This window comes from Saccopteryx leptura, chromosome 5 (assembly GCF_036850995.1).
Source record: "Saccopteryx leptura isolate mSacLep1 chromosome 5, mSacLep1_pri_phased_curated, whole genome shotgun sequence".
Classification (NCBI taxonomy): Eukaryota; Metazoa; Chordata; class Mammalia; order Chiroptera; family Emballonuridae; genus Saccopteryx; species Saccopteryx leptura.
The window spans coordinates 193,127,331-193,190,443 of NC_089507.1; the positions used below are offsets into that span (position 1 = coordinate 193,127,331).

The 63,113-nt window shown below is 46.2% G+C and overlaps 1 protein-coding gene across 1 annotated transcript; it reads right to left on the reverse strand.

The window, feature by feature from the left end:
• Nucleotides 1-17,892: 17,892 nt before the first annotated feature.
• CDS2 (CDP-diacylglycerol synthase 2) lies at nucleotides 17,893-58,069 on the reverse strand. The gene is made up of 13 exons (XM_066387236.1): nucleotides 57,773-58,069; nucleotides 32,550-32,686; nucleotides 30,589-30,685; nucleotides 28,805-28,902; nucleotides 27,920-28,059; nucleotides 26,154-26,212; nucleotides 25,582-25,664; nucleotides 25,168-25,255; nucleotides 24,618-24,686; nucleotides 23,585-23,737; nucleotides 21,182-21,301; nucleotides 20,658-20,761; nucleotides 17,893-20,404 (listed from the first exon to the last, which is right to left on the reverse strand). The coding sequence occupies exons 1-13, from the start codon at nucleotides 57,827-57,829 to the stop codon at nucleotides 20,275-20,277; spliced, it is 1,335 nt and encodes a 444-aa protein (XP_066243333.1). The 5' UTR covers nucleotides 57,830-58,069; the 3' UTR covers nucleotides 17,893-20,274.
• Between the last annotated feature and the right edge of the window lie 5,044 nt (nucleotides 58,070-63,113).

The window sequence follows — 63,113 nt, forward strand, 5'->3', positions numbered from 1 at the left end:
TACTATGAAAAACTTTATGCCACTAAATTTAACAACCTAGAAGAAATGGATAAATTCCTAGAACAATACAACCTTCCTAGACTGAGTCAAGAAGAAGCAGAAAGCCTAAACAGACCTATCAGTAAAGAAGAAATAGAAAAAACCATTAAAAACCTCCCCAAAAATAAAAGTCCAGGCCCTGACGGCTATACAAGCGAATTTTATCAAACATTCAAAGAAGACTTGGTTCCTATTCTACTCAAAGTCTTCCAAAAAATTGAAGAAGAAGCAATACTTCCAAACACATTTTATGAGGCCAACATAACCCTCATACCAAAACCAGGCAAGGATGGCACAAAAAAGAAAACTACAGACCAATATCTCTAATGAATACAGATGCTAAAATACTAAACAAAATACTAGCAAATCGAATACAACAACATATTAAAAAAATAATACATCATGATCAAGTGGGATTCATCCCAGAATCTCAAGGATGGTTCAACATACGTAAAACGGTTAACGTAATACACCATATCAACAAAACAAAGAACAAAAACCACATGATCTTATCAATAGACGCAGAAAAGCCTTTCGATAAAATACAACACAATTTTATGTTTAAGACTCTCAACAAAATGGGTATAGAAGGAAAATATCTCAACATGATAAAGGCTATATATGATAAACCATCAGCTAACATCATATTAAATGGCACTAAACTGAAGGCTTTCCCCCTTAAATCAGGAACAAGACAAGGTTGTCCACTCTCTCCACTCTTATTTAATGTGGTACTAGAAGTTCTAGCCAGAGCAATCAGACAAGACAAAGAAATAAAAGGCATCCATATAGGAAAAGAAGAAGTAAAGGTATCACTTTTTGCAGATGATATGATCCTATACATCGAAAACCCCAAAGAATCCACAAAAAGACTACTAGAAACAATAAGCCAATACAGTAAGGTCGCAGGATACAAAATTAACATACAGAAGTCAATAGCCTTTCTATATGCCAACAATGAAACAACTGAGAAGGAACTCAAAAGAATAATCCCCTTCACGATTGCAACAAAAAAAATAAAATACTTAGGAATAAACATAACAAAGAATGTAAAGGACTTATATAATGAAAACTATAAACCATTGTTAAGGGAAATCGAAAAAGATATAATGAGATGGAAGAATATACCTTGTTCTTGGCTAGGAAGAATAAATATAATCAAGATGGCTATATTACCCAAAGCAATATACAAATTTAATGCAATTCCCATCAAACTTCCAATGACGTTTTTTAAAGAAATAGAGCAAAAAAATCATCAGATTTATATGGAACTATAAAAAACCCCGAATAGCCAAAGCAATCCTAAAGAAAAAGAATGAAGCTGGGGGCATTACAATACCTGACTTCAAACTCTATTATAGGGCCACGACAATCAAAACAGCATGGTATTGGCAGAAAAATAGACAATCAGACCAATGGAACAGAATAGAAAGTCCAGAAATAAAACCACATATATATAGTCAAATAATTTTTGATAAAGGGGCCAACAACACACAATGGAGAAAAGAAAGCCTCTTCAATAAATGGTGCTGGGAAAACTGGAAAGCCACATGCAAAAGAATGAAACTGGACTACAGTCTCTCCCCCTGTACAAAAATTAACTCAAAATGGATCAAAGATCTAAACATAAGACCTGAAACAATTAAGTACATAGAAGAAGACATAGGTACTCAACTCATGGACCTGGGTTTTAAAGAGCATTTTATGAATTTGACTCCACAGGCAAGAGAAGTGAAGGCAAAAACTAATGAATGGGACTACATCAGACTAAGAAGTTTTTGCTCAGCAAGAGAAACTGATAACAAAATAAACAGAAAGCCAACTAAATGGGAAATGATATTTTCAAACAACAGCTCAAATAAGGGCCTAATATCCAAAATATACAAAGAACTCATAAAACTCAACAACAAACAAACAAACAATCCAATAAAAAAATGGGAAGAGGATATGAATAGACACTTCTCCCAGGAAGAAATACAAATGGCCAACAGATATATGAAAAGATGCTCATCTTCTTTAGCTATTAGAGAAATGCAAATCAAAACGGCAATGAGATATCACCTCACACCTGTTCGATTAGCTGTTATTAGCAAGACAGGTAATAGCAAATGTTGGAGAGGCTGTGGAGAAAAAGGAACCCTCATACACTGTTGGTGGGAATGTAAAGTAGTACAACCATTATGGAAGAAAGTATGGTGGTTCCTCAAAAAACTGAAAATAGAACTACCTTATGACCCAGCAATCCCTCTACTGGGTATATATCCCAAAAACTCAGAAACATTGATACGTAAAGACACATGCAGCCCCATGTTTATTGCAGCATTGTTCACAGTGGCCAGGACATGGAAACAACCAAAAAGCCCATCAATAGATGACTGGATAAAGAAGATGTGGCACATATACACTATGGAATACTACTCAGCCATAAGAAATGATGACATCGGAACATTTACAGCAAAATGGTGGGATCTTGATAACATGATACGAAGCAAAATAAGTAAATCAGAAAAAACCAGGAACTGTATTATTCCATACGTAGGTGGGACATAATAGTGAAACTAAGAGACATTGATAAGAGTGTGGTGGTTACGGGGGGGAGGGGGGAATGGGAGAGGGAAAGGGGGTGGGGAGGGGCACAAAGAAAACAAGATAGAAGGTGACAGAGGACAATCTGACTTTGGGTGGTGGGTATGCAACATAATTGAACGACAAGATAACCTGGACTTGTTATCTTTGAATATATGTATCCTGATTTATTGATGTCACCCCATTAAAAAAATAAAATTATTATAAAAAAAAAAAAAGAAGCAAGGTGGGCCTGACCAGGCGGTGGCACAGTGGACAGAGCATTGTCCTGGGATGCAGAGGACCCAGGTTCTAAACCCTGAGGTCGCCAGCTTGCACGTGGGCTCATCTGGCTTGAGTGCAGGGTCGCTAGCTTGAGCGTGGGATCATAGACATGACCCCATGGTCGCTGGCTTGAGCCCAAAGTCACTGGCTTGAGCCCAAAGTTGCTGGCTTGAGCCCAAAGTCGCTGGATTGAGCAAGGAGGTCACTCACTCTGCTGTAGCCCCCTGGTCAAGGCATAAATGAGAAAGCAATCAACAAACAACTCAGATGTAGCAACGAAGAATTGATGCTTCTCATCTCTCTCCCTTCCTGTCTGTCTGTCCCTGTCTCTCTCTCTTTCTCTGTCACAAAAACAAAAATAGGAAGCAATATGAAAATATCTTAAATAACAGTTTTATTGTATTTTGTCAGGTATTATTTAATATTTTTTTCATTAATATTTTAAAGCTTTTTCTTATAACATAATCTAGTTTTGCATACCTCTTTTATTGTTCTTATTTAAGTATTAAATGCATGAAATAATAAACTACCTTATGATATATCTTTTTATATACTTAAAATGGCCATTAGAGCAGAGAACCGGTTCTTAAATTATTTGAATCCCACTACTGTGCTGGAACCTAGAAAAAGAAACAGCGGAGACAGTGAAAAAGGAAGTGGAACTTAAGAGGGTCTTAGCAATATGGCGGAAGCAAAGGTTCATAAATGGGATGTAACAACACCAGAAGATAGAAATCATTTTTTTCTAAAGTCACTTATCCTACTTAGTGCTTCCATTAACTCAAATGGCAACTTTGAGCGAACTAGGAAAAGATGCACCCTCTAGAGCAGGGGTCTCAAACTCAACTCAGCATGCGGGCCGCAGAGCAAGATCACAGCCGTTCGGCGGGCCGCACTAGGTCTACAAAGGCAACTGTTACGCAACACTTTTCTCATTGCAGTTGAAAACAAAAAAAAATCAGTACAACAAGCACAATCAGTTTACTCAGTGTCACAAAACGACCAGAAACTGTAGTTCGCATCACAACTGCTTTTAACTAAGCTAATATCTAGCTAGGATGCTAGAGAAATGAAAAATACAAGTAGGCCCCTAGGCTTACTTAATTTTATCCAAAATATTTTGAACTTTGTGGATTAGTCTGCAGGCCGCACAAAATTGTTCGGCGGGCCGTGAGTTTGAGACCCCTGCTCTAGAGTCTAGACTGGAAGTAGATCCCTTGTGTCTGGAAGTACAACTTCTTGCTGGATGTAAGACCAGGAGAGTGGAGCTGTTTTGCATGTTGACCCCATCATACTACATCTTTGTGTAACATGCAGTCTGTGCCACAGTATCCAGCAGGCTGGGCCGCATGTGCCAGGTGTCCGTAAGTGAAAGCCAGCCAATGGGCTCCATGCAGTATGCATGAATTCCTGGAAGGCATCTGCCGGTCTCGCACATGTTCTCTGCAGGAGTTGCATGGGCTACGACAAGCTGGCTATTGAAAAGAACAGAATACTTGAATGAGATATCAGGAATTAGTGAAATATTTTGGAGATGAGACTCATGAAAATTCTTTTGCTCTTGTTCGTAAACTGCAAGGATTTGGAACCATGAAATTGCCACAGGCTACAATGGCATCCTTTGTGTCATGCTTGGGAAGACCAGGCACTGCCTCGGATCCAGCAGCCCTGTCCTCCCTGAAAGCAGTTGTAGCTGACTGTGTCAGTGCCCCACCCATATCCCCTCGGCCCCATTGCCTGGAGCTACCTGGCTGCAGAAGTGTCCTCAGCCCACTGGTGCTGGCGCAGTGGGCAGGATGTGCCGTTGGATTTGAAGCCCCCAGGAGCTCTCCACAATCAGTGACAGGACAGGTTGGAGGAACTTCGTCACCTATTGGTGACAACTCTGAGGAATGTGCTCTTCATAGTTGTAAAGCCAGTAGCCAGGGCCAGGGCCACCATCACAGCAGCCCGGCCCACGCAGGTTCGCATTGGATTCGGACAGTCGGTAAAGAAACAACGGAGCCACAAACTGGTGGGCCATAGTCTTTAATCCTAGCTTGCACTCGGTGGGCAAGTAAAAACACACACTGGGCTCCGAAACCCACTCACATTCAGTGCTCACAAAGCTACTGATTTATCCGAGTTTCCTAGAATCAAAGGTTTCTAGCTCACCAGACTTATTCTCCTCAGTTCCCCATCTCCTTCCTTCTCCAGCGTCAAACTGCACAAACTGGCATCTCACTCAGCACTCCGCCATCTTGGCTGCTTCTCCTGGCCTACTCCATGTGGCCTCTTTCTGCTCTCTGCTCTGCTCTCTCCGCTCTCTCATGCTAATCATCCCAGGAACCAAGAGCGCAAACTCCCGTTCCGCCCCCACTTTATACTGTAGCTTCACAACCTCTAATCCAATATACAAAGTAGGGAAGTCTCTAATACAAAGTCACTTCTCTGAGGCATGATTGGATTGTACCACCCCACATCAAAAAAGGGTGGGAAAGGCTTAATCCCAAAACTAAGCCCCAAGCTACAAGGATTCTCAACACACATTAATATCACCTGGGCGACGGCCTCACGTGGGCAGCACCTATTTTTAACAAAATGAGCATAATACATTTTATCTGCCCAACAATAGTCTCCCAAGTTTCTGCAGGGGGATTAAGCCCCAGTTGCCCCCAGAGGCAACCTGGTCATTAATACTCACTTCTCTGTCTCCCCTCTCACAGTATCTCAGGTTGGTTCTGCCTCACTTCCAAATAATCTTCTCCTGTTGTAAAGTACTATACCCCAGATTCTGAAAAGTACCGTACCTCACTTTAGCGGATTTAAGTAGAAACACCAAGTCTAGATGAATTTTGAAGAGTTTTATTGAAGGAGAAGATTTATTAAATATGCCGGCCGCATATGGCTGACACGGGGCATAGCAGACCCAAATCGTGCGCACCAAGTATATTTCAGAGGCTGGTTATATGCCCTTTGATAACATACAGGTTAGGGGAGCATGACACAATCATTAACAAGATTATAACATCTGTCTAGGGCAGGGGTCTCAAACTTGCGGCCCGCGGGCCGCATGCGGCCCGCCGAACAATTTTGTGCTGCCCGCAGACTAATCCACGAACTACAGTTTCTGGTCGTTTTGTGACACTGAAAAGTGTTGCATAACAGTTGCCTTTTTTTTTTTTTTTTTTTGTATTTTTCTGAAGCTGGAAACGGGGAGAGACAGTCAGACAGACTCCCGCATGCGCCCGACCGGGATCCACCTGGCATGCCCACCAGGGGCGACGCTCTGCCCCTCCGGGGCGTCGCTCTGCCACGACCAGAGCCACTCTAGAGCCTGGGGCAGAGGCCAAGGAGCCATCCCCAGCGCCCGGGCCATCTTTGCTCGGGCTTGGAGCTTTGGCTGCGGGAGGGGAAGAGAGAGACAGAGAGGAAGGGGGGGGGGGGGTGGAGAAGCAAATGGGCGCTTCTCCTATGTGCCCTGGCTGGGAATCGAACCCGGGTCCCCCGCACGCCAGGCCGACGCTCTACCGCTGAGCCAACTGGCCAGGGCAACAGTTGCCTTTTGTAGACCTAGTGCGGCCCGCTGAACGGCTGTGATCTTGCTCTGCGGCCCACATGCTGAGTTGAATTTGAGACCCCTGGTCTAGGGGATTTACAAAGAACATTAAAACTTTCAAGGTAATACAATCAAAGACATTCATAAACCTTTTAGTATCCATCTCTCCTCCTTTGCCTAGAGATACACATTAATTTCAGGATTCCAGGAAGGGAGGGAGAGCTAAAATCAGTGTAGGTTGGTATGTAAAATTTGCCTGTTATTGAAAGCAAAAGGGAGTTCCTCAGATAACTTTAATCCTTTCTGAGAACTTAAAACCAAATGACCTTACTCGTCCTTGTAAATCAGGAGACTTCCTCCATTTTCCAAAGAAAGGACAGGAAAGCCTGACCTTTTTCCTCCTAGAATATCAATATTAATTTTACAGCTTTTTGGTACCTTACAGCACTGCAGGTCTGCTTCTAGATAAGCCCAAGCTAAAGCAGCTGCTTAAAGAACGACTTAGCTGATCCTTCCTTGAAGTCTTCAAGTTAGTTCATCAGACATCAGTGTAGACAGGAAGTAATTTTTACAGAGGAATTTAACATATGCAAATGACATTTAAATCAATCCCACTCAGTGAGCAGACTAAGAACTACTGTTACTTCTGCAAATCTAATTATGCCAACACCCACCAAGTGCCAGGAAAAGAGAGACTGTCAAAACAAAGATAACAGAAACAAATACAGCAAAGCAAGCAGCCCAGGCCTGCGTGACCAAATCCCAGGTGAATAAGGCTTTACTATGAAAAGTTCCAGAAGGGAGAGATGGGGCAGACGTTTCCTGTCCGAAGCACCCAGTTATGTTCCCACCCCCTCAATTCTCTCTACATCTCTGTAACAACTCTTGTCTGATAGTAAGTAGCAGATTTCTCACAAGGAAACAGTGGCATCCTACCTACCTGTTGGGCAAGTCTCATCTAAGACTCATTCTTTTTTTTTTTTTTCTAAGACTCATTCTTGACTCCTCTCTCCCTCCCCACCCATATCCAGTTCCTCAGTCAGCTCCATTTTTCCGACCTCTAAAATATACGCCCAGGGCCACATGCCTCTCCCTTTCCAGCCCGCCCAGCCTGCTCCAAGCTGCCGTCAGCACCCCTACCCGCCTGGATTACGGCAGTAGCCTCTTACGTGGCCATGTCTGCTTCTGGACTCACTTTGGATAGTTCCTGTCTTTCTAGAAACTTGTCCGTTTCATTCATCCAGCTGGAACTGATTATTTTGATATGATGTGAGATAGGTTTTTCACATTGATATCTGATAGATATATGAATTTACCAGAACTTCCAACTGCCCTTTTGTGGTCCCACCTGGCTGCCTGACCTCACCCTTACTTACTGGATAATCGCCCCTGAGGCAGAAGAGTTCCAGGAAGCTGGTCAACCTGCCCCAAGAAGGAGCATTCCAGAAAGCTGAAATCCTAAAACCATAAAAGGGAACATACCAGAACTTTTGACTCAGTACCCCCTCAGGCTCTCCCAAACCCTATAAAATTTGCCCCTAGCCTGTAACCGTACCCTTCTCCCCAGAGAAGTGCCCAGCAGGGTTCCCTTCTTCCTTTCAATAAAGCCTGTTACTCTGGTCTTTTTGGACTCCCATGAATTTCAACAATATCCAATGAATGCAGCACATTTATTGAAAAGACCGCCCTTTCCCCCTGCAATGTCTCATTTGCAACAAATCAAGTGACTAGATATGGCAGGTCTGTTTCCCCACTCTCAAATCTTTCACTTTATTCACCAGTTTTAAAATTACTTCCTCCATTCTAGTTGGTTCATCTTTATGATATTTAATACCAATGGCATAGTTTTATTTAGAAAAGGCAGAATAAATGCTTGATTCTTTCTCTTTAATTAGTAGTTTTAGGAATAGACTTGGTTTTCTAGCGTCCTCCAACAGTGATCAATTGAGTTTTTTAAGTATCGTTGTGAATTCGTGTATTTAAGTGTAATTGATATGTTGCAATCGACTGCAGTTATTGTCTTTATTGATGTTCAAAATGTCCCATTTGGGGGTGCTTCCTTTTGGCTCTGAGGGAGTTGGATGTGACCCTACTGTTTTTTAAAACTCCCTTGTTCTCTGGCATGTTTGCAATAATAGTTAATGACCAGGTAGAAAGCCTTTGGTCAGATGAAAATTCCACGGGTTGACTGGTGACTATAAAAACTCAGTGTGGGCAGCTGCTTATGCAGAACAGGTGTGTCCAGGGCAAGGAGGGCCAAAGCCAAGAGTAATTCCCGACCCCCCGATGGAATCATCTTGGGAGTGACGGAAAGGCCAGCACACAGAACAGGAAGGGGCAGGGGACACCGGAACTAATAATAGCCAGTATTTGTGAATAGCTTGCACCCGGCAGGCAAGTAAAAACACACACTAGGCTCCAAAACCCACTCACATTCAGTGCTCACAAAGCCACTGACTTATCCGAGTTTCCTAGAATCAAAGGTTTCTAGCTCACCAGCCTTATTCTCCTCAGTTCCCCATCTCCTTCCTTCTCCAGCGTCAAACTGCACAAACTGGCCTCTCACTCAATACTCTGCCATCTTGGCTGCTTCTCCTGGCCTCCTCCACGTGGCCTTTCTCTGCTCTCCTCTGCTCTCTCTTCTAATGATAATCTCAGGAACCAAGAGCGCAAGCTCCCGTTCTACCCCTATTTTATAGTGTAGATTCAAAACCTTTAATCCAATATACAAAATAGGGAAGTGACTCTAATACAAAGTCACTTCTCTGAGGCATGATTGGATTGTACCACCCCACATCAAAAAGGGTGGGAAAGGCTTAATCCCAAAACCAAGCCCCAGGCTACAAGGATTCTGCCTGCCCAGAGAGACACACATTATTCGCTTGTGCCAGAGCTGGTCTAAGTTTTTCACAACTACTAATCCATTTAATCCTCACAACAAATCACGGGGTGGTAACTGTTATTACTCTTACTTTCCACATGGAAACTGAAACTCACACAGGTTAAACTACTTGCCCAAAGCCACGAGGTCACAGTCAGCGAATGAGAGTCAGGAGTTGAACTCAGGTGGTCGCTCCATCAAACCGGAAAAGAAGACAAACCATCTCTCCTTCTCAGATTTGCTAAGTGTTGAGCAAATGAGTTTGTAAAATTTGTATTTTTTGAGTTTGCTCACTTTTATTGTTAAAAAGTGGCGCTGGGCAGCCACGTGTGTGCTTGCCCTCAGAGCAGGGCAGTTGATAGCAAATTGCAGAATGCATTCCTGCTTGGGAGGGGCCACTGTCTTGCTAATGTTTGCTGGAGGAGGGGTCTTTGTGGGCCCAGCCAGTTTTGCAGAGGAGCAGAAGGAGTACAGAAGCAGAGTGCTGAGGGGGCTTTGGGAGCCCGACTGAGGCTTCTGGGGACCTTTGATTCCAGGAGGAACCGGAGACCGTTCCAGGTTGTGGAACCAGAGAATGCATCAGGGCTTTGGGAGCTCTGAATGAGGGGGAAGCAGTCTTCCCTGCCTGTTTGCGAGACTTTAATAAATGGAATGGCCCACCGTCTTTTGGCTCCACCGTTTCTTTACCATCTGCCGGAATCCAGCGAGAACCTGCATGGCCGCGACGGCGACAGCCGCTGGCCTTACACTAAGGGTGTGACTTTTAGTTCCAACTGGCCTTGGGGTGCTCAAGGTAAGTAAATTCAGCTGCAGTTACCACTTCCGTTCCCCTCCTTTCCTTCCCAAGGGCACTTCCTTCTCAGTTCCCCCAGCTTCAGGCCCAGCCCTGGCCCCGCCTGCTCTGGACTATTGGGGCCAGCTCCTTCCCCTGCATCTTCCAGAAATTCACCTCTCTGACCAAGGTGATAACGCTACCAATGAAAGTCTCTAGTGAGTGATGGGTAGGTGCTGGGTGCTAGACAAGTGCTTTGCATATTTCCTTAATTATCTCTGTTTCATAGAAGAGGAAGCTGAGCGGCTGAGTGTTTTGCAAGTTAGGTCAGGATTGCACCCAGATGTGTCTCACTCCAAAGCCCTGAATTGTGGCCCCCTGCTGCCCTCTGCTGGGCCTATGGCAGCACTGCCCCATTGTGCGGGGCACGACAATTTTTTACCTAGGTCTCCAGCTCAGGCCTGCTATTCCATCGATGCGGGTGGGAGGTGAGGGAGACAGGTGGAGTGAGTTCTGGTCTCAAAGCCACTGCAGAGCCTCTTAAATTGCACCAGCCAAACTATATGTATTATATTTTTTTATGAACAACACTGTTGGTGTAATTGGTGAAATTTGAATAAGATTACTTAACAGTAAAGGGGCATCACGCCTACAGCTTTTTTTTTTCCTCTTTCAAATAATCAGAAAAATGGTGTATGTGTGTGTGTGTGTGTATAGGTACATATAAAGAGATATAATAAAATAATATAATATAATGTTAACATTTGGGGAATGTGAGTGAAGTATGTAGGGAATATCATAACTTTTCTAGTAAGTCTGAAGTTATCTCAAATAAAAAGGTAATTTGACCTTCAGGAGACCACCCACCATGGCTCGCCTGGGATTTTCTCTGGTAACCAATGGAGTCCGTAGGAGACTACAAATGTATTGCCCCCAGCTCCTCTCCTTGGCTCCTCTTCATGACAGAAGTCATGACAGTCGTCATAGGTAGGGAGTCGATGGACCTCTGAGACAATGGGAGGAAGAAGCTACCTCTTGGGCAGTGGCTATCAGGGGACTTCGGTTCCATGAAGGGCCCCGTGCGTGCTCCCTCCAACAGACACATATATTCACAACCACAAGCAATGATTGGGGACCTCAAAAGGATAAGCAGGATAAGCTTGTGTGTGTCCGGACACTGGTCAGCATAGCGAAGGGGCTGGAAGGCACTTCTTGTGAGGAAGCCTGAAGAGTCAGATGGGGAGCTTGGGAGAAGGCTGGGTGGTGAGGGGAGGAGCTAGTTGGGGGCACGTGAGAAACATTGGTCAGGCAAAGAGGAGCAGACTCAGTCTGTGAGAGGCGAGAAGACAGGTGAGCACTAGAGGTGTGTGTGGGGGGGTGCTGGCACGTCATTCTGCACCATGGCTCCTAGTGTGGACCGTCATTCCAATGATGACACCAGTAGGCTCACTCAGGACAACCTGGGGATGCTCCAGCAGAGGGTGCCACCCACTTGTGGGGGTGGGATGTCTGAGAGGAGACAGACTCCCCAGTGGAAGTTTCAACCTGGCGCTCAACCTTGGCTCCCGATTGAAATCCTGGGAATTGTTTTAACACGATGCCTGAGTCCTATTCTGACAGATGCTGATATGATTGGTCTGGGCTGCTGCCTGGGCACTGAGATTTTTTTTTTTTTAAGTTCTTTAAGTGATTCTAATGTGCAGCCAAGTCTGAGAATCGTCGACTTCGAACGCACTCCCTTTAAGGACCTTTGAATCTCAGAGAAATCAGGACCACGTGGACAAGCTCAGAGGGCTCGTATTTGCTGCAAGAATAAATTCACTTGCTACAGTCAAATGAATTGATACCGAATGTAGTGTCCATCTGATGGGTGTGTTTTGACCCTAAAACACATACTGAGGTTTGTTAAAATTGAGAAAATACATGAAAGAAAGTGGCCCGGTGGGTTTACTCCATTTGGGAAATCCTTTGGCAAATATGGGGAGGTGGTGTTTTTCTATTTAGAATGTCACAGCCAGGCCATTATTCCATTCTCTGTGGCTTTCCCTGTGTCCTCTGAATAACCAAATATAGAATTGACTCTTTTTTGCTTCCCTTCCCACCTTCTCCCAAGAGACCGGAAAGGTCGTGGTGCCCCTCCTCCTCCAGGAAATAATACTCGGGCCTGAAGGATCCTGCCCCCATCCAGGAGGAAGTTAGCAGCTGTCACTTGGGACTGAAGCCACCCAGAGACAACCTTCATCCAGGCCTGTGTCCCAGCCCAAGAGCTGGAGTGTCTGAAGCCCCCTGAGGAAGAAAAGATGGTTGCCTTGAAGGAGAGAAGGGAGTGGCCCCAGCTGGGAAAAGCGGGTCACCACCTTGAGAACAATGAAGGCGTGGCAGTGGACCTAACTCCTGTCCATCAGTGATCTCACCCAGTCTCCTGGCAGAATAGCACCCACGCCCTGACCACGCCCCTAGACTGGACCTCCCCACGTGGGTACAGCACAGGCATGTCAGACCTACTGTGTCCAAAACCAAACCCCTGCCCTCTCCTCTCTGTCCACCCCCCAATCTGTCCTCCCACAGCCGTCTTCAGCTCCGAAAAGTGGCAACGCGGTTGTTCCCGGTTGCCCAGGGCAGCAACCTCACGGCCATCCTTGACTCCTCTTCCTCTCTCCCCCGCTGTATAGAATCCTTCAGCAAATTCTGACAATCTGGCCATTTCTCACCACACCCCCCGAACTGAGCCACCACCCTTCCTTGCCTGGATTTTTGCTGTCCCCCCACACACACACCCCTGCTTCCACCCTTGCCCCTCTCAAATCTACTCTTAGCACAGCAGCCAGGCGACTCTGAAAACAAGCATTAGAGCAAGTCTCTCCTTGGCTCTAAACTCCCCACCATCTTCTTGTCTTGCTCCTGTTAATAGCCAATCGCCTGGGCCCTGTGGGATTACCACTCTCCCCACACCTCATTTTCTGCCACGGCCCCCTCTCCACTCACCTGCTTCATCCACCATTGCAGTTCCTTCAAAACACAGGTGCCTTCCCACCTACTATGCACCTGCCTGGAACTCCCTCTGCCACCTCCTTCAGGTGTGCCCCTTTGCCCAGACGTCATCTCGGTGGCAAGGCCGTCCCTGACCGCCCTACGTACAATCACGCCTCTCCCCAGCACCCTCCCAGGGCCCCTCTCCCGGTTACATTTTCTCATCTGACGTGCCTTTTAAGGGCTGCCACCCTCTCCTAAAACAAGCTGCGTGAGGACAGATCTGTGTTAGTTTTATTGCTGCTGCATTTCCAGCGCCAGACCGGGCGGGACAGGCACAGAGCAGGAGCCCCACGAGTGTGTGCTGAACACATGAAGGACACGGATCCGAGGTGGAAGGTTGTCATGTGCGGATGCTGCACTGGTGCTAGGGGAGGTGCGTCCTGATGCCACTGAAGGGGCCTCACGGGCCTGGACAACAACGGCAGGCAGAGGGGTGGGAGACCAAGGCCCCCACTCTGGCACCACACGGGGCCGGCGCTCCTGGCACAATAGAACAGAACAAGGCAGCCAGGGAGAACGACTGACGTTGGGTTCCTCATCAACCTTGGAACGCCATGGCTTTGAGTCAGATTCTGTCGGATTTCGGAAAGGAAGTAAATGCAGTGTTTTTTGCACCCTGAGTGTTAGGAAGCAATTCATTCCAGAAGTCCCACCATTTAGGGTTCCTGTGAACCAGAAAGGCAGGAGTCCCCGTCCAAAAGGCAAACAGTCTGGAGGTCCCGCTGGCCCGAACTTTAGCCCGGGCGGGGCTGGCCCTGTTGCTCCCAGGACTTCAGACTCGGGGCTCCTTTGGCCACCCGGCAGGACACACAGTCCCGGCAGGAAAGCAGAGTCCTGGGGAAGGGGCCCTCCAGAGCAGGGGCTGCTGACAGTGGGACCGTAAGGTGAGAAGGAAAACGGGCAGAGGTGGCAGCACATGTGACGACCAGGAGACCAGGGCACCTGAGCAAATAGGGGGCGCAGCCAGTGTGGTTGCGAGGGCAGACCCCTGGTGGGAGGGTGGACGGCCAGCCTGGGGACCCCACTGACGAGGCTGGACTTTGAGCCCCCCAGCTAGAGTGTAAGGAGTGGAGGCGCAGGGGCGGCCTGGCGGAGGGGCAGGCCTGGGCACGGATGAGCTCACTGCCAGCGAGGGCTCGTCACAGAGCAGGCGTGGGGTGAGGGGAAAGGGCTGGGTTTGGGTTTGCTCCTGCAAAGTGCACGTGAAGCAGCTTGTAGGTATGTGCCGGCTGGGGACGTGGCCCTCAGATCATGGAGGAGAGTGGGTGAGAACACCCAGGAGATGGCTCGGCGGGGGGACAGCCTCAGGCGGAACGCCGGGCAGGAGAAGAGATGCTCAGAAAGGCCGCCGAGGAGCAGCCGCGGAAGCCGGAGGAAAGCCCGGAGAGCAGGTGGCAAGAGCCCAGGGCAAAGCGTGTCTCTAATGGCTGGCAGCATCCTCACACTGGCTCCACACAGCCCACCCCCATCTCGCACCAGGTCGGCACTCCCCCATCAGGAAGCACACAGCATCCAGAACGTGATAGATGTTTATTTGTGTAATAGGAACAAACATTCAGGGGTATAAATAAGGTAAACTCTTTCCAGCGTACAGTCCATCGTATTCTGACTCCGCAGTGGAAAACATTCTACATGTACTGTCCAGCACTGATCAGACGGTGCACAGAGAAGTCAGCTGTGGCACACACGTGGGTCTAGTGAAACACCAGGTCAGGCAGAGGGCACAGCAGCCAGAAAATGCTCTAACTCCCCTTCTGGGTTGGTATTCCTCGGCACAAAGCCAGCAACCCCAGGACACGGACCTAATGGAGCCAAGACGGAAGCGTTCCAGCAGTCAAGGACAGAGCGATGGGGAATCAGCAAACACAGCTTCACTTTGGGACAGAAATGCCAGATGGCTCAACCCAGCGGAACCCTCCGAGCACTCCATACTGGGAAGCCCTCGGGAGGCCTCCCAAAGCCTGGGAGACCCCTGCAGCGGCACTGTCGGTCGGGAATCTTTTTCTCTACAGATAAGAAGCTGCTGGGGTCCATTAGCTGCACCAGTGAGGAAGTGCCAGGCCCCCAGACATGAGTCCAGAAGGACCAGAGGACAAACGCAGGGTCAGTCCGTTACAGCAGCTGCTTACTAAGCAGCTCTACAACCAGGTTCTCCTGATTCCTGCCATAATCGTGGCTTCATTAACTAACTGGAGAGGAGAGCCCCATAAACACGGAGAGCCTCTGGATCTGGTCTTCGTTCCCCACGAACACCCCGGAAACAGTTCACAGTCAAGCCAGGAGTTCCACGTTACTATTTTATTGGTTTGAAACTTCTGGGTCCTCTTTGTCAGCACCTCTCCTTCAAAGTGAAGGATCCTCTGCCTCTCACACACACACCGTCCCCAACTCCATCTCCTTTCAGAGCTGTTTTTCAGTCGAGTGCCTGTTCTCCCTTCATTCATGGATCACTCACATGGTCTTTTAACCTACAATCCAACACAAACACCCACATCATCTCCCCTCAGTGGTCACCTGCTTCTAGCCTGTTAAAACTTTTAAGAAGTGGCCAAGTAGCTCAGTGGATAAAGCATCATCCTGGCCTGCTGAGGTTGCGGGTTCTATCCCTGGTGAGGGCACGTATGAGAAGCAATCAATGAGTGCACAACTAAATGGAACAACTAAGTGGAATTGGGTGATGCTTCTTTATCTCTCTCTCTGTCTCTCAAATCAATGGGAAAAATTTTTTTTAAAAAGAAAACATTCACACAGAGCACTGCTACAGGTTCCTGAGCTGTATGTGCAGAGCATGGTCCCTAGCCAGAGGGGCAATGGGGTCCTGTGAGTCAGAGACCCTCACCGCCCACGGAGTGGAGACAAGAGGAATGGGCCTTTCCCCATGGAAGGTGCAGACTAGGGGCAGCAGGACGGGCCAAGACCTCAGGCGAACCACTCCAGCTAAGTGTAAAGATTCCAACACAGCCTCACGCCCTCACTCCTCATTTTCAGGCTGGCATTCTAAATGAAGTGCAAAGCACCCAGACGCTGCGGTGGGTGTTAAAGCTGGACTGCTTCTCTCAGGACAGTGTGGTCGCTCTCCAGACCTTGGCTATTCAGGCTGCACGCAGGGCAGGTGGCAGTGTAGTCGGCTGAGAACCCGGTCTGGCATTACAGCAACTCGGGTTCAAATTACCAACTGAGTGCATCAGAAATAGCTGCCACTTACTGAGCGCTTCCACTGTGCCAGGCACTGCGCTAAATGCTTATGTGCATTATCTCAGAAAACCCTCACAGCAATCCCAGGGGAGGTGCGTTACCAGACCCGGTTGGGTCAGAGTTGCACTTAGAAACCTGTCCAGACCTAGGGCTTTCAACCCAACTTCTATCTTCTTAACCGTGGCGCTCAGCCTGCCCTGTTGCCTCAGAGATGGTTTGTTCCAGCTGCTCCTTCAGAGCCCCTGCAGCACATGGCCTGTCTCGTGACATGTCCATGACAGTCACCTCTCATCCCTACCCTGACTTTGGAAGGACAGTGGTACGTGTCACGTGGCTCCTCCCCACTCCACCCTTTTCTCGGGACAGAATCACAAGGTGGGCACAGATGTGAATTACTCCAAAACACAAACGGCAGTGGGGACGACACAGGAACAAGCTCCAGCAAGGACGGACCGCATTTGGTAGAGTAATGAAAACTGGCCTTGGACGGGCTTCTTAGGGACCAGGGTCACTGAGCGTTCACACCCTCCCCCAGCCCACCGCTGTCAACATCAGGGACGCTGGCTCACTGGGCCTGCCGGGAACTCACTGGCAGTCTGCAGATCTGAACTCAAAGACCCATTCCAATCAGCCTCCAGCCAACTCCCCACTAGCTTAGACTCCCGTCACGGGTCTGCTTAGTCTCCCTTAAAACACACTTATTATAATAATAATAATACTCTTATTATTATTATAAGAATAATAATAATTCTTATTATTCAACTCACAATAAGAAGCCCAGTGGGAAAAGATAAATACCATAAAAGTGGGTTCAAAGTCCACTTGGGCAAGATTAAAAGTTACATTTCACGCCTTCTGAGACACTAGTTTCAAACATACATTATAGAATTATACAACACCAAGAGTAAATGTTTTAAATATGATTACATTACAGCTACTAAAATGTTCAGAATATGAAACAGGCCAAAAAATAACAAACATGTAAGGCCCAGGCTGCCTTAGAGGGTTTTGCTTTCAGGAGTAAAACGTGTGTAGTCGCAGGATGCGAGCGCACCCAATGGGAAGCCTCGGGTGTCCCGTGTGCAGCACCCCCGGGGAGGGAAGGCTGCCCAGGCTCGCCCTCTGCAGAGGACCCCCGTTCCTGTGACGCCCAGGTTCACCAGCTCCCTTACTCACTACTTAGGCACTAAAAGCCACTGAAGAACCAACCTGGCGCGCGGGTCAGGCCTCCTAAGCTTGAAGGAGGGAGTGGGGTGTGGGGTCAGATCTCAGATGCACTTACGCCCCTTGCACACAGGCAAGTGGGGCGTGGGGCGACCTGGTCCTCGCCCTGGTGGGCAGACAGTCCAGCGGCCCACGTGAGCCTGGGGAAGCTTTCTCCCCGACCCGGCCCTCCACCTCCTCACCCGCGAGGTGCTCCTGACTCGCACCCAAGGCTGCAGGCTTGTGAGAATGTCTAGCATTCAAATTGGAAAACGAAACAAAAACCTCTGAACTGGGACTGCACAGTATTTATGAATATAAAACAGGTGGGTAACATAAAGCCACACACAGATGTGAGAAACTGAAGTCATGACAAGGGAGGGCACATCATTGTCACATTTTATTTCTCACACACACGAAATGGATCTGAAGGAAGTCACGCCATTAACATCTGCACAGGTATAGGGTTAAAACAGTCTCTGCATCTTATCTGAATGGTGAAATAGCATCAGAAAAGGGGAGAAAGAATAACATTGTGCTACACAGACACTCCAGACTACCCCACTATGAAACTCCTCTTATTTCAGCAGAAAACATATGGAGAAATCCAAAACAGTTAAAGCCAGGCTGACCCTCTGGCCTGGCTGGCAGCTCTCGTGGGCAACCTCCTTCTGTTCCCCAGGTCTCCAGGCCCCCGAACCCCCCTATCGGTGACTACTTCCATAAAGGAACAAGCCAGGCACCCTGATCCCAAACGCAGCCCTGCTCCAGAGTGGCTCTCTGCGGCTGGGCTCCAGCTGAGGCTCCCTGCTCCCCAGGACCCACGTATGCCTACAACAGGGCACCACGGACAACGAGGGGCCTTTCTGCCTCTGGTTCAGGCGACAAAGTTCATTCTTCAGTAAGAAAACTACATTCATTACTAATCACCTCCACTATTTAATTATTGCTGAGATCTGCCTCATCTTAAGGGCACACATTTTAGAAAAGGCCTGGAAACACTTGTTTTTTGGGCTCCTGGGACAGGACTCATTACCCACAGCTGCCTCTGGTGACATGAACGTGCTCAGCCAGAATCCTGGAATACTGGAATTAGAGGATGGCTCAGACACAGGGAGCCAGAGAGTGATGCGTCCCGTCCCGCCCAGGGTCCACAGCCAGGGCTAAAACCCCATGCAAAACACATTTTGTTTTTAAGGGGGACTTGAGGCTGAAAAAGAAGAGCCGTGTGCTAACTCGCAAGTGCAAGCTCAGAAGAAAGAAGCTGAGTCAGTGCCGTGTACGTGCAAAGTCGTGCGGTGACGTGAGCTGAAATGGCGAGAGGGGTCCGCCCTGCACCGGACACTCGTGACCTGGGCTGTGCGTGAGCTCTCAGGGAGGCGGGAGGCTGCTTTCAACAGAAACCAAACAGACCGGCAGCAGGCCAGGTGCCGGAGCGACCATCACGCCCTCATGTGGCAATGAGAACACCCGTGGCACAGAGGAACTGAACACATCCGGGCACCAGGTTCTCTCTCCTGTACCCCCTTCCCAAAGTCAACCCCACTCCTGTAAGTAAGAAGGGAAACAAAATACATCACAGTTGTTGTTTTTTTAAAAAAAAAAGGTCCCCCAGTAAAATATAAACTACATTTAACTGGTCACATTATGTTAAAAGTGTGCATTTAATCTTCAGAATAGTCAAACCTCTAATTCGGTCGGGCTCTCCAGAGTTTTAAGCAGGGATTTGTGGTTTCAGTGAAGAAGTCATGGTACAACTGAAATCACTATAAGAAATAAGGGATTTTAAAAAACACATACACAATACACATCTGCCGTAGGACTAATATATCGTATATATACAACACAGCAGCTACATGAGTGGTCGGCCAGGCAAAGGGCACGGACGAGAAGCCCTCTGCTCCCTGCCTGATGGGAAAGCCCCCAGAAAGGGTTCAGCAGCAACCAGTCTACCGCACACACATGAACACCATCGTCCCTGAAAAGACACGGTTAGCTGGACTGCCCCCTAGGGGCCATCTGAGCCTAAACACGTAGGAAGGGGCTCGGTTACAGTACATTCTACTGCATACACTTGAAATATTACAGTGTGGTTGGTTGGTTTTTTTAACCAGACTATTATAAATACATTTCCGTGCTTTCTCAAGAAAACTTTTCAGTCTGTGATGAAGTAGGGTGAACCCATGTCATAAAGCAGAGCTCACGTCCCACAGGACTTCATGGGGACAGAATGCTTATCTGAGCAATAAGCCTTGTCCCGCCAGCCTACAGAGGCCAAAGCCCCTGGAGCTCCGAGGCAGGGTTACACAGCAGCTCGGGTGGAAGCTCTCCGGCAGCAAAGACACCCAAGCCATGAACCTCTTCCCTGCTGGGGACAAACACAGGAACGGGGGCCCTGACCGGCTGGCCACAGCTGAACAGGCACGCTCTGACCAAGCCCAGTTCCCCTGGTGAGAGCCGGCAGCGCCAGCAGCCACTCCTGAGCTGGGCACCGCTGTCCTGCAGGCTTTTCACACTTGTTTTAAAAAACCGAAATGGTTTTACCCCCATGACTTCTTTCCAACTCAAAGCTGTCGTTTACTTACAACCCAAATCATAAGCACAGAGATTGTATGTACAGAATATTTTTAAAACCCACAGATAAAAAACGTTCTACCAAAAAAATTTTAAAAAAAGAAAAAAAGACAGTGAGCTGAAGCCTCGTCCTTGTCTCAGTGCCACCAGCGGGGCTCGCGCGGACCTGCCCCTCAGCCCTCGTCGCCCCTAGTCCTCTGTGGCCCCTGTCAGCATCCCCTTGTCGGTCAGGTGAGACTTGAGCGTGTTGAAGATGTGGAGCTGCTGATCTGGCCGCAAGGTCATGAACTGCTGGATCAGCTTGCTCGGGTTCGGGCCCCTGGAAGAGAACGTGACAAAGTGACACGGGCGGGCCCAGCGACTGGGAGGGCCCGATGATCCGAGTGGCAGCTGCCACCTCTGGACTCTCTACTCACAGAGAGGGGCCTCAGGGAATCCATGAACAACAGTAGCAACGGTAACCTGCATTCATATTCGGGATGCTTTCCACTAAAACTGAGATGTAGCTCAATCTCTAGAATTTCCCCCTATTTAAAAATCCACCCCCGGGGTCCGATGGAAAGGCGCCGTACCTGATAAAACTGGCGATGTACACATTGACAAAGGTAGCCATCAGATACTGGCAGTCAAAGCGGTCCATGATGCCCCCATGGCCAGGAATAGTGTTGGCAAAGTCCTGTCAGAGGCAGAAGGACCGGTGAGCCCGGGCTCAGCCGAGACCAAGCCCTGCCTGTGGCCCTCAGCGCCCGGCTGCTGCCCGGACCAGCTGAGGGAAACAGGGAAACAGCGGAGCGAGCACTGACTCAGAGGCTGAGGCTGTAACAGGACGTGATCTTACTAAATTACAAAGTTCTTTTTAAAGAAAGATGTAAGATATTAACAAATGGAAAATCCAACTATTCCATTTTCTTGGAAACAATGTCTTTTTATTTAACCTCCCTACACTCCATGCATGTGTGAAGAGCGCACACTGATAGCCCCGTAGTTTGCAGGGAGTGGTGGTTGATGGGGGGCAGGGGGTGGGGGGTAGGCAGAAAAGGTGGAAAGGGGCCTGGCTGGGAGACAGCGAGAGGAACAGAGAAGGGGCTTTTCCTACTTTGATTTTAAAGGCTCGTTTGAATCCACTTGCGAAGAAGCCTCCGAAGGGGCCAATGAGCGAGGCAAAGGTGGAGAGGGCGATGCTGTGAATCTGGAAGGGGTACATCCGGACGATTTTCTAAGAAGAATAAATGAAGTAAAAGTCAAGATGCCTAGAGGCCCAGCCTCAGTACATGTTAATATAAACAATGCTTTATGCAACTAACTCTATTGCCCCCACCCCTCTAAAAATAAAACATAATTACTAAGAAGGCCAACTTATGTTTAACCTGTAATGTCTTAAAAACATTAAAGGAGCTGTCATTCAATCTCTTGCATCATATGCTGGTTTGGCTGAAGCACATGAAGACGACGCAGCCTTACACAGACACTAGTTGAGAAAAGGAAGGGTGTCTGACTACTCTCTCTGCAGATAATCTTTATTATATGCGGCTTAAGTGTCTGTCACGGATAGCTTATTGGTTGCTTGCGTAACTGTACTAGCCAATGGGGTGAAGTTGCCACGGCATTCAAATAGTCCCGCCTTCTGGCATGCCACCTCACAAATTGAGGTTAAAGATTGGAGCAATTATTATGCTGTTAAGAAATCTTAACACCAGAAGGGGTCTTTGCAATGGTACAAGACTAGAGGTTCTCCAATTGAAAAATAATGTCATAATAGCTAAGTCTTTGGTTCCTCTAAAGGTGAAATACATGTCATTCCAAGAATTGATTTGGCTCCATCTCAAACAGGGTTGCCGTTTCAATTGAGACGTAGACAATTTCCTGTAAAACTTGCCTTTGCTATGACCATCAATAAGTCTCAGGGCCAAACGCTCAAGCGTGTTGGCATTTTTTTACCTGAGCTTGCATTTGGTCACGGTCAACTTTATGTTGCCTGTTCAAGAGTTTGTGAAAGAACGGACGTAAAATTAAAAATAATTGATGGTCCTCTGCAAGGCGAGCTTAAAAATGATGGAAAGATCTACACAAGAAATGTTGTGTACAAAGAGATCTTTGACATGTGAATTAACATTTTATTATTTAAATCACCTTTATTTATTGAGCTAGTGGTGGCTCTTAAGAAATGTACCGCCAGTGGTTTCCTTCATTGCACTCTACTTTAAGCAATTAAGCAAGTAGAAGGAGGAAACCCCGTGGGGCAGTAAGCAAAGGGGCATCCTCGCCGCCTGCCCTGGGTAATTGTTTGAATTAGCAGACATCTTTGCACAAATCATTTTAATTACAATTTATAATATCTAGAACAGCGGTCATTTCGTATGACCGCCGGGCTTTCTAGTTATGCATAATCTTTGATGCTACACCAGAACTTGGTAAGAGGTAGTTCCTTAAAAATTTGGTGCAGCATGAAATCTAAAATCCTATCAATGAACTTTTGCAATAAAATCCTTTGGTCTACCTAGCACTTTGAATGGACCTTTGACCCGTGCATGACTGGGTAACCCCGTGCACTGGACATTTAGAAAATACTGGTTCACTGAGGTATGCCAGCCTTCTGAATGCAGACACATTTAAGCTGTACAATGTCAAAATATTCTATATTAGAATTCCACAGTCTCATCAGGAAACCCTTCCAGGAAGCTGCTGAGCTCAGGGAAGACACTCCATCTCTAAAACCCCACTTCCATGGAAGCCACATGCTATCATTGTTAACAGTCACTGTCAGCTGTTCCTTGAAGTGACAGGCTCACTTTATTCATGTTCAAGAAAAATGTCGATTACCCATGTCTAAGACACTTCAGTTTGTCAGATCTTTCCAAGCAAAAATTATGTTTCTCTAAAAAAGCAGCTAGGTCTGTTCATAGCACAAGCAAGGCCCACATGCTTTCCCTTTGGGTGACCAGGACTTTAGGAATCAGCAGAAGTGCTTTATCATACTGTTCATTTTGATACAAAGAATATTAGAAAGGTATGTTCAAGGGTCAAGATTTAATCAAATTAGTAATTTTACTATTTTGCCTTACGAGGAACTGGCTTGCTTTTTGAGAGGGCAGGGCACGAGGAATCCAATGATTCACCCTCACCTAGTGCCACTGCCCTCACTCATGCTAAGTCGCCAGCAGGTGTGCCCACCAGTGCCTCTGTCAACAGAGTGAAAAGGGCAAATAATGTCATTGTTTATTATGAAAATAGCTATGACCTCACAGGCCCTGAAAGGATATCAGGGTCTTTCTGGGATCCCCAAAGCACACTTGGAGAATCACTGGTCCTAATGATCGGAAGTGGAAAAGGTCTCCTCTTGGCCTCCCCAGGAACTGACTTGAACAATTCCCCTTCATCCTGGGGCCTACAGCTTTGGGGAGGAAGGTGGCTCTTCTGAGGGAAGCAGTGGTGGAGAGGGGGCTGTCTCCTGTGGCCACTATCCCACTGGGGTTAGTCCCACCGTGGGAGCAGCACGTACCCAGCCGATGGCCGACTGGATCACCTCAGGAATGTTGTACTCATGCAGGAGAAACAGGTCCGAGGGCTCACAGTCCACAGTGAAGCTGTTGGTGTCATTGTTGTACTCCACGGGGCAGACGAAGCATCTGTACCCAGACATCACATAGGACAGCTGAGGATGAAGAACAGAGAGACAGGCAAAGGAGACACGTGCCGCCATCCTGCCCGGGCAACAGGCACACTGGTTTGGCCACGTCCCTTACACTGCCCGGCACCCTCTAACTGCAAGCCATGCACTGAGTCAGAGGCCAGGTTTCCCCACATGTGTATTCCACCTGAACTGGGGTGGGGAGAGGGTTCACAGCCCACTGAGGGTGCACACATACTTGCCCAAACACCCAGGTCCTGAATGAATCCAGGAAAAGCCTAAGGAATGTGGCAGAAGACTGTAAGAAGTTTCTCCCCACTTGGGGGCGCTACAGCCCCCTTTCTCAGATCTCTTCGGGTGGTGCTAACTGAAGGCAGGAGGTGGGGGAATGGCAGAGGGGGAGGCAGGCAGCCAGGAGGAAGGCGCTGAGGAAGTGGGCACTGAGGACACACGGACAGCACTGCAAAGGGGGACTGGCCCCGGGTCAGAGCAGGAAAAGGCACTCAGAAGGGCTGGGAGATCGTCCCCCTCCGGGCAGCGCACACAGCAGGAACTCTGGGCTGGAGTGGCATATCTCACCCCACTCTTACTCTCAACCTTAAATATCAAGTGCCCGGCAGGAATGCCATCCGCCGAGTGTCGCGTGCCTCAGCATGAGGAGCACAAGGCGCACACAGCCCCCGCTCCCTGGCTAAGACCCTACTTGAAAACTGGCGGGTGAACAGCTGGTGCTGCCCGTGCCAGTTACAGAGCGGGCCATGCTGGTGCTCTTCTTCAGGGCCAGGTCCCATCCATAGGACAGATTCTCTGGCCTTGGGAGACAGGCTCGCTAGCCCTGAACAGACTTCACAGATGGGTGTGAGGCCCCTGTCACTCCTCCACCCCGCTGGGAGCCACCACCTACCAGAAGGCCAAAGAGCACAGTAGCAAAGAAGCCCCCAATGAAGCCTTCCCAGGTCTTCTTCGGTGACAGCTGTGGATGGAGAACAAGTTCTAAGAAAGAGCGTTTGATAACTCTGACTTTGGGAACAATGAATACTTGTTAAAAACCTCCCTCAGTTAACCACCTCCCCTTCTAAAATACCTCCATGCTTGGTTTCCTTGTCCCCTGCCTGATTCCCCTCAGTTTCCTTTCTGTTTTAGTAAGGCATTCAAATTATCTCATTATAAAGTAGTATGCTAATGAAACAGCAATACTCAAATTCAGATTAGAGCCTCCAAAATGTGCTCGTATGGTCTATAAAAATATTTTCTCTATTAGCTTTTTTGTTCTTGTGGGTAACTCAACATTTTCCTTTGATTTTTCTCCTAAAACTGTTTAGGACCAGCCTTTCTCCAGGATGACATGAAGGTACACCCACCAGCTAGACCTCCTGTGTCCCACGCTGATCTACTCATTCGAAAGCACCACCCTTCCCTCATGGTGATACTTCACGTTACAGTGATCCACTTACCTTGATGAGTGGCGTCCGACCAAAGAAGAAGCCGAACATATAGGCCATGATGTCATTACAGATTACGCAAGAAATGGGGACAATGAACCTAGGAAATAAACCAAAGAATCGACTCTATCAAGATTAATACCTCAGAAGCCTGCAAGATAACACTATTCATAAATTCCAATATCAAAATAACTCACAGAGAACTTGTTACCTATTAAGAAATAACTTAAAATTTTAAAATACCAGCCGTGGCTGGGCAGCTTAGCTGGTTAGAGTGCGTTCGATACACCAAGGTATGTTGTAACCATCCCTACAAGGGATTCTAATGTTGCGCAGGGTGAGAACCACTGGCTTAGAAGGTAAGGCACCTGCCCATAAGAAACACCCGCAAATAAAAGGGAAAATTCCCTCACAGTCGTCACTCACCAGATCATTCCCTCAAACAGGTTGTGAATAACAAGATGTGACTGGGTGACAACAATCAGTAAGGTTACATGGGTCCAGCCAAACTGCAAAAGAAGAAAAGAGTTAACTTTACCTATCGGTTTACCTTGAAAGGAACTTCAAATAACAGTCAATACCATGCAGAAAATTGCTGAGAAACAGGTAGGAAAGATATCTGCTTCTGCACCTGCCTTATCAGTAGTGAAAAGGCACAGAACAGGCCTCTGGGAGAACCTCTGTCCCCCAGCAACGGTCCCCATCAACAGTCAGGACGACAGGGCTCACTAGGAGTAAGTCCTTCTGTGCTCTGGAAACCTGGGTACTGTATTTACTGAGTGCCTGGGGCTCTCGGAAGGAAACACCTTCAAGTTGAGAAAGCGCTGTAGGCTCTCTATGGATGGGTAATGCCTGGGGTGCTGAGGCAGGGCAGTAAGAAACTAGAAAACCGCCTGGCAAGTGGGATGAGGAAAACTGAGACAAATAGTTAAACAAGGTCGAGCAATTAATAGCTTGCTAATAAACTGCGCGCACACACACTCACACAGTTCCCTTACCATGTAGAACTGCAGGCGGTAATGCTTCTTGACCAGACTCAATACAAACATGCAGAATCCTGGTTCAAGAAGGGAAGAGAAAGGGCAAAATGAATCACGTTCTGCATTTACCTGTGTCCTAGTCATTTCCTTTACCTGTGGACATGATCATGATTGTGATCTTTTGGCTAACTTCCTGGCAGTAGTTAGCCAGAGCACAATTCCAAACTCCAGGTAAGGGAGGAGGGAAGAAGACATGGACTAGTTCTTCAGATAGCAATCAAAAGGGAAAAAATAACTCCTTCAAGACAATCAAAGGAAGGCACTACCTTTAAATCTTGCAGACTATACTCAATTTAGACCACTGCTCACCAGATAGAGCAGCAGCCAGCAAACAAGCCCGGCCAGCCACCTGAGTGTACTGTATAACTAAAATTTTACTCACGGCCCACAGCTATGCCTGTTTGTTTACATATTGTCTGTGGTTGCTTTTGTGTTACAAGGGCAGACTGGGGAGTTGCAACAGAGACTCGAGCCCTCAAAGCCTAAAATATTTATTATCTGGACTTTTAAGAAAAAGCTTGCTGACCTCCGCCCCAGTAAAGACGTCTGGTGAAGGGAAGATGCCCCAGGTATGGAGTGGAGGCCGCCCTTGCCTCTCTCTCGCACTGATGCATATGGTGGCAAGAAACAGCTGCAGCCCCACCCACTTCCCCAGTAAGGAAAGGACTAGTACCCGATAGTGTGCTGGGCCCCTCAAAGCAGTCCTGCCCAGAAGAGAGCCTGTGGCCATTCGACACCCTGCCCTCCTGCTGGGGGAGCTCAGGGTCTGAGGCCTGCCCTCTGAACACCCTCACTGTCTGCAGACCCCTTAGCAGTGGATTTTGTATTTTAATACCCAGGCGTCATTCACAAAGCTGATCAAAAATAGGTCAGACAAATTTAGGTCGGAATAACTTTGTCGTGCGCCTCAAACTAGCTTTGAAGGCAGCGATGGAAAACACTAGCCTCATCAGAACTAGTGCACCGTCTGAACTGAGCTTGCATTGACCTGCACTTCACTGTTTGTCAAGTTTTAATGTATCCGACTAACTCCTCACCATAAGTTCCCAGTTTTAGCTCTAGATTAATTACAAAAGGGCTCACTGAGACTCAGAAGGACTAAGCTCAAAGCCCCTCAGAGATCAGTCTTTAAAATGCAAATCAGTAAAATTCGCACCACACTGCAATATCTGTCCTTCAAGGAGGGCCCCTAAGAAGACGCTCTTAAAGATGGCGGCCTGCTTTTATGTGTCAGTGATAAAAACTGGTGGCTTTCCTGTATATAATTTTAATTTTACATCCTTTTAGAATTTTGCTTATGCAAAAATATAGGTATGAATGTACAAAAATAGTGTGCTCTTTTGTAATCTACTTTCTAGACTCTCAAATAATGTAATATTTTTATATTTCAATATTTTAATAAACCCAAGTGGTCCACGTTTACAAAAACAGGTAGATTTTGTTTTGGGCACAATGCAGACTCTCTGCCAACAGGAGAGTCATGGCAGGACCATGCTTGGCTGTCCTCCAGGGCACGGACTGCTGTCCCCACACCAGAGCCCCTCAGTCTCACCTGTCCTGGTAAAGAGTTGCTACAGCTCACACAGGGCACAGCCCTCCGCTCTGCTCCCTTGCGTGGTCAGAGTTAACATTATCAGAACTTTACATTAATCAAGAAACTGCCAATCCCTACTCAGCAGACACACAAAACCGGACAGACAGACTGGTGAGCCATCCGGGCATACCTATCAGGTAGAGAGTAAAGGAAATGAACCGGTGGTATCTGCTGAGAATCCGCAAAGGCTCCTCTCTCTGGACCAAAGTGAAGAAATAATCCGTCACTGTTTCGCCGTAGAAGAAATAGTTTACACACAGTAAAAAGTACCTGGAAATGAATACAGGTCATTGCTGCGGGGAGCACACGCAGCCTGTCCTTTACAGCGAGGCTGTCAGAAAACCCGAGGAGAGGACAGAACAGCAGTCTCCCCAACACTCAAGACCCCCATGGTCCCTGTTCGCTAGTGACACCATAGGTGAGAAGTTTATCTAGGAACTTGTGGCCGCTCTCCTTCAGCCTCCATTTACCACAAACCTGGGACTTAGTTTTTGCCCCTTGCGTAGACTTTATATACCTAACCAAGAACACTCAGACTATAAGGTAACACGCCTCACCCTGCCTCCCAGCCTTATCTCCACTGTCCCCACTGTCCCCACGCGGAACCCTGCATGCCGACCAGGACAGTTCACTCCGGCTTGGTCACCTGTCTGCTCTGCTCCTGTCTCTTTCCTGCCAGTGTGTCCTCTTCACTTACCCTTCTTCTCCTACTGTGCAAATACGTTTTCTTCATAAAACCTTGCCCAATCTAACATGATAGCTGCCTTCCCGGCATTTACTTCTATAGGATGTCAGGCAGTCCACTTTCATCTGAGGAAAACTCCAGATTCCTGATAACCACTAAAGACTCCTTCGAGGCCAGCCACGCAGTCTGGCCTATGAAATACTCGGGTCTCGAAGGTGCTATGCAAGTCTGTGGCCATCACTCCTCTCCAACCCACCACTGTAGGTTATCGACCACAAAGCACTCATCATCCGTATCTGTTAAAGGTCCCGACAGGGCTGGAAGGCTTACCAGCTGAGGGTCCTGAACCAGGGGAGGTCATAGGAGTGGTAGACATTGTAGCCAATAGTGATAATCTCGTGGAAACATTTTATCTGAACACACATCACCTGCAGGACACATAAGAATGAGGATACTCGTTAACTCCCCAATTCTCAAGCTCTAACAGTCATGAGCCTTCAAGAAAAACCACTGGTATATAAGAAAACTGTCAGTTCCATAGTGATTCGGCTCTTTTCTCTCTCATGGCATCCCATACAGCACTGTAGACTTTTATGTCACACAGAACAGGTCCAATTTCTCACAATAAATACATGCTCTTAAAGTTTCAATTAACTTTCTCTTCTAGAACCTCTCAGGACTTAGTCAATTTCTTTCCCTTTGACTTTGACTACAAATATTTGAAAATCCCCAACTGCTATAGCAGTCAGTTGTTAGTCACCTGACCCTGTCCACAACAGTGGGAAGACTAAAAGAGAAGCACTGTGCACTGGGTTATTTTTTTATCTTTTTTTTTTATTATTATTACAGAGAGAGAGAGAGTCAGAGAGAGGGACAGACAGGGACAGACAGACAGGAACGGAGAGATGAGAAGTATCAATTGTTAGTTTTTCGTTGCGCGTTGCCTAGTCATTCATTGATTGCTTTCTCATATGTGCCTTGACCGCGGGCCTTCAGCAGACCGAGTAACCCCTTGCTGGAGCCAGCGACCCTGGGTCCAAACTGGTGAGCTTTTTGCTCAAGCCAGATGAGCCCGCGCTCAAGCTGGCGACCTCGGGGTCTTGAACCTGCGTCCTTCAACTTCTCAGTCCAACGCTCTATCCACTGCGCCACCGCCTGGTCAGGCTATTTTTTTTATCTTTTCACTGATTTGAGAGAAAGAGAAAGAGAGAGAAAAGGAGGGAGGAAGGGAATAAAGGATGGGGGGAGAGAGAGAGAGCAGCATTAACTTGCTGTTCCACTTAGTTGTTCCATTTAGTTGTGTACTCATTGATTGCTTCTCATATGTACCCTGATCAGGGATAGACCCCGCCAGGACAATGTTCTATCCACTGAATTGCCCATCCAGGGACTGATTGGAATTTCTTAATGAAAGGCCTAAGCCTGTGAATGAGGTCCCAGGAAAACAATAAACAAAACCAAGACACAAAGTCACAGCAGGGGTCATAGTAAAATCAAACAGTTGAATAATACAATCAAATTTTAAAGTGGGCCCTGGCCGGTTGGCTCAGTGGTGGAGCGTTGGCCTGGCATGTGGATGTCCCAGGTTTGATTCCGGTCAGGGCACACAGGAGATGTGACCACCTGCTTCTCTTCCCCAACCTCTTTCCCTTCTCTCACTCTCCCTCTCTCCCTCTCCCACAGCCATGGCTCAATTGGTTTGAGCATATTGGCCCCAGGTGCTGAGGACAGCTCTGTGGAGCCTCCACCTCAGACACTAAAAATAGCTCAGTTGTAAGCATGGCCCCAAATGGGCAGAGCACTGGCCCCAGACAGGGGTTGCTGGATGGATCCTGGTTGGGGCAACTGTCTGTCTCTCTGTCTCCCCTCTTCTCACTTGGAAAAAGAATAAAAAATGCTTTAAAGTGAAGAGGTATCTTTAACCACATATAATTGGCCTATGCCACTTGGCTACTAAAAAGGGAGAAGTCACAGATATTCTAAGGAAGAAAAGTTCTATGGAGCCCAGGCCCCAAATGATTCCCAGAACTAACCCAGCATGTGGCACTTCAGATGACTGATCCTGCATGAAAAACTAAAGGCAGAACTAAAATAAGCATGCAAATGGCACTTACAATTATCATTAAAACCATTGGTCCCAGGTAAATGATGACGAAGAAAAACGCAATCATGGCCAAAGTCAGGATGCCTCTCACCCACCAGTTCTTCCATCTGAGTTAGAGAGGAGGGAACGAGAAAACATGTTAGGAGCCCAGAAAGAACGGAAGCACAATCCCAAGGGGGCTGGCTCTTCCTGGGGAAGAGAGCCTGAGGTCATCCCTTTCCGGGTCATCCCTTTCAGGGAGCATCTCCTTCACCCGGAAGGACAAACTAGCCACATGCTGGAGAGAGCCAATGCCCCACCCACACCAAACTCAGCGGGTGCTCACTGAGAAAAATACACCCAGCTTATCTCTTAACGAAAGAATCAGGCAAAAATCACAAGGGAAATGTAGTGCCCTCTTCTTCTATATCTACTTGGATGGCTTCTATGGCTGTCTATCACCCCCCCAAAAAAATATATATATACACAGTATGTCCGTAAAGTCATGGTGCACTTTTGACCAGTCACAGGAAAGCAACAAAAGACAACAGAAATGTGAAATCTGCACCAAATAAAAGGAAAACCCTCCCAGTTTCTGTAGGATGATGTGGCAGCATGTGCGCATGCGCAGATGATGATGTAACACCATGTATACAGCGGAGCAGCCCATGGCCATGCTAGTTGAGATGTGGTTGGTACAGAGTAAAGTTCAGTGTGTTCTGTGGCTCGCTAAATTTGAATCCGTGACCAAAGTGCAATGTGAATATCAGCGCGTTTATAACAAAGCACCACCACAGAGGAATAACATTACTCAGTGGGATAAGCAGTTAAAGGAAACCGGCAGTTTGGTGGAGAAACCCTGTTCTGGTAGGCTATCAGTAACTGATGAGACTGTAGAGGCTATACAGGATAGCTACCTAAAGAGCCCTAAAAAATCTGTGCGTGAGCCCACATCGAACTGCACTGAATAGGTATGAAACTGGGAGAGTTTTCCTTTTATTTTGTGCAGATTTCACATTTCCATCGTCTTTTGTTGCTTTCCTGTGACCGGTCAAAAGTGCACCATGCCTTTACGGACACACTGTATATGTATGTATATATATATGTGTACACACAATTACATATATTAACATATTTCTTGCAGCAAAATCCTACATGCTCTAACCAACTAAGCTACCTGGTCAGAGTTTTAGTTTGTGTTTTTAATGTACCCACGTAGCTGACGTTGAAGGGACCAAAATCTCAAGGTCTTCAACCCTGGATCCATCCAAGCAAAGATGTTTCTCAATTCTTCCAGGAGAATTTTTAAATGTCCACAATGGACGTGTGTGGGAGAGGAAAAACTAAACTTCGAACTGGAAATTTGGGCTCCTCTGTGAACAGCAGCCACCCATGAGTCACAAAGCCCAGGGACCATCTCTCCACATGCGCTGTGTCAGTGACCTTGCACACTACCACTCTGTCCACCTTTCCACCTCTTGAACTGGCCCGCCCATCCAAGCCTAGAGCACTCTTCAATTGCCAGACCCCTCCAGGCTGTGCTCGCAGCTCCTGGTAAGATGCCATTCAGCCTTATCAAGTGGTGGCACAGTGGATAGAGCATCCACGTGAGATGCTGAGGACCCAGGTTCGAAACCTCAATGTCGCCAGCTTGAGCACAGCCTCATCCAGATTGAGTGCAGGGTCACAGGCCTGAGCACGGGGTCACTGGCTTGAGCATAGGGTTACTGGCTCAGCTGGAGCCCCCTAAGGTTAAGACACATTCGAGAAAGCAATCAATGAACAATTAACGTGCCACAACCACAAGTTGATGCCTCTCTCATTCTTCCTGCCCATCTATCCCTGTTTGGCCCTCTCTCTCTAAAAAAAAAAAAAAAAAAAATGCCACTCAATGAAGCCCTGGACAGAGGCTGGGGGTACTGTGGGTTGAGGGGCCTGGGCCTTCCATGGCACTCGGACACTACCAAGCACCTGTATCACTAAGCACGTTACCTTGAAGACAAGTTGGAAAGGGCCCTGTTGAGGACCTCTGGGGTATCGTCTGCAGAGGTTACTTGGGGAGCAGCTTCCGCTCGGCTCTCACTGTCCGATGCAGTCTCTCCATCTGCCTTTACTTCTGCCTCCGACACCTACACCAAAGAAAAACAGAAGAGGAAAGGGTCAAAAATGCTGAAAAGGGTACTGAGAAGTACATGCCTGTCATAGGAATCTGTGGGAAAAGACCCAAACTGGGCCTCAGAACCTGGCATAGTCAGGTGACACAACAGATGGGACTCACAGCAATCCCGGCATTGTTCTGACATGTGCCAAGGTAGCCTTCTCTCCACTGCGAGAGACATGCATCTGCCCCTCAGGAGGGTGACCACAGCCCCAAGCCACTCAGTCCCCACTGCCTGATGGGGGGCGGGGGAGGGAACAGTCCAGAAGAGGAAGAGGGCGCTCCTTATCCAAAGGTTGCAAAGGGGCTGCACAGCTGCATTTCATCTGGGCCTCATTCCTCATCCTACTTCTCAGAGCTTTTATTTCTTAAGGGATTTTAAAATATACAGTTGCGACGAGTAACAATACCACTTAGTATTTGTGTAGCCCTTCACAGACTTAAGAGCATTTCCCAAACCCATGGCCCTGAGAGCAGTTCTGGGAGGAAGAGAAGGAACAGAGGAAGATCCCCGTTTACAAAGAAACGGGCTCGGAGACGCCTGTTAACCCAGGTCTTTTGACTTGAATATGTTCATTTCACTAGATTTTCTTTTATTTAAGCATCTTGGCATCCATTTTATTTATTTATTTTTGGTAAGAAATTCAAAACTAGGTAAACTAGAAATGGCAAAAAGATGTTATACCACATCTTCAAAGATTTTGTTATATATACTGTATGTGTGCAAACATATTTAAGTTGAACTAACAACTTTAATTTCCCTAATAAAGATATAAGACTGAGTACCATTTAGGAATCTGTGGGAAAGACCCAAACACGGCCTGAGGACCGGGCTTAGTCAGGTGACTGACAGATGGCACTCACAGCGATCCATTTAGACATCTTCCTTTGGGAAGTGTCTGTCAAGTCATTGGCCATTTACCACCGAGTTGTCTGCCCTTCTTCTTGATGTGTAGGAGTTTTTTATACATCCCGGATTGAAGTACTCTAATATGATCTCCCGCCTCCTCTATCCCCACCCCGCCCAGTCATTCCCTCTGACACTCAGACCTCGGCACTGGCCGCGGTGGGGCTTAGAAGGAGATCTGTAATTAACTGTCTATTGCTCCCTAATAGATGGGAACCAAGACACCTTGTTCTCATGACACCCCATGCCTGGCACACAGTGAAATCCTCACTACTGGGGGGAAGGAGGAAACGAGGCGTAAATTCCAGGCGTGGTAAGGGGTTACCCAGCCCTAGCTCTCACGGAAACAGCCATTTCTAAATTCAACTACAACTGTAGTAACACCACAAAACAGAAGGCCTTTAGTACAGGATTGCTCACACAGAGAAAGGCTTCGGGAAAGGGCCGAGACAGGTGGTCACCTCTGATGTGGGGGTCGCTGCTCCTTTATCTGCCGCAGCTGAGCCAGCTGGCTCTGGGCAAGTCATGCATGTGCCTCTACTTCCGTGTCCTCACCTTATGAAGGGACCCTAAAAGGGCCCGTCTTCCCTGTGGGGGTTCACTGAAGAGAAACAACCAAATTCCCACCCAGGACTGTGTCCCATTCTACCACCCTGGAATGTTCTGAAACACAGCAACACCCCCAAAAGTATCCCTTCTCAGTGAGACTGAAAACAGAGGCATTCCGAACAGCTTTCCATTTTTTATCTTGACATTATCACCCCCACCCCACCTGCAATGATCAGTAATATGAGGTCAGGATGCTCAGTGGTTATCTCACCCGAGGGGCTTCCCATGCGAGCACATGGGCCCCACTGAGGCCTCCCAACACGTGCTCGGCCGGAGCCTCCAGAAGCCACAGGGCTGAGCTGAGCACAGCAGGCGAGGAGGCCTGTGCTATGTGCATCACACACTCGCTCACACACACAGGCCCCAGCACAGGGTTATTTTTAACTTATCCATCCTGTTGTCAGGGAGACTCACAAAGGCTGCCGGTTCCTCAGGCAGGAGGGCAGGAAGGAGCCAGGCAGAGCCGCAAGCTCCGGCTCCGCACTGACCCCCACCCCAGGCCTCTTATAAATGTGAGCCCAGCACTGTTTCCTGCAGCAACGCCAGATGTGAGTCCTCTCCCTTCTGGCTAGGAGGGGGTGAGGTGCAGAGGTATCTTGAGGCAGAAAGTAGTAAGAGATCGACAACTGTTACAAAGCCACTGTGACTGTTATTCTCAAGAGGTGGGGGCCTGGGATGAACAGACCGGTGACACTCCCACCCCCTCCCTGACCGGGCTTAGTAGTTCTGGGACAGCACAAGGCAACAGGGAGAGCTGCCTTGCTGCTTCAAGCCGTCTCAGCCCAGCCCCCAGATATCCCCTCCCTCCCTCCCTCCCTCCTGGTCAACCCAAGGGCCCAGATGAGAGGCTAAGTGGAACAGACTCAGTCTCTCAGAGTCCATCTCAAACACCAGCCATCCTCTGCACTTCCTCAGCCATTTCCCGAGGGGGCTGTGGTGCTGATGTAAACAGGAAACAAAAGTGGGGCATTAAAAGGAAGGGAAAAAGCCCCCCCCCCCTTCACGTAGGTCCTACAGAGAACAGCAGAAGCACTGACTGAGGGAGGCGGACGCATGGAGTCTCCTGGGTAAGACCTGTGGTTGTTTTTGGAGAAATTCGTGCTCCAAAGGCCTCTCACAACCACTGCTGCCCAGAAACTAACCCCAGCCCTGTCCTGGGGCTCAGACCAGCACAGAAGCAAGAGAGGCAACAAGGGAGGAGCAGGGGAGCAGAGGGGGGAGGGCTGGCTTTTCAGGCCTGGGGAGAGGCCTGGCTCCGTCCGAACAGCATCTGTAGGACTGACTTACCCTTTATTCTCAAAGAGAAAAACCCTCCCTCTTCCCATTCCCTCTGAATTCTCAGGCCCTCCAGAAGGCCTGGCTTGGGCTTACAAAAGCTTACTGGACAGCATCCCTCTGAGGCTCCCTTTCGGTCAACAGTTGGGATCAGGGGCCCACCCTCCAACCTCAGTATTTCTCAAGACTCCATAGTGACACCCACCAGCGGAGATGGTCAGAGCGTGACCAAAAAAAGTGTGGCTGTGGCCAGGCTGGACAGGAGCCCTGGGCACTATGTCAACTGGGCTCCAAGCAGATGGGACTCCCCCACACACACCGCATTTCTTTCCCAGATGCCAACTCAGTTTGTACCTGTTAAAGGAAATACATTAACATTCTGCCCATGTTTGCCTAAAAGGAGCTAACAACCAGGAAGAGAAAACAAGCAGTTCCGTCAAGTAGGCTTTTTCTTCTCCTTTTCATGTTCAAGGATATTTCATTAAAAGTCCTCACTGAGGCTGTCAATGGGTTCTTGGAACTGCAGTGGAAGGACAAATAAAGAAACCAATTTTGCCATAGGCTAACTGATATAAACAAGAGGTAAGTTCCTACAGCATCTCCTCAGCGTCATAACAAAACCAGGTGGACGGGACGATGTCATTGGAGAACCTGCTGTGCTCGTGCCTTGGCTGGTTATGCTCCCAACAACTCTGTCCCTTCTGCTGGCATTGCAGTCAGATGAGTCAGTTTTATTTACTGAGTGACTCCATAACTTACACAAACTGTGTTTTGCACTGCTTTACATGCAAATTACAACCCCTGTCCTGGAGGAAAGCCATCAGGCTGAGCCTATACCTGCTTGCATCTCCTTAATCAAACCCTGTGGCAGCTGCCAAGGGCAACTGACCACTTCCAGACTCATCCCCAGGAGAGAAATTACAGGTTTATCCTTAATAAGAGTGTCAGGGGCCTAGGTATCACTCATCGAAAACGCCAAGTGTGTGTTTGCCTACAGTGTTAGAAATAGCCAAGAAAATATTTCTAGCTTTTCTAATGCTAATTCCATTTGACAAGAACAAAGGTTCAAATAGGAAGAGCCCTATTCTGAAAGTTTAGAATCCCCATTATGTCCATACTCTGTGCTCCAAAAGCCTACTATAATGTGATACACACACACACACACACACATACACACACACACACACTCTCTGCGTTCAGCTACTCCAGATGGGCTACTGCACTTTAAGTACCTCCACAGGGAGCTGCCCGCCACCCTGAGCACTCCAGAGAACGGACACAAAAGAGCGTGTAGGAGACCCAGCTTTTTAAACCTAATTCTGGCTAGGAACCGTTTCACTTCCAGACAGTACAGGGGCACTTTCCGTGATTGAATTTAGGTTTCAAATTCATCAAGCATAAGGACAGCCCTATTCAGCTTTGTTTACCTTCAATCTTTACCTTGAATCTGGGAAAAGCTCAGAGTGTTTTTTAAACTCATTGAATTCAATTCATCAACTTTTTTCTGTAAGGCCTAGAATAATGGGTGCCACCATTATTAGTGTGGGCAAGACAACCCTAGAGCTCCAGTTATACAAATGCAACTAATAACTAAAAGGGCTGTGATTTCAACCCTTGGCAAAGGTTAAAATGATTGAGGGGAAGGGAGCCCCCAGGAGGCACCCATAAAACCCAGGGTGGTAATGAGCTGTATTTCCAGACAGCAACTAATGTGTTGCCAGGAATATTGAGTAAGGAGGTGCAGTGAAACCTTTTAGAGCCCTAAATGATTCAATCCGGCCCTACCAAATGTATAAGTCGGCACATTTTCACTCTTTTCCCCTGAATAATGGAAAATGCCCCAAGCAAAGCCACCACACATCTGTCCTTTGAGCCAACTGGACTGCATACTGGAAGTCCTCTTCCAAAGCTAGCACTTCAAGATGCTACACTCATACCAAGAAACACATCCGTTATTCTTCTTCCTAACATCACTATCACCCGAAATTATTACACACTTGTCTGTCTCCTGCACTGAAACATAAACTCATGGGGAAGGGACTTTTCACTGCTCTATCCCCATGGCATGCGATGCTGCCTGGCATATAGGTCCTCGATAAATGTTTCTTCACATAAGGAGGAAGGGAGAGAAGCTGACAAGTTAAGGAATAACTAAGGTAAATACCACACCACAACAGCTAGCCTGCTTTACACAAAATATCTCCATTTTACCAAGTGTACAGAGATTTGTAGTTCTGTAAGTGGAAGGAATGTGCAAGTCTTAGGAAAGTCACAAGGGCAGCCATCAAACGTGAAGAATAAAGGTGAGTAGTAAAATGAGAAGACAATTTCAAAAATCTCAAGAGCTGCTGACTGCCTTCCCCACAAGGAAACACAAGCATACCTCAGAGATACTGTGGGTTCAGTTCCAGGCTACCACAATACAGCGAGTACCTCAATGAAGGCACAGGTATATCTATCTGTTCCTGCCTCCCACACCGTGGGCTTCCAGAAGCTGAGTTCCCTGCCAGAGTGGTCTCTGCTCCAAGCAAAGACAGCCAGATGCGCTAACCAAGAAATTACGCATACCTTAATAACAAATGCAACAGTAATGGCCACTCAATCTTCACACTGTGAACAGGCTGGCTGTTGTCTCTACCCAACTCCAACTCAGCTGAGGATTGAGGTCAATGAGCAGCAAAACTTGAACACCTCAGTTATCTGATATATTTTTTAAATCTTCTAAGCCATAGTGAAATTTCTAAAAATCCAAAAGTCAGCTGTTTCATCAATTTAAAGAAATGAATTTCTTTTAATGCTTGGGGTAGCAAACCTTCTACCCAAAGATTATACTTCTGCAACAAGGACACTTTAACAGGTCATTATCCTATATTTCCTTTGTCAAAAAACAAAATTCAGTAAATGGACATAAACATACAGGGGGTTCTCAGGTTACAACACAGTTCCATTCCTATGACAGTGACATAAACTGAATTTTGATGTAAGTCAAAACACATGCTAGCCTAACACAAACAGAACACTTGCGCTTTTAACAGTCCAAAATGGCGTAGGTAAGTGCACTGGGGACACCAACTCCCTCGCTCATGTGCCACATTACTGTATCCTCTTCCACCATGTGCAGCCAAACTAGTCCGCCCACGTAGTCCCTAAGGACGACACTAACAGCGTAAGCCGAAACATTCACATCTTAATTTTTTTAAGTTTTTATGGAAGTGAGCATCATGAACTCAAAACAATCATGTTGAGACTGTCGTAACCCGAGGACCCCCTGTAATTATTTTTAACATAAATGGGATCCAAAAATGAAATTCAGGTGATAAAATGTAAAGATCGTATTGGCTTTTAGTCAATGATTCGTGAACCAGGCAATATCGAATCCAGCAGACAGAAGCTCTGAGGAGCTGAACAAAGTGAAAGACCTCTACAGCGAGAAGGGGGAGAACAAGGAAGTTATGACAGGCAAAAAGAGCAGAAGGACAGAGTACTGCAAGGTCCCTTTCCTGTCAGGGATGGCAAGGTCGATCAGGCAAATCACCTAACTAGTGCTGATCAAGCAATTCCTGGCTGACTACTGTAAGATTCTATTTTGGGGAGTGCTAAGACTGTTAAGTCACATCTCAGTTTGGTGACATGGAGCTTAACATAAGTAATGCATTTGGGACCTGTCGTCTTGTTTTTAACATCTTCCAGCTGGGCATGCTGTAGGAGCTAATCTAATGAATGAAGAGGCTGTCTCCCCAATAATATGGACCCTGCACTTCAGTGCTCAGAGAACTCAGACGGCCAAGGCTCTCAGAATTAGGCCTCCGCTAGAAATGGACAGAGTCAAAACAATCCACGAGTTCACAGCTAATAGGGTCCTCAGGCCCAGTGCCCAGTCAAGGACTCTTGGGGTAGACAGGAACATCAGCCTCCACTGTTCTCAGAGCAGTTACTCCTCGAGCCCCTGGCTAGAAGCAATGGCCTCACAGCCAGAAAGGCTTGAGGAGGAAAGGGCAGCTCAGCACGTTGCCCTGCAGGTAGGCGTTCCAGAGCCTGAGGGAGATGTGGGGTGGAAAGAAATCTAGCCACCAATTTCCACAGGTAGGGAAGGAAATGCAAGTCAGCAAAGTGCTCTGCTGTACAGTGGGGGTGGGAGCCAGGCACACCTAGACCAAGCCCTGTGTCACACCCGCATGCCATCTATGCCCCGGCTGAGTTTCACTGGGGGGGGGGGAAGGGGGGGGCAGACGATGAATGCCATAAAAGCTCCAAGCCACACAACCTCCAGAGCAATGAACAAATGTGCACAACTCTCATATTCACAAAAACACAAACAAAAGCCATTCTTGGTACTTAAGGACAGTAATATCGCAATCCACTAAAGCTACATTAATAATGGATATCAATCCTGTAAACATAAGATGGAGTGAAAAACTAGACAAAAGAACAAAATAGGCTGCAACTGACTTTCCAAAGAAGCAAGACGCTCTATCTCAGGGAGAGGAGCATCTCCAGCGTGAGAAGGGGACCAACACTAGCTGTGTGATCTTGAAAGAAGTCATGTCACCTCTGGGCCTTAGATTCTCACCTACAAAACGAATCAATCCCATCGCAAGAGTACTGGAGAGATAAAACAAGATAAGGCTGTGTTTTTTGAGCTGTGGGTTGAGACCTACCGGCTCTTGAAATCAATTCAGATCACAACTGGCAAAAAAAACAGTAAAATATGATACCAGAAGTCAGGCTAGTGGTGACTAACCCAGAGGCACCGATTGGAAGAAGTCTCTAGGGAGCGTTCCGGGTGCCAGCAATGCTTGATCTGATCTGGGGCAGGCTTGCAGAGATAAGCTTAGTGCTGACCTTATGAAGTCATCCACTGTACAGTTATGATGCAGACCCATTTCTATACGAGTATTACACTTCAGTAAAACTTTACATAAAAAGCAGACTGAGAATCAAACATAACAGAAAACTTTAGAATGTTTCATAGATAGTAAAAGTACTGCTTCAGGAAATGTTTGCTACAAAGTGATTTACATATGCAACCTTGTATCAGGACACAATATAAAATGTATTTATGCCTGTGGATCAAGGTCCAAAAAAGCTTGAAAGGCCTGAGACAATGCAGAGACATATGTTGTAAACTAAGTCACCATATAATGTTGGTGGTTGTGGGGGTGGAGCAGGAATAAGGGGGAGACAGGGCACTGTTGACCTTTTGCAGATTAAAAACTAAAGGAAAAAACACAGCACCTGTGTGGTACAAAGGCATTCTAAATGACAAGCTTCTCCATTGCCCCATTTATAGCTGAGATATACACAAACTAAGTTTCCTCATTTAGAAGCCTTTTTCTTTCCATAATCCTTAAGAAGAGGAAGAAAATCAACAGAGCAAAACGTCTGCCTGAAGACTAACTCTTACTCCAGTTCAAAGAAATTAATAATGAACCAAATTTCCAAACCAGTGATGAAACTAAAGACAAACAGGAAATGCTGTCTTTGAACCAAAAACCACAGTACATTAGCAATTAAAAGGCTACAGTCGGTGCCCCCCCCCCCCCCAAATCCCTCAGTGTTATCCAACACTACAGGTGTGATCTGAGATGAAAGGTTGAGAGGAAAGAACTGCAGTTCCATGGTCTCATCCCTCCCCTACTCCCAGCCTTAGATTTCAGCACAGAGAAAGTTAAACAGAAATATGCTGAAATCCATGTCATCGCTGATGTACACTTTCAAAGCATTCATTGCATTTTAAATTCTAGTAAGTTTAATTTTGAATTTAGAAGATGAAGTTGATTTGATACATTCTAGTAAGTTTTAATTTTGAATAAAATTTTTAACTTTACTTATTTTAGCAACTTAACCTACATGGGGAAAGTCACGTGACCGGAGCATGGTACTGCAATATGAAAAGGAAACACCGACATGCCACTATTTTCTTTTTGCTCCTCAACTCCAGACACTAAGCTCAACAAATTCCTCCTGAAACCAGAGGCCTGGTGCGCACTGCCCGGCCAGCTGCTAATCTTCACAGTTGCCTTAGCACCCCGCAACTTCCTGACAACCTCCTGTGCTGGGAACAGCCCAGACTGACAGTGACCAGGAGTTTATGACCCTGTCAGCAGGAGAGCTGTGCCTTCGCGCTCTGCCTCCTTTGTTCCTGGGACAGCCAGCTTTGCCACCCTGCCAGGAAGCGCCATGATGGGTCAACATGCCTTGACTGAATGGCGTGGAAGCTACAGAAATACAGGACAAGAAGCCCAACTCCAGAGAACACGCTGCTGGAGGGCAAGGACAGCACTTAACCAGCATCTGGACAGCAGATTTCCACAGAAGCCTGGAGAAGGAATAGAGGTGAAGAAACGAGGGGCAGGAGTAGAGAGGGCTCCACCGAGGACCGGGGGCTAAGCTGCTCCAGGCCAGGCAGGCCGCACACGCCCGCAGCCTGCAGGGTCAGCACGGAGATGCCCTCCTCCAGCTCGCAGGCCCCAAGGAGCTCGGAGCCACTGTCACCACCTCCTCTCCCGAACTGACTGACGCAGAATGAGGGAAAGGCTCCTACGCCCCCATGGCCCTGCTGGGAACCCTCAGACAGTCCCAGGTCCTCCTGTGTGAAGGGCTCTTTGGCCAAACCGTGGAAGCAGTGTCACTGAGAGACCAGGAGGCCAGGGAGGTGGAATGGCTCCGGCAAAAAGCATGAACTCAGCTTCAGCTCACCGGGGTTCCAAGTCTAACTTGAGTTTCAGGCCTTTTTGCTCATCCCTGTCAACAGGAGCCAGTACCTCTGATAATCCAGTAAGCCCTCCTCCAGAAATGCATACAAGTGGCCAGCTGGCCACTGCCCCTTCAGGCCTTGTAATAACCTCACAGCCCTGCTGAGCAGCTCCCCTGGCCCAAGGCTATCCTAGGCTATCACAGAGCATGGCTGCGAGAAATGAATACAATGTTTTTAAATCCTTTAAGAACAATACCACAGTTTAGCTCTCTCACTTCTTTAACCATTAAAAAAAAAAAACTCTTAAAATATCAATAAAAAATATTAGCAAAAGAGAAAGACAATTTGCCAAATACAAATAACCTGTATGTTTATTTAATTTTGCAGTAATCGCTAACATAAAAAAATAAAATGGCCATGAGAAACCATTTTTCTCACATCCGACTGAATGAGTAGATGAAAAGAATGTTCACTGTGGACCAGGGTTAGGGACAACTAGTACACTCATATAGTACTCCTGGAAACATAAATCAATACCACCCTTCTAAACGGTTACTTGGACATATGTATGAAAACCCTTTAAATGGTTCTTATCTCCTTTGATCTAGTCATTCCATATCTAGAAAACCCCCTAAGTGAGTATCTAGAGAAATACATAATTTATATGAGGATGTTCATTACAGTATTATTTATAAAAAGAAACAGGCTGTACGTCTAAGAACAGAAGCAGCCATTTTAAAACCTTAGGCATAAGATTAGTGGGACATAATGAAAATGTTAATAGCAATTATATTCTGGTAGTGAAATTAGGATACTTTCGTGTTACTTCCACATTTTTCACAAAACAAGTATTGCTTCCATAATTTTAAAAAGTACAAAATGAATATATCTAAGCCTCTCATTCCTGACTATGCTGACACTGTTATAGGTTTAAAATGATTTCAAATCCACTTGTTTATGACTTACGTTGTTTTTTAATTTATTGATTGATTTTACAGATAGTGGTAGGAAAAGAGACAGAAACATCAATACATTTCTATATGTGCCCTGACCCGGGGATCGAACCCTCAACTTCTGCACACTGGGATGATGCTCTCTAACCAATAGAGCTATCCAGCTAGAGCATTAAATCAAGTTGTTTTAATCCACTTGGTCATGACAATTACAAAGATAAAAAGTTGTTTTTAGAAGTAAAGTTTCTGATATAACAATGCAAAGATGTTACCATTCTACAACTGTTGTCATTGACAGGCAACCAGCAGCCCCTATGGGGGCTCACCTATAAGAAGGTATGGAGAAAGCAACTATGGCAGGAAGGTATTTAGAAAATAAATACGGAGAGTTTGTGAGTGGCATTTGAGAATTTTGGTTTGGGCATGGTGGCTCTTCCTAGCCTAACAACTCTGAGAGAGCCTTGGGCATTCCTCCTTTCTTGGCAAGGCACTTCAGGAAGACAGAGGTGATAAACCTCGCAGCCGGCCTGTGAAAGAGATCGGCCTGCCTCCCACACTGGCATCTTCCCTAGCGATGGGCCCCATTATGTATTTTAACTCGTACGAAAAGGTACACCTCATATTAAATTTGGACTTTATCCCTCTCACTTCCCCTTACCTGGAACAATAGTGTGATTAATCTTTCATTTGTTTAGAGTATGTTATTTCTTTATTTTACTTATTAAGAGATATTCTATAAAATAATAAAGAAGAGATATCTTATGTGCTATTGGCTTGTAAGATAATAATTCCCACAGCAAATCTGTGCTAAATGAGTAACTGGCAAAGACAACTCGGTCTCTGAGCATAACAATCACTGCCTCACAACACAAAAACAAAACGAACCTGACATCTTTACTGGCCTCCCCTGAGCTCTCTGGCACGGGGCTCAAGGCCTTCCCATCACACTTGAGGCCGCCTGACTTTCTCTGTCCATCCTTCCAGGCACATTTCTGCTCCTCCAGTTCAAACATCCACCCTCAACAAGCCCTTCCCCGGCCCCTGCTCAGGCAGTGCTAACCACCTCAGAACACCAGGCGAGCCCTGGAGGCACACAGATGAATCCATCTGGCCCGTGACTCTCTTCAGGAGAACCAGCCCCAAGCAGCGCCCACAACCCCATTACTTATACTGGCACTTCACTTAATTGTGCTTCACAGATGAGATGTGGTGTTTTGGGGGGTTTTTTTACAAATTGAAGGCAAGACCTTCCACCACTGGGTCCACAACACTTTACTGCAGTGGACCAATCAAGTGTTGCAGTATCTCCAACGTATGCCTGTACTGAACTCATCCAAGATGACAGACTAGTAGTCAATAAAGGCTGGAAATTCTGCACCAAATTTCCTGAAAAATCTCAAACCATCCCAGTTTTCGTCCACTTTATGACCCCCTCAGGACAATAAAAGTCTTTGTTTCCTCAACTTCAAGCAGGGGCTCGTTTTATTGTCCTGGATATTTTAGGACCTATGTGAAATGCAAGAGTAACATGTTAAAACACCAAACCCGAGAATTGAGATAATTCTTCCTGAGATCTAGGAAATAAGATGTCCGCCACAGCTACCAGGAAGTAAGTGAAACCCTCTGGAACAATGAGATGTCACTTGTCTGGTGAGAAGTCCCTAGGAGAACTGATATCTCCGGAAGAAACAGTTCTTTGTCACAAGTTCTCAAAATAGCCACTCCCCAGTGGCACTTTTTCAACAGCTCACTATGTGCAAATTGAAAAGTCCCTGTACAGAGAATTCTGTGCGACCGATAGGAGATAGAAATGCCAACTGTTCAAGAGAAAACTGGGTGATTGGCTGACATCCTTGGGAGAAAACAAAGCTCATATGGACCTTGCTCTCGCACAATTATTGGAGGGTCCAAGCAGCACAGACTGAATGAATTTCAGTGGGAGATTCTATTAAAAACAGCCAAAGATCAGCAATGAAGGGGGTCCGTGGGCATCCATGAGCACCCTCACACTCAAAGCACTATAAAACTGGGACACTATAAACCTACAGTGGAAGAGACTAGAAAAGATATATGATCTACGCCATCAGAGTTCAGCCTATGCAAAAAACTGGCCAAAAGCAATCATATCTCTGGCCTGCCAGCCAATTTCCCTGAGCCTATGTCCACATGCAACATAATGGCACTAGTTCTCAAGTGTATCTTTTAGTTATTTCCCCACCAAGGACCTGTTATTTTGAAGACGGCATGTATTAATAACTGATTCGTTTCTCCAGAGAACTACCACATCGCGCTAATAAGAGCCTAACTATGACATCCTCGTTAGGCCCTTCAGGAAGCAGGACACCTGGGTTTCAATGCCAGCTCTTCTAGTAGCTGTGCCATCTCCAGCAAGTTACTGTGCCAACAGCTGGGTGACACATTTCTGTTGCAATAGTGGGGAAAAGATACATGTGCAAAGATAACCTTTATCCAAAGCCATCTTGTTAAAGCAGCACTATTTCTGGCTATCTTCAACAGGTCATTTCCATGCAATTTTCTAAGAACTCACAATCATCATGTTAGGTAACAAATACTGCTCTGTTGTACAGAGATCAAAAGATATAAATATGATGATTAAGGGACATGGTACTAAGGCCCTGGTTTTTCCTCTACTTTTATGAAAGTGGTGCTGGACATACTTGGGAGACACTGGGATGCAGGGAGTTCCCTACATATATATATATATATATATTTAGTGAGAGAGAGAGACAGAGGCAGAGAGACAGAGAGAGGGACAGATAGGGACAGGCAGACAGGAAGGGAGAGAGATGAGAAGCATCAATTCTTTGTTGTGGCACTTCAGTTGTTCATTGATTGCTTTCTCATATGTGCTTTGACTGGGGGGGGGGGCTCCCACCAAGCCAGAGACCCCTTGCTTAAGCCAGCAACTTTGGGCTCAAGCCAACAATCTTGGGCTTCAAGCCAGCAACTACAGGGTACGTCTATGATCCCATGCTCAAGTCAGCGACCCCACACTCAAGCTAGTGAGCCTATGCTTCAGCCGGATGAGCCCAAGCTCAAGACAGTGGCCTTGAGGCTTTGAACCTGGGTCCTCAGCATCCCAAGCAGATGCTCTACCCACTGCACCACCATCTGGTCAGGCTACACATTATTTCTTTGTTTGGCAAACATTTATGTACCACACACCAGAAGATGCCCAAGGCCTATACCTTTAGAATTCTACAACTCTGCTCCACCCCCAACCCCTTTCTTCCCAGCCCCCTTTACTTTCTGCCTCACTGTCAGTGAATCTGCCACCTGCCACCACTGGAAGGGACCTTCAACCAACACAGCTGGTCCCCTCCGCCCTCATCTTCCTCCAGCTTTTCTTCTTCATTGCTGTGTCGATCTCCTGCCAATTTTTAATAGGCAGGAAAATACCTTCAGGCCTATGAAAGTGCTCAGAGATGGCTAGTTGTCCCAACATCCATTCTCCTTCTCCTCTGTTGTAATAGGAGAGCCCACTGCTTAGCCAAGCTCAAGGCCACTTAGAAAGGACATTCCATATAGCTTCCCTTCCAGCCAGACCAGGACATGTGACAGTGTTCTGGCCAATGCGATATAAGCAGAAATAATGAGTGCATTTTCTAGGAACTGTCTTTACAGGAAAGAAGCAGGCCTCTTTTTTCTCCTCCCCTCTTCCTGCTTTCTAAACTATGAATGTGATGGCTGGAATTTCAGCAGCCATCCTGTGCTAGAGGTAGAAGTCGCATAGTCAGGATGGCAGAACAGCGAGACAGAAGAAACCTAAATCCTTGACACTGAGAAGTTGCTGGAATGCTGACCTTCAGACTTTATATAAGGAGATATACTTCTATCTTGTTTAAACCACTATCATTTTTAGTTTTCAGTCACTTTCCAGTTAAACAGAACAGGGACTACTTTTTGGTACAGTAGCCTGAAATGTTGCTACAATGTTTAAAGTGCTAGTTATTGTTGTGGGGTTTTTTTCCTTTTACAGGGCTATTTTGTAAGGTAACAGAGGCTAAAAAATATAAGAGCTTAGCAAAATCCATAAAATGGCAAATGTATGTATAAAGGTTTATTGTTCCAAAAAAAAACAAAAAACAGAAACACTTAGGTCCATCACCTTCCATGAATGATATCTGGGCCACGGTGGGAAATAGTGCTGGCAGGATAAAACCGTCCCTACTCCTCATGCTACTGCACGTTTCTGTCGTGCTTGACACTGACCTTTCCTTTCTTCTCAAAAGCTTTTTCTTTCAAGCTCTGGTAGCACACCAATGGCTCGTTCACTGGGCTCTTAGCTTGTCTCCTCTCCCCCACCAGCCATTTCAAGTCAAACAGTCACTTTCCAGGGCCAGACATCAACCCTTGCCCTTCTTAATATCAAGAGCAGAAGCCCAGAATTCATGTGTCATCAATCAAGAGGAACCATTTCCATTCACACACACACACACACACACACACACACACACACACACACGAAACAACAAAAGTAGCAACCTCCTGCTTCTAATGTTGTAAGAGCAGCTGTCTCTCAAAACTCAAAACTTCCTGTTGAAGAGGCAGACAGAGCCCGTGCCTTTTACCTCAATATCCTACTGAAATGAATGTCAATGACTACCATAAGGATTATTTATTCATTTTAGAGAGGAGAGGGAGAGACAAGAGAGAGAAGGGGGGGAGGAGCTGGAAGCATCAACTCCCATATGTGCCTTGACCAGGCAAGCCCAGGGTTTCAAACCGGCGACCTCAGCATTTCCAGGTCGACGCTTTATCCACTGCGCCACCACAGGTCAGACCAGGATTTAAACCACTGCCTCGGGCCCTGGCCGGGTAGCTCAGTTCATTAGAGGGTTGTCTGGGTGTCCCAAAGCATGTTTTTCAATGTATTCTTCTGTTCCTTTCCATAAACTAGTACTTGGCACTAGAGTTTTGATCAGGCTCAGCTATGATTTTTGGACAAGATCCCTCTATTAGTAGTATTGTATACTTCCATCAGGAGACACACCATGTCTGGTCTCTGAGACAGCAGCATCACTAATGGTTACTATCTCGTTTTATTAATTCAATGGGAATTGAAAATGTTGATATTCTATTACTTCTTTTCCATTTATCCTATAAAGCAGTGGTCCCCAATCCCGGGGCCACGGACCGGTACCGGTCCATGGGCCATTTGGTACCAGTCCGCAGAGAAAGAATAAATAATTTACATTATTTCCATTTTATTTATATTTAAGTCTGAACAATGTTTTATTTTTTTTAAATAACCAGATTCCCTCTGTTACATCCGTCTAAGACTCACTCTTGACGCTTGTCTCGGTCACATGATACATTTATCCATTCCACCCTAAAGAACGGTCGGTCCGTGAAAATATTTTCAGACATTAAACCGGTCCGTGGCCCAAAAAAGGTTGAGGACCACTGCTATAAAGAATACCTTCTGCCTGACCAGGCGGTGGCGCAGTGGATAGAGCATCGGACTGGTATGCAGAGGACCCAGGTTCAAGATCCCAAGGTTGCCAGCTTGAGCGCAGGCTCATATGGTTTGAGCAAAAGCTCACCAGCTTGGACCCAAGGTCACTGGCTCCAGCAAAGGGTTACTCGGTCTGCTGAAGGCCCGCGGTCAAGGCACATATGAGAAAACAATCAATGAACAACTAAGGTGTTGCAACACGCCATGAAAAACTAATGATTGATGTTTCTCATCTCTCTCTGTTCCTGTCTGTCTGTCCCTGTCTATCCCTCCCTCTGATACACTCTCTGTTTCTGTAATAAGTAAATAAATAAATAAATAAATAAAATTAAAAAAAAAAAAGAATTATCTTCTCCCAAAACTTCAGTTTACTTGGTTTGGCTAATGTCCTCTAAATGGAAGCTGACTTTAATGCTTATCATTATGGTTCTGCTTTTATATAGGTTTTGACTTTTAAAAGTTCTTAATTTTTTTTGCCAGCTTATCAGTATATTGCGAAAGGTATTTTATCCCTATACCTCCCCCCATACCCTCCCTACCACACTGCTGTCCATGTCCATGAGCTTTTTCTCTTTATTTCATTTTTTGCTCAATCCCTCTACCCACTTGGTTATTCTTTTTTTTTTTTTTTAAGATTTTATTTATTCATTTTAGAGAGAGAGAAAGGGGGGAGGAGAGGAAGCATCAACTTCCATCTGTGCCTTGACCAGGCAAGCCCAGGGTTTCGAACCAGCGACCTCAGCATTCCAGGTTGACACTTTATCCACTGCACCACCACAGACAGGCCAGGCCATTTGGTTATTCTTAGTGAGAGAGTTAATTAGGGTATTCAGTCTACTATACTGCTAGAAATGTTAGTCCTACATTCTTCTGTCAGTTATTTAAATAAAGCATGATCTTAAAATTTAAAAACAGAGAGAAAGACTTCTCTTACTAAACTCCTAACAAAAAATTTGGTTATGCCAAGGTAGCGACCTTCAACTTTTTTCATCTCATAGCACACAAACTAATTACTAAAATTCTACAGCACACCAAAAAAATATATTTTTGCCGAAATGACAAAAAAAATGGTACTTCATTCATTCACACTGGATGACTATTGTGTTGGCTGTTGTCATTTTTTTTATTTGACAATCTAAGGGAAAAGAGGTCCATGCCCCCAACTAAATAGGTATTGCATGTTTTTATAATTCCTGCAGCACACCAGTTGAACATCGCTGTTCTAAGGTAAAGTTTGTATAGGAAAGGCATGATAATGCCACAGAACAACCCCATTCTGAGTCCCATTGTTCAAATGAGAAAACTGAGGCAAATTAGTGGTGGAGCCAGGTTATAAACCAAGCAGTCCAACTCCAAATCTGTGCTGCTAACCAGTAGGCTATAAGGCCTAAGATCAAGACACAAGTGAAGACAGTATTCCTTTGTCGGGGAGGAGAGACTACAGGCATGCATGGACAGACCCTTTGGCATTTATGGTGGCTACAAATTTACTGAGGAAAGGAAACATGTTATTTGTATCAAAAGCTGAAACAATGTATATCCCTTTTTGAGTTCACAGCTCTAAACAGAACTTATCTCAAAATATCATGCTGTGCAGAAAGTTTTTTCTATTTTTTTTACAAGAATATTTCCTGCAGGCTTACAAGAGCAAAAAACTTAAATGCCTCATTGCTTTAATAAGTTAAGGTACAGCCACACAACAAAGGGATCAAAAATGATGCTGGGTTAGAGTTTTTAAAGATCTTAACGATGTTTAGGGCATATTCTTAAGTAGAAAAATAAAGCTGTAAAACAGTAGTACACATTGTACAGGAATGTATAAAATATAGCCCTGGTCGGATAGCTCAATTGGTTAGAGCATCATCCTGATTCGCAAAGGTTGTGGGTTCAAGCCCCATTTAGGGCATACATACAGAAACAGGTCAACATTTCTGTCTGTCTTTCTGTCTCTCTCCCTCTCTGCCTTCCTCTATGTCAAATCAAAAAGAAAAAGAAAAGAAAGTATAGGTACCAGTTAGCTCAGTTAGAGTGTTGTTCTGATACATGCCAAGGTTGTGGGGTCCATCCCTGATCAGGGCACATACAAGAATCAACGGATGAATACATAAATAAATAAATGGAACAACAAATCAATTAGAAGGGTTTACAATAGTGCAGGCGTCAATTCCTGAACTATGGGAAATACGCAAGAGCAACAGATAAGGAATCCAGGTAACACCTGGTTAGAACCTATGACCTGGACGGGGTGAGGGAGCAGAAACACAGGGACAAGTGGATTCAAGCTGCAGCAGCGCAGAGCCCTGAGTTTACTTACAGAGGAGACAGGAGAAGTCACACTTGAGACAAAGTAAGTTTATGCTGACTGAGGGCATGCAACTAAGAATGCCCTGCAGGCCACTGAAATCACAAGACTAGCAGGACACAGATGTGGGGATGAGGCTCTGAGAGTCCCTCCTGAGGGGTCCAGGATCAATGACAGATGTGCTCCCATCAGAAACCCAGGAACAGAGAGTGTGACCAGTAAATCCCAGGTCTCAAGGGCTCTTTCAAAAACGACAAAGTTAGCCCTGGCCGGTTAGCTCAACTGGTTAGAACGTCATCCCAAAATGACAAGGTTGTGGGTTCAATCCCCAGTCAGGGCACACACAGAAAGCAAGCAATGAATTCATGACTGAGTAAAGCAACATATATAGGCTTCCTTTCCCCATCCCTTCTCCTTGTTCTCTCTCTCTCTCTAAAAATCAATCAAGAAATAAAAAATAAAGCCCTGGCAGGATACCTCAGTTGGTGGAGCGTCATCCCAAAGCATGAGGATTACCAGTCCAATCTTTGGTCAGGACACATACAGGACAGCTCGACGTTCCTGTCTCTGTCTGTCTCTCCCTGTCTCTCTCTCTCACACACACACACAAAAAAATCCTCACAGAAAAGCTCCAGCTGGACCTGTGAAGTTACCCTGTGGTGACACTAACACAAAGGTCAACAAATCAAAAGGACATCTGATTTTGGAAGGACCGGTCAGGTGCTTCCACACAGCAGCCTCTCATAAGCACCCCACAGGAACAAGGGCTGGCTGCTCTGGGGAAGGTGTTCACAGTGCCCCCTCAGCACCTATCAAATTCTGAACCACGCACTGCCTAGTGAAAATAACATAGTAAAGTTTAACTTTCCTTAAAAAGACACTCAACTAAGTGGGCCCTGTGCCAACCCCACTGTTGGGGCAAACTGCATGAGAACAAAGATCAGGGACGGGCGGGCTAGCTGCCTAATGGGGACCAGGTCTGCCCTAGCGGGCACTGTGCCCCCAACCAGGCAACCGTTACATAGCCAGGCTTGTAGGCAAGACCTCCCTGTCCAATGCCAGGTACAAATTAGTATTCTTCCAACAAGACCCTGGCAGATTAAGAACCAAGTGTCACGGTCCCTCCATCTCCGTCTCCTTCCCAAACCAGAGGCCGTATAATCCAGGGAAGGCTGTGCTTTCTCCCCCCACAGCCTCCAGTGCCAGTCAGGAGGGCCCGGGCTGTCACTGCATGTGGTACAGGTTCAGGAGCTGTGTGCAGGAGAGCCACTCTGCGAGCCCACTGGGACAATAACAAGTTCAATATACTCCACCTAGGTGGGTCCTAGAAATGATGGGTGAGTGCGCAAATCAGAAATATTAACGCTCACATTATTTTTCAAATAGTTTAAAGAATGATTCGTTGAACTAAAAACTTAGGTAAAAGATTCATTTTAAAGATTTCCCAGATGCATTCAAGCTATAGGATTTCTTCAAATCAGTGTAGAGAGAATGGATTATTTGGAGCCAAAATTGGTATGAAATCCTGGGCATTTTTCTCATGAACACAGGCACCAGCTCCCACCCCGAGCTAACAGAGGTGGCGTACAGAAGACATGAGACTCTGTGACTGTCCTAAGGGGAAGGTGTGTTGAACACTGAATGATCAGCGCTAGAACAAACAGTTCTGATACTAAGAGCCATCCATCAACCAGAAAGCATTTATTCTGAGGAGCCTCACACGCAGTTCAGAGTGAGGAGCCTGTACCGTACGGAGGGGTCCCTTCTAGGATACCCAAAGTGACTGCTCTCAGGAATGGGCTCCAAAATATAGAATCACCAGTCACTCAATAAACAAGAAAACTGGATCTAATCAACTGTTTCTACCAAAATAAATTGATTCTCAAAATCTACAAATTTAATGTCTGAGTATTTTTTTTTATATTTGACATTTGGAAATATTTTGCTATTTTTTTATTCACATAAGAAAAACAGGTGATATTTGAGCATTTATTATCTTTCAAGGTCAATCTATACAGAAGCTTTTAAAGTCTATAAACTAATTCTGTATCTGTATGCAACATAATGAGGAAAAAAACAAGAATTAGAAAAGCTTCATATTAATATTAACTATTCTGTATCTAAACAACTGTGCGACAAAGTAAGTAAACCCTATGGGCTCTGGTGTCCACTTTTATAAAATAACCTCTGGATCCCTTCTAGTTCTAACATCTGATGAGAGGCATTTAACATTTTTAAAAGATATAAATTCTTGTAAGGAAAAAATCAAGAATTTGTGCAAACACAAAACATTTTAAATAAAATTATATTTAAAAACAAAACAAAACAAATTTTAAGCCTGACCCGGGGTGGCACAGTGGATAGAGTATCGACCTGGAACACTGAGGTCTCAGATTTGAGGCCCCAGGTTTGCCTAGTTGAGGCACATACCAAGAGCTATCAGTAAACAACTAAAGTGAAGCAATTATGAGTTGTGTTTCTCACTTTCTCTCTCTCTTTTATCTCTCTCTAAATTCAATAAATAAAATCTATTTTTAAAAAACTAATTTTGTTTGATTCCTAGCCAGGGCACACAGTAAAAACGATCATCTGCTTCTCTACCCCACCTCCTCTCCTCTCTCTCTCTCTTCTCCTCCCACAGCCAAAGCTCCATTGGAGGAAAGTTGGCCCAGCGCTGAGGATGGCTCCACAGCCTCCGCCTCAGGCCCTAGAATGGCTCCACTTGCAAGGGAATAACGCTCCAGATGGGCAGAGCATCGCCTCCCAGTGGGTGTGCCAGGTGGATCCCAGTCAGGTGCATGCAGGAGTCTGTCTCTCTGTCTCCCTGCTTCTCATTTCAGAAAAATACAAAAAAAACTAATTTTAAATACTCATAAATTGGGGAGTAACTGAATTTTTAAAATGAAATTATACTCTTTGATCAACATAAACTAAGAAACTTAAAATGATGGGTCATATGACAAATCAATCTTTCACTGTTTCTCCCTACTTTTAAGTCTGAGAACCACAGTTAAAATTCACTGATTTTTCAATACCAAAGTATATCTCAATGAAAGAAAATTTTTTTGAGAGAAACAAAGCATTTCTCCTACATCTGAATTATAGCATTAAAGCAAGATTTTATTATTTTAGTAGTTCACTCTTAAAAATATATCAGAAAACTATTTCTGAATATTCACCACTGTCATAAAATATCTTATAGCTAGTGCTATGAAGAGAAGACAATTGTACATAGCAATACTTCTTTTACAGCTAAAGCTTGACTGTGATTCTAAGCACTTAAAAGCTCAGCAAGAAAATGAACTAAAAAGATAGGTCATAGAAGGCCAAGCTCTGTCCATAACACTTTCCTTAAAAGGTGAGGAACAGGAAAAGACGACTTCAAACATTTGTAACTTGAAAATTTAATGATCTTTCAGGATTTAAGCATGTTTCAAGAAACAACAACAGCTAACATATTACAACAAAGTAACTTTTCCTGCCCTACCTAACACGCATGCTCATTTAATCCACCTGAATATCCTCTGATGCACATACTGTTTCATTACTCCATTTTAGAAATGAACTGAGGTTTTTATACAAGTTAAGTGATTTGCTCAAAGTTATACAGCTCTTAGATGCAGAACCCAGGCTCAAGATGGATCTACCTGACTCTTAAACCCCTGCTTTAAACCACTGTCTTCAGTTAAAATTTCAACTCCCCTCTCTAAATGATGTCACTATTTCCTCCCGATATACTGGTTTCATCACTCTAGAAGGGAAGCCTTAAGCTCTCATTTACATAGCACTCCAGCATCTAAGTACAGCAGAAAACTCCAAACCTTCATTCTAACCTCAAAAACAAAGTCTCTTGAAAAGCCAACCCATAAAATTTAAGATGTAATCTTCAAAAAAAAGGCCAATCTTTTGGCCCATGTTTCATCTTCTTCTTTCCTAAGTTACATTGTAAAAACATAGTTGGAAGGAAGAGGTCATTCTCAAAATTTAAATGCCGAGTTTCTTAGTTTGGCAGCAATACTGTGCTTTCAGACTTGAAAATTATAAGCATGGTTCCCAAAGGAAAACATTTCCTTTATTAGCAACTGACTCTAAAAATTCCATTCTATCATGCTAAATATAACAAAATGTCTTCTGACTTTTATAATAAACACATTCTTCAGATTATTTTGAAACTAATGATTGTCTGCTTACTTACAAGACAATTTTGCCATAGTTAAGCAACTGTAACATTTTAAAGAATCTTTCAAATTTGTTCTAGTTCTTTTCAAGAAATTGGCCTGATATTGTTTTCTGAATTCTTCTACAAAATAAGCAAGTTCCCATCTCACAATTCATTTCCCTAGAAAGATTTCCTTTTTTAGTTATTTCTAATTTTCTTAAGTTCTAACAAGAATACCGGCAAAGTCAAAATCATGGAAGTAGGTTTTTCAATCTATGAAATAAAACAAATAATTTTTTTTAAATTCTACAACAGACATTCAGCAAAGGCACTTCATAGCTCTTAAAATGTTATCTTTATTTTTCAAAATTTCAGACATGATAATTCAGAAATACAGTGATGGGGTAACGGGTTGATTGCCTTGTTCTGAGCTAATGGACTACAGCAGGCTTTTAACAAAATACAGTAGCTGCTGTGTTTTAGGAAGCAACTTGCACTTAGCAGACTTCACAACCCCAGACATTGTGTCATTCTATAAGTGGTTTAAGTGCAGTTGTGAAAAATGAAGGCACCTTTAGCTGGACAGCTCCTCATGTCCTGCCTACCTAAAACACGGGATGAGAATTTAATCAACCAGCACTTTTTTCTTTCTTTTTTTTTTTTTTAAGAGATCTTTGTGGGGCTTGGATGGGGTTGTTTGTTTTTGTATTTTACTTTATTTAATTTATTAGACTGAAACTGGACATCACTTTTTCTCTGGGATCCAAGGAGTTTTGTAATCCAGTGGGGGTTCTCTGTGTATATGTTTTTGTTTTGTTTTTACTAGTATGTCTAATTGTTATAATTAATTAGCTTTTAAAAAACATAGCACACTAGCCTGATCTGTGCTGGCGCAGTGGATAGAGCACCAACCTGGAACTCTGAGGTCACTGGTTCGAAACCCTGGGCTTACCGGGTCAAGACATGTACAACAAGCAACCAACGAACAGCTAGATTGAAGCAACTGCCTCTCATCCCCATACTCCCTGCCCACTCTGTAAAATCAATAAGTAAAATCTTTAAAATTTTTTTTAAATATATAGCACGCTAGCTCTCATATCTTCTTTTGCCTCCCTCTTCTCACACCTTCACGGCCTACAAAGTCCCCTTAACAAGTCTGACCTGTCAGCCTTAAACAGGGCCACATAGCCTCTGGAATACTCACCAACTAGTATACAGGGTGGGGGCAGAGTTCTTTCAGGCCCAACCAAGGTATTTAATACCGTGGGAAGATTAGAGATTTCCAAGTACCTTGTCTCTATAAGTGACTCCTAAACTTGCTCAGAAGCCCTCAATTTTCTCCAAAATATATTCTAAAAATCAATATGAAGTGTTCTCCTTGTATGCCCCACTGTCAAAAGCAACAACAAAAGAGTTGTTTAAAACCCAAAGCATTCTTCTTCGTATAACTGCTCTCTTTACACCTGTCACTAAATCTTGGGCTATCTTCCTTCCTGACGTCTCCCTAATATCCCTTTCTGCCCACTATCAAAACCTGCGTAAGTGGGTGCTGTTGGCCTGGCATTCGTCAACAGGGATTAGAGGGAACAACTGTTCCTCAGCTCCGGCCAAAATCAGGTGGGAACATGATAACAGATCTTTCAAAGATCTAATATAAGCAAGAAATTCAGAGTGTTAGGAGAAATCTTGTTTTTAAAACAACATGGGTACCAAAGGGAAAAAGAAAAAAAACATCTGCAGGTCACCCATTAGCAACCCCCAAGTTAGCCAGTCTCTTTCATTCTGGTGCAGGCTCCCTCAGTCTATTCCACACGTAACTCACTACCAGATCAATCTGCAAACTACAGTGCTCTTAATTAACACCTGCTAAGTACTACCATGAAGTCCCAACCCTATGCTGTCATCCAACGTCCACAATATCACAACCATTCTCCCTTCACCTTCAATTCCCCTACACAAACGTGTCACTTAAAGGAAAAGGGTCTACTCCCCTCAACCCTCACTCACCCCCCAACCAGCCGCATCCCCAGCAAGATGGCCTCTTTCTTACCCCCTTCCTCTACCCCATCAAAGCCCACATTTAAAGCAGGAAACAAGCCCATCCACTGAGAGTATACCTTCCAACACCTGCTGACTGCGTGTGTCAAGAGACCTCTATGTTTAAACCAACGGATTTCACTTTCGAGGGATTTAAAACTACAAGGCAAAGCCCAAGGCCTTGTCTTGATAGCCCCCCCCAAAAAAAAATTTTTTTAGAGGGGTGTAGAAAGCCCAAGTCGGGCACAGAGGAGTCGAGTCGCTGGCCCAAGGACGCCAGGCAGCGTCTCGACGTCTTCACGCCCAGTAAGGCCCTGGCATGTGGGGGACAGGGGCGGACCGCCTACCCAGCCCCGCGCGGCAGGCGGCTGCGCGCAGCCCCCGCGCGCTCCTTCCTGCGCCGCGGAGCCACCACCTCCAATCGGACCCCAGAGACGCGTCCCCGGGAACCGCGGCTTGCGGACCCCTGCGCGCTCCGCCGAGGTCCCGCAGCCAAGGATCCTCGCGCTGCCCAAGCCCGGTGCCGCCGTTCGCCGACACAAAGGGTCAAAGAGCTGAATGACCCCTCGGCGCGTGCCCCCCGCGGACCTCCGGGAGCCGCCGCTACCCGGGCCGCGCCCACCCGGATGCCGCCGCTACCTTGTCCTCGGACGGCGCGTCCGGCTCGCGGACCGCTCTAAGCCTCAGCTCGTTCATGCTCGAGACTCCGGAGCGACGTCGCCGCGGAAGAGCAGCGCAGCCCCCGGAGCGGGCAGCTCAGCGCGGACGCGCGCGGACTCCGCTCGGCCGGCCCCGTCCCGCCTGAGCAGCACCCAGCTCGGAGCAGCTCGCAGGGCCCACCGCAAGCCCAACGCCAGCCCCGGACCTCGGCCCCGCCCAGTGCCGCCGCCACCGCCCTTTCCCTGGGGCGGAGCACGTTGGGCCTCCTCCAGCGCCTGCCCCCTCGCTCCTTCCCTTCGCAGGGCCCGGGAGCGAGCGCGCACGCGCCCCGCCACCATCACAGGAGATCCACCAATGGCGCAAATCCTCCGGGGAGGCGGGGCAGTAAGGGCGGGCCATGGCGGAAGAAGTAGGCGTGCATTGGACATCAACGTGAGAGGGCGGGAAAAGGCGTGTGCGCTTTGAGGGAAGACTAGCCAATGAGAGCTCAGCCAGACCGCGGATGGCAGGCGCTGGCACCCTCTGTCCTGAAAGTAACGGGTTGCTGGAGGCGAGAAATGGCAACTAGCGGCTCTGTCTCAGTCATTGCTTTGCTTGATGCTCTGGGCTTTGTGTCTTCCGTACCCAGGGCTTTTCCCTCCAGCCTGTAAGTAGATGCTGGGTAGGCTCTGAGTGGAAAAGCCAAGAGATTGTCACGTGATAAGGAAGTGAACCCCAAACTTTGTAAAGTTGTCTCTAGTGTTTTCTTTTCTTTTCTTTCAGAGAGAGGGAGGAGAGAGAGATGAGAGGCTTCAACTCTAGTTGTTTCATTTTAGTTGTTTGTTGCTTGCTTCTCATACGTGCCTTGACTGGGGAAGTGGGGGTATCAAGCTGAGTCATTGACCCTTTGCTCAAGCCAAGCGCCCTTGGGTTTAAACCAGTGACCGAGGACTTCAAGCACGCTCAAATCAGCGACCCCATACTCAAGCTGGCAAGCCTGTGCTCAAGCTGGCAACCTGAGGTTCCTAGCGGGGATCTAAGCATTCTACGTCAATACTCTATCCACTGTGCCACCACTGGTCAAGTTCTAGTGCTTTAATTTTTATTATGATGATTAATTATTATTATTATTATTTTCAGAGGAGAGGAAGGCTTTCATTGGTTGGATTTTTTTTTCTTTTTCTTTTTAGAGAAAGAGGACAGACAGGAACAGACAGACGGGAAGGGACAGAGAGAAGAAGCATCAATTCATCGGTGCAGCACCTTAGTTCATTGATTGCTTTCTCATATGTGCCTTGATCCCAGAGCTCCAGCAGAGCGAGTGACCCCTTGCTCAAGCCAATGACGTTTGGGCTCAAACCAGCGACCACAGGGTCATGCCTATGATCCCATGCGCAAGCCACAACCTCAGGGTTTCGAACCTGGGTCCTCAGCATCCCAGGCCTATGTTCTATCCACTGCGCCACTGCCTGGTCAGGCTGTTTGTTTTTGTTTGTTTGTTTGTTTGTTTGTTTTTACTGATTTGAGCAAGAGCAATAGTAACATCAATTTGTTCCTTTATGTGCCTTGACTAGGATCAAATGGCCAACCTCTACGCTTCTGGAGGAAGCTCTAACCAACCAACCTATCCCTTCAGAGCCATGAATTGATTCTTGTTTGTACCCTGACCAGATCACAGGCAACCTTGGCATATTGGGTGTGGCTCTAACCAGCTGGACTACCCAGCCAAGGCTCTAGTACTTACTGAGCATTAGGCACTGAAATAAGTAATTGCTTGAATTTTTCTTGTTTAATCTGCACAATGCTTAGAAGATCAGATCTTCTGTGGTTTTTTTAATTTTCTGTCTTCTGGACCTTTTTTTGGAGGGGAATGCTGCTTACTTTGCTCAAAGCCAGATCCCCATATACCTACACATCCTAAGTACTTGTTGAATGGATTTAAATTTTCTCCTAAAGCAGCAGTTCTCAACCTGTGGGTCGCGACCCTGGCGGGGTCGCCTAAAGCCATCGGAAAATACATAATGCATATCAGGTATTTACATTCCGAATCATAACTGTAGCAAAATTACAGTTATGAAGTAGCCACCAAAATTATTTTTTGGTTTGGGGTCACCGCAACATGAGGAACTGTATTGCGGGGTCACGGCATGAGAACCACTGTCCTAAAGGGAAGTAATTTTTTTTTTTCTGTATTTTTCTGAAGCCGGAAACGGGGAGAGACAGTCAGACAGACTCCCGCATGCGCCCGACAGGGATCCACCCGGCACGCCCACCAGGGGACGACGCTCTGCCCCTCCTGGGCGTCGCTCTGTTGCCGACCAGAGCCACTCTAGCGCCTGGGGCAAAGGCCGAGGAGCCATCCCCATCGCCCGGGCCATCTTTGCTCCAGTGGAGCCTCAGCTGCGGGAGGGGAAGAGAGAGACAGAGAGGAAGGAGAGGGGGAGGGGTGGAGAAGCAGATGGGCGCTTCTCCTGTGTGCCCTGGCTGGGAATTGAACCCAGGACTTCTGCATGCCAGGCCGACGCTCTACCACTGAGCCAACCGGCCAGGGCCTAAAGGGAAGTAATTTAACCAAGGTCTCATCACTAGAAAGTGCCCACTAAGAATTAGAGCACAGATCTGTTTCTTACCAAAGCCCACACTAATCTATGTTACTCAAACTTCATCTTTAGCGGTTCTTATTCGCTGCCTTGTAAGTGATGTGAAACAAGTATAAATGAGGTCCCTTTGCTTAAGCCTATTGTAATTTAGCAAGGAAAGAAATTTCCACACATATGAGTTGTAGTTTCACATAAGCAATTTTGACCTGAACTATGACTTTTGGGGAAAATAGTGAGAATTCTGAGAAGGGTGTTATATTTTCTTGGTTGTATGATAGTATATTTCCAAGTTCCAGTGACAGTGCTTCACAGTGGAGAAATACTAAACTTAAGAGTGTACTTTGTTTTGTATTAACAACAGTGCACAAATACTTGACTATTTTGGAGAAACAGACCACTCCATTCAGGCCATAATTTATTTACAGAAAGCTTTGATTTTGTGTTCTATTTCGTCTTTTGTTTTAATGTTATTTGTAAAAGTAAATAAAACATCAATGCTAATTTTCTTTTTTTCCCAAGGGAGAGGAGGGGAGATAGACTCCCACATACAGCCCCTCCAGGGTTCACCCAGCCACCCCCATCTAGGGCTGATGCTCTGCCCATCTGGGACCATGCTTACAACCCAAGCTATTTTTAGCACCTCAGGCAAAAGCTCCATGGAGCCATCCTCAGCACCCGGAAATGATGCGCTCAAATCAATCAAGCCATGCTATGGGAGGGGAAGAGGGGGAGAAGGGGTAAGAAGCAAATATTTGCTTCTCTATGTGCCCTGACCAGATATCAAACCCAGGATATCCACATGCTGGCCAGCACTCTACCATTGAGCCAACTGGCCAGGGCCACTAATACTAATTTTAAAACTTCATCTGTTGATGACTGTGTGATCACCATTTTGACTGTTCAGTGGTCACTTCTTGATCTAAAAACCAGACACCTCTTGGATAAATTAAGCAAAGTTTATTATCTAAAGAACCTATGAACAGAGAGCACCACAAGGTCATTCTCTGAGACTGGTGGAGGTGCTAGTATCCAGATCCTCACCTTTAGGATACATTATTGTGAAAGGTCACATCCAAATGAGTAAGCATCACATTGGTCCTTCCAGAAGCTCAGCTATTCCCTTTTAAATCCAGCCTGATACAAAGGAGGTTGAAGAACCAATTCACTTATATTAGAGTTTCAGAATGTACAATATGATTACTAAAGTAAATAACCCCCTACAATTTGGCGTGAATAAACTTCTCATCCATCACACTCAGTCCTGCTAGGCCAGCTGAGTGCAGACCAAGTACATTCTTGAAGTCAGTGCTGTGGAGAAGAGGGGTCAGGTACCCAGACCTCTGGAAGTCATGCCAATAGAACTTTAGGCTAGAGTTAGGGTCTCTCCCTCAATTGTACAAAAAATAAATTAAAAAATGAAAATCTGCCCTGGCTGGTTGGCTCAGTGGTAAAGCGTTGGCCTGGCGTGCAGAGGTCCCGGGTTCAATTCCCGGCCAGGGCACACAAGAGAAGCGCCCATCTGCTTCTCCACCCCTCCCCCTCTCCTTCCTCTCTGTCTCTCTCTTCCCCTCCCGCAGCCAAGGCTCCATTGGAGCAAGGATGGCCCGGGCACTGGGGATGGCTCCTTGGCCTCTGCCCCAGGCGCTGGAGTGGCTCTGGTCGCAACAGAAAGACGCCCCGGAGGGGCAGAGCATCGCCCCCTGGTGGGCGTGCCGGGTGGATCCCGGTCGGGAGCATGCGGGGAGTCTGTCTGTCACTCCCCGTTTCCAGCTTCAGAAAAATACAAAAAAAAGAAAAAAAAAGAAAAAAAAACGAAAATCTCCCCCACCTGCATCCCAAAGAATTTTGTTTCTCTACACCACCTCCACATCTTCCTCTATCCCTAATTTTTCTTTTCCTCATCTTAGCACTTTCCTTTAGGTTCATTTCTTCCAGGCTTGTGGCATATCCTGTATACAGTGATTTCATTGCACTCCTTGGTTAGTTCCATTATTTTGAGATGTTATTTTTTTAGTAGAAGTAACTAGCATGAGAGTCTTCATCCCCTAGAATATGTAGGCTGACTGTGAGCTCCACAAGAGTGTACAATATTGCTATAATTATTCCATAATAAAAACACCTCCCCCCTTTTGATATTTAAAAACTGCACTGGTGTAAGTGGCAAGAAAATTCTTCAGTTCCCTGAATAGTATTTTTCCTCTCTTAGAGGGGAAGAATTGTCCATAAACAATTTATTGTGCCTGACCAGTGGATAAAGCATCGACCTGGAATGCCGATGTTGCTGGTTTGAAACCCCGGGCTTGCCTGGTCAAGGCACATACGGAGTTGATGCTTCCTGCTTCTCTGCCTCTCTCTCTCTCTCTCTCAAAATGAATAAATAAAAATTCTTTAAAAAGAATTCTCTTTTAAAAAACCACAACTTTTTGTTTAAAGAATCATCAATAAACAAACAACTCCTAGCCAGGTAGTTCAGTCGGTTAGAGTGTCATCCCAATATGTCAAGGTTGCAGGTTCAATCCCTGTCAGCCACATACAAGAATCAACCAATGAATGCACAAAAAAGTGGAGCGAATGGTTTTGCTAGCAGATCTGGGGCACAAAAGTGGGTTACTTGCAGTTCCCTGGGGCACAAGGGTGGATTGCTTGCGGATCTCCTTAAGTCGTTCAGATAACCCAGTTCCTGGAACAAAGCTTTTACTTGCATTAACCATTAAGCCTACTGATTATAACTAAAGCCAATA

Coding starts and splice junctions, on each gene's coding strand:
- CDS2 (XM_066387236.1), bottom strand. CDS start 57,829: ATGAACGAGCTGAGGCTTAGAGCGGTCCGCGAGCCGGACGCGCCGTCC. Junction 28,903..30,588: donor CAATGGTTTTAATGATAATT/GTAAGTGCCATT, acceptor TGTGTCCTGCAG/GTGATGTGTGTTCAGATAAA. Junction 20,405..20,657: donor TACATCGCCAGTTTTATCAG/GTACGGCGCCTT, acceptor GTTCTCTTCCAG/GGGCCCGAACCCGAGCAAGC.